At 38.2% G+C, this 51,710-nt stretch overlaps 4 protein-coding genes across 4 annotated transcripts; 3 read left to right on the plus strand and 1 right to left on the minus strand.

The window, feature by feature from the left end:
* The first annotated feature begins 2,433 nt into the window (after window positions 1-2,433).
* Window positions 2,434-5,944, plus strand: zgc:175136 (uncharacterized protein LOC100136863 homolog). Its single transcript, XM_059510038.1, has 5 exons — window positions 2,434-2,549; window positions 2,632-2,684; window positions 2,771-4,582; window positions 4,659-4,815; window positions 5,702-5,944. Exons 1-4 carry the CDS (start codon window positions 2,527-2,529, stop codon window positions 4,787-4,789), a joined length of 2,019 nt encoding a protein of 672 aa, XP_059366021.1. The 5' UTR covers window positions 2,434-2,526; the 3' UTR covers window positions 4,790-4,815; window positions 5,702-5,944.
* Window positions 5,945-6,899: 955 nt separating this feature from the next.
* Window positions 6,900-13,085, plus strand: LOC132104513 (keratinocyte differentiation factor 1-like). Its single transcript, XM_059510039.1, has 4 exons — window positions 6,900-7,143; window positions 8,463-9,386; window positions 9,694-9,762; window positions 11,978-13,085. The coding sequence occupies exons 2-4, from the start codon at window positions 8,540-8,542 to the stop codon at window positions 12,055-12,057; spliced, it is 996 nt and encodes a 331-aa protein (XP_059366022.1). The 5' UTR covers window positions 6,900-7,143; window positions 8,463-8,539; the 3' UTR covers window positions 12,058-13,085.
* Window positions 13,086-20,533: 7,448 nt separating this feature from the next.
* Window positions 20,534-29,944, plus strand: LOC132104514 (nuclear migration protein nudC-like). Its single transcript, XM_059510040.1, has 9 exons — window positions 20,534-20,724; window positions 21,090-21,167; window positions 21,634-21,846; window positions 21,924-21,998; window positions 22,386-22,499; window positions 27,998-28,192; window positions 28,279-28,362; window positions 28,534-28,652; window positions 29,721-29,944. The coding sequence occupies exons 1-9, from the start codon at window positions 20,650-20,652 to the stop codon at window positions 29,770-29,772; spliced, it is 1,005 nt and encodes a 334-aa protein (XP_059366023.1). The 5' UTR covers window positions 20,534-20,649; the 3' UTR covers window positions 29,773-29,944.
* A 12,554-nt stretch (window positions 29,945-42,498) lies between these two features.
* On the minus strand, window positions 42,499-45,343 carry LOC132104784 (T-box transcription factor T-A-like). Its single transcript, XM_059510325.1, has 8 exons — window positions 45,074-45,343; window positions 44,587-44,851; window positions 44,314-44,448; window positions 44,164-44,225; window positions 44,018-44,079; window positions 43,773-43,946; window positions 43,404-43,527; window positions 42,499-43,326 (listed from the first exon to the last, which is right to left on the minus strand). Exons 1-8 carry the CDS (start codon window positions 45,256-45,258, stop codon window positions 43,062-43,064), a joined length of 1,272 nt encoding a protein of 423 aa, XP_059366308.1. The 5' UTR covers window positions 45,259-45,343; the 3' UTR covers window positions 42,499-43,061.
* Window positions 45,344-51,710: the final 6,367 nt, after the last annotated feature.

Here is a 51,710-nt window from a genome sequence, read left to right on the forward strand (position 1 = left end):
AAGAGAACTCAATGAGCAGAAGGGAATGAGACGGTTGCTTTGTTTCTTCTTGATAGGTGACTTAAATGATTTTGCTTTTGCACACAACTTTTCTGTGTTGTCTTTTGCTTGAACATGCTGTGGCCGGCAGGCATAGCAGAATCCTCCATCGTCACTGCCAGGGTTGTGTAAGTATGTGGGGGCGGAGTTACCAAAAAAGGGGCGAGGTTCTGTTGGGGTATGGTGCTTTCAAATATCAACATCGTTTGGCAAAAATTGCTTAGTGCACCTTTAATGCTAAAGAGAACTCCAGCAAAGAAGCCTTTTATGGACTGGACTAGGAAGGAATTACCTTCACTAGGTGCAGCATTCAGTTTGAGAAGCACCCGCTGACTCCAGTACAGCTGCTGTCTGATCGGTCCAATTTGCGAATTAAGTGTGATTTGTGAACAGATTCAACAGGTTAATTAAAAATAATAATTTCTTCAGTTCGAAAAAAATTAAGAACAATATGTTTTTATGAAATGTAGGGGAGTAAAAAGGAGTAAAGTACATATACTTTAACATTTAAATGCATAAAATACTTTTACGACAAGCAAATGGTTTCTTTCTTTGAACACAAGAGAGACATTTATAGCACAATGTCATAATGTCACTGGGATAATCTTATGAGAGTTACTAAAGTGAATTTAAATAAAAAAGTTTATTTTGGTACTGAAATTCTACAGTTCATTTATTCACATAGTATGTGAAATCCAGATCTGTGTAGTGGCGGTGCTGCAGGGTGTAAGATTGATGGGAAAATACAGTATCTAGATCGAGTTTATAATAAGAGTCCTTGAATGTCCGATGATGAATAGATCCACACTACACCTCACAATGGGACATTCTCTCCTCTATGCCACTGCTTGCTGAGGAGAATCTGCTGACGAGGGAGTTATTCTTAAAAACTCTCTCAGAAATGCACACTAAAACAAAGGGTTTTGGAGCGATTTTTCCTGGATACATGTTTTCTGATTAATGAGCCTCATTGCAGCTGAAACAAAAACATTTTTATTTATTTTCATGGTTTCCATTCTGAGTCGCTTTATTCGCACCGCTGGGAACACTTCTGATGATGTTAGCTGTTCCCCAACAGAGATGAACAGGAGTCACTGATTCATCTTAAGGAACCCTTTCAACAGAAAGCTGAAAACATCTGCAAGTGCCACATATTAACAGCCACTAAGTTACATACATACATACTAACATACATTTGGATGTCAACTTTTAATCACATGCAGCTCCGTGTAAAGGTCACACAGTTACATGACTATCCATAATGGCAGGTGAAGAGCTTGTGAGGGATCCTGTTAATATATAGGAAATTACTCCATTCCAACATCCTGACTTCACCCCTGGTTGGAGGAATAAATGAGGGACAATGTATAGGATGAAATGACATGCCAAGGTAAAGTAGGCCAGTGTGAAAGATCTCCTCAGCACTTAAAGTTCCTGGTATCAGGAGACAGACGGATGCTTCTCCTTCCTGCTGACTGCGGGAGAATGACACTAATGATCCCTATCCATCAAATGTGAACGGCTGGGAATGGGAAATTGTCAGAGCGGCGCGTGTGAGGTAAGGCTATGTGTTAGACTGTATTAATGGCTTTCATACCTCCTTAAGGTATGAAACCCCATACTGTTAACACGTGTCTGTACTTGAGCTTGATGCATTAAGAAGCCTCTTCCTCGAAAGCACTCGATTCAAAACATACCGGATGTGGAGCCTGACCACTATACATTATACAAAATGAATATTTTGCAATTCTCTGAACTTTAACACAAAATGCAAGCAGTTTCCCATATAAATATGATAAATGATATCAACTGTATGCTTTCTTTACCATGTTCAGCCCATGCAAACGGTGTGTATTGTATTTCATTGACGTGAGTTCAAAGTGATGAAAATATAATTATGGCCAGATGAGATGTGCAGTAGGTTTGAAGTCAAGAATCAAACAAGTCTAGAAAATAAGGTTAATTGCATGGCTTCTTTACTTATGGAAAACCTAAAATCAGCAGATATTTTCTAGGTCTGGAAAAGTAAAGAAAAAAAAATCTTGACATGACATGAACATACTATATATATTTTTACAATTATTTTCATTGGAATAACCTATGTAGTCAGTTTAATTAAGTTTATTTAAAATAAATAGCAGGTAATATTTTGGTGATACTGTTTATTTATTTATTTTAATATTACCACAGAAAACCCATTTTAGGTTTCCTGAAAAAACCTTTTATAGTTAATGTTTATTTATTATTATTATTATTATTATTGCATTATTTATAAAGCATGCTCAAAAATAGAGATACGATTATTGATACTATTAGTGATCATTGTTAACAGCTGCAGCTAGCAGGCATCTTGATTGCTGATTGGCTGAAGGTGATGTGTGAAGTCTATAAAGCATTCCCACTGAGGTTTAGCCAGAAGATATTAAGTGAGGGCATTAGAAGACAAGCTGTTGATTACTCTGTGTTTTTGGGGTGCTTTATTTAACAATGGATTTCACATACTGCATAAGGTGAGCATAGAACTGACTTTATTTCTTATCAACTGAACATGTGCTTTTCTTTACTAATGTTTGACTTGTTGCTTGCTTCCAGGATTCACTTAGCTTTGTTTCCTGCTTATGTAATCTGTTTGGGGAGTTATGAAGGTAAGTCAAACACACTGATGATATTTTTCTGAAACATTGCCGTCTCATGCTGCTTGTGTTCTTTTTGTTTGTTGTGTTTCTAACAGGGAGCATGCCAACCACTGATTTGCAAAGAGTTTCAGCACGCACTTTCCCCGTGATTGGCCCTGAGGGGAAACAAATGGGAAACCGGAACGATCCTGCTTCCAGTTCTGCTGGCCTGCCCCACCGTCAAGGAAGTTATGACAACAGCTTGTTTGTGGGATCAAATTCAGAAGATTGTCAGACTTGTGCTAGAAGTGATAATCAAGACAATCATATGATAGGCTATAAGCCCTCTGCTTCTGATCTTAAATATTACTTGTCAGGTTTTGGTCCACCCTCTGTTAAACACGAGTCTCGCACAGCTGCTGATGCCTTCAAAAATGTGCAGCCTGGTAGCCGCTTAGCTTCTACCTCATCTAGGAGTGGGTTCACCTCGGTGAGAAACCTAAATGTACCTGAACCAAACCCCTTAAAACCATCTAGAGGTGTATCTAGTTACAGGGTGGCTGAAACTCCAGGATCTAACAAGATGTTAGCAGTAAAGCCTCCTAAAAAAACACATGGCCATGTGGAGTTGAACTCTGAGGTTCCTAGAAACCTATTTTCAAGAGGCCCAAACACTGGATCAAACTCCTTCTCAAGTCCGGTTTCCCAACAGTATAGTTCATCTGTGGGGAGCCAGAGTACTCACAAACTCCAGACAGCTGGTAGCAGTTATGGACCATTGCTGAAGGGGTTTAAGTACACTGAGGCCAAGCCTTCGGTTGTTAGCTCAGGGCCAATCTTTTTAGTTCAAGGTGGAGGATATGCTCAAGGTCTTGGTAGCTATAGTGGGCAACCAGATTCAGTGAAACCACCTGGAGTTCCCAGGCACGTTGACCCCTATCGGGCTAGTCAGACCTCTAGCGATACTGGATTGACTCCCAGCAGTCAGGGCAAATCCTGGAATAAGCCTCTTCACTATTCCATGAGTGGAACTCAATACAATCTCAGTCCTGAGCCGAGAGAACCTTCCAAAAATGATTGTAGGGACAATGACGCTAGTGCTTCAACGGCCAGCACTGGTGGGGTTCTTCTCGAGGCTTCAGAAAGTGCTCAGAGATATAAGTTACCACCTCAATATGAATCCACTCACCCCAAATTCCAGCAGAACTACAACATCCGTGGTCAACCTAATCAAATCATTGAGCCCATGTACCCCTCTCGAAGTGGGGCTCAACATGATGTGACTAAGTCCTTGTTTGCCAGTTCTGGTGCTATCCTGATGCAGGCGCCTGAAAAAGTTGAAGATGGAGCAGAATCCAGTAGACTCAAAGTTCATACTAGCTCTCCAGAGCGTAAAGTACCATTTGCCCCTGGTCAGACTGCTCCATACAAACCTTTTCAAGTGAACCAGGATTATAGAAAACAGCCAGCCACTAGCACTTATGCCAGCTCTTCCCAAACCGGGTCTCAGGCCTTCTCTTCTGTGAAGAGAACCCCATACATACCAAGTACAGTGCTGTCAAGGACCTCAAGTAAATCAGGATTCCGTGCCACTAAACCCACTATTGCTAGATCTGAGATCAATACAGTCCACGTGAGGCTTAATAAACCACTCGCAAGCAGCTTTGGCAGTTTTCAGAACCAATGGGCTTTTGGTGACATTAGCCGTGGTGGTTTCCAAAGTTCCTTACCTCCAAGTTACCGTGGCCAGAGACCAGCTCAAAATGTACAAAAGCATGTTAGTTCTTCAGCCCCTTGTCCCGAAGGAGTCCAAAGCCAATTCGGTGTAAATCCAGATGGCACCAGGCTCATTACTGCCATTCCAAGTGCGTTTGGCCAAGGTACCATCCGAAGGAGTTCTCCTACACTTTCCAGCAGCTACAGACAAGGTTTGCTCCAAAGCGCTCCACCATAATTTCATTGCATAGTCCAAAGAGGATTACATTCTTGTTCCCTCTGCCATAGGGGAGCAAAACCAGTATCAAGTTAACCGTTTGGGTTCCTCTGCCTCTAAGTGTGAGGTGGCCCAGAAGAGCCCTGCAGGCTTTGGTCAACGGAGCCCAGTCAGATTCCAGGAAGCGAACCTCTCCATCTAGAAGCAGAGCTAAACGTCTGCTATAAAGTGAGTACAATTGCTTCATTTATGGTCTACACCGAGAACATCTATATTTGGTTTCTAGCAGGAAATGATCTGCCCTCTGCAAGCAATACTGTAAAGTCCAAAAGTTGGATGGTTATTTAAGCATTTACAGCAATCTGTCTTTGCTTCAAGTAGTGGGCCGTCTCATTTCCTAAGTGTAATATAGGATGTTTATAGCCATGTTTGGAATGGGATTCCAGTTTACTTCATAGTGTGCTAACCACCATTTAAAAGAAAAGTGTATAATGTAGTGAACATTATAAAAACCGTTATATACTGCACTGTTGCATGACTTCGTGTAGGAGCTGTCACCGTTAAAACTCAAATCACCGTCCTAACTCACAGTTACCAATTTCAGTGCCACACAAATATCAACGTTAAATGACTATTGAGAATGAGAATGTAAAGTGCAGGTTTATTTCTTCCCGTCGTTGTTTACATTTCAGACAGATGCAAACCATCTGTGTTTACACTGATGCTTCAACAAGAATGGGATTTTGATCAAGAAATATGTGATTGTCCACATGCTCGGCCATATTATCCAGCAGCTGCCAGTCTGTCAGACAGACCTGGGGTACCAAACTGACCTAGCTGCATGTTTCGCTCTACTAAAGTGTTATTTTTGCCTCTTTAAATCAGCATTGTGTGATCCAGTGTTCTGCATGGCATACTAAAATGTACAGCACTTTGTCAGTAGGTCATTGAGCAGGTACAGAAAACATGCGTATACTAAATACTGCAGTAATATTTTTGTTCATGGCCTACATCTTAAAAGCCCGTAAAAAATAAATTAGGCTGTTTTTAATGATTGTGTACTTGCATGATTCCAGCATTTCACCATTAATAGTTTCTTTTCAAATTCTTGCAGCCTTGATAAGGGGTGTGTTTGGGAGGCTGTAAGTCATCAGGCTCTGGTCTCTGCAAGGACTATAGGATGCTCCGACTGATCTGCTGCGCTGCTGTTCAGTCCTGGCCATTTATGACTCTACTCTTGAAGCACCACCCTTTCAAAGGCTGTACATTTACTGTTAATAAAAATGTCAAACCCACAAAGAGTTTACTTTCCAAATTGTAACTTTTTATATTGTAAATAAAGCTGAATTTTCCTAGACCAACGTGCCACTTGAATGGAAGAAGTGTCTTTGACAGTTATTGCCATTTGAGGATGCTGTTCGAATTTCCTAATACTGTTGAAATGGATGTAGTTTGTGTCGTGACTTTCTGTAGAAATAGGATGAGTAATGTACAGTTTCAAACATGATCATACGTAAAGAGGAATGAATCCACTATTCTTTTTGGATTAATTCCATGGTTGCCATGGTAAAAACAAAAGTTATATATATATCTATGGACCACGCTGATGGGTGATGTAGAAGCATTCAAAGTGAAGCTTACACTTGTGATGCACCTTAGAGAAAACATTTCACAGAAAACAATCTAATTTTCAGCAGCATGCTGGCTTCATAACTAGTTACTCCCATCTGAATGTCAAATCCTTTGTTTTTTTCCATCAAATGTATTCTAACTAGCTGGCTGAATGAAAATATGGACTTTTTATTTAAAAATGACCAAGTTCGCATCAGCTAACCATAGCTATTTTTCAAATGGGTTATGATTTTTTTTAATTCATGATAATATTCAATTATATTCGCTAGAAATGCATAAAGAAAATTGCTTAGTCAGACTGGGGACATTTTACCCCACCAAAAAAAATAAAAAAAGGCAAAACGCCCCCTTGGTCTACAAACATATTTGATTTTTGTAAATCTAACATGTGTCACTAAAACGGTGTTAACTATTCTGGACACATTGAACTTTAGTTTCACATAAAGAAATACCTTAACTCTGCCCTATCTGAGGAACAATGACTCCATCTGTTGGTTAAAGATCTCACCGCTGCGTTCACTGTGCATCAATCATTTTCAAATGTAGATCAACTAGCCGTCCCAAAAAAAAATAATAAAGTGGATATTTTTCATGTTTAATCCACGTGTAGCCTCGGTTGCAAGCGGCTGCTGGTCTGACTGACAGTCAATGAAACTGGCCAGCCTTGCATGTCGCGGATGACGTCACCAGTGTCCATGTCCCGTGCACCTGTTGAATCAGGATCAGGTGTAGTGTCACCTGTACGTGTGTTCACACACCAGCGGTCTAACCATTCCCCCTCACTCTCTGCTCTTTGTGCTTCAGTCTGAGAGCAGCTGATTGAGCACCTGCGGGATATTTGTGGACTAATAGTGAAATCCAGTTCGTACGAGGTTTTTGTGCTCTCCGGACTTCCGTCAGACGGCGACATTTCCCCCATATGCTGTGAGTAAAGTCCAACAATAACAAAGATTATTCTTTCTTATTCTTCTGAATGTTACTCCTTGAGATGGCCTAGTTTAAATATTTCCCGGAGTGGTAAACTAGTGCACTAGTTAGTGTGCTTCCAGCCGCTCTTCTGTGGTTGGACGCGATTGTTTTGCGTCGCTGTGTTTGTTTGGGGACTCTGCGAATTTAGGATCTTTTCCGAATTATTAAATACTCAATTGTTTTCTTAAAACAGATATTAAAATACGTGTATAGAGTTAACTCTGCATCATGCAGTTTTTATCGTGTAATCTTAAACCCCATATAAGTTGAAAATTATTATTTTTAATTTAAATCTGCTTTTTGAATGTAATTTATTCCAGAAGTGTAGAAAACGTTATTCACCTGTATTTCCTCGACTGTGTCCTCCTCAAACTGAGTATGTGTAAATCAATATATATATATGATCTGTTGTTAAAAGTATATTGTAGATTATAAATATATAGTGTAATATTATATATTACACATAATTTATTGTGACACAGATTGTATACTCCTAATAATAATATTTGGAGTTTCCCTTCTGTTGTCCTCTGTAAACGTCAGCACCAAATATAGAAATGTCTGCCTAAAATGGGTAGTGAGCAATATGGTACACTTTAAATACAAATATTACAACATTTATAGTAAGAACCGGTAGCTGTAGTGCCAGCTTTATACACAAACTTTATGATTACAGTACAGTGATGATGTTAGAAGTGATACAGGATGACATTTCGACTGATTGTATTATGTAGGGGAGATTTGGACAGTTTTTGCATTGATATGATTGAGAAAAATGCCCCCCAATGAACTTAATTCAACCCTAGTTCACATGTAGAACAATTTCACTTTCTTTTGCTTGCTGTATTATATATTTCACATGCATAACAGTATCACAGTGGAAAACAGACAAGTATATCTGAGCGCCTCAAATTTATTACTGTACTTAAGATGGCATGATCGGAAATCTGCCATCCGAGGAAAAATTACATGTGCAGTCTTTAAAATGTATAATTTTTGACTACTAATGATACCTTTGTTTCACTTTAAGGCTTTAGTTGACACACAAAAAAAAACTTTCTAAGTGTTTCTAAGCCTAACTTCCTACGTGTTAGGACTTATTAACAATGACAACAGCCAAGCAAGCAAATGCAAAACGGCTCTTAAACTGGTTGGTTTGCATCTCTTGGGGAAATGTGGGACAACTCGCTGCAGTTTTGTTAGCGAGGCTGCTTGAAAGTGTAAGATAAACCCTTCCTCTCGTTCCAGTTTCTCCTATTATGTCTCTTTAACAGACCCTGAGGCCTCAGTCCAGCGTCAGGGAACAGCAGAAACAGACACCAGAGGAGGGTCTGGGCCAAGTGTTGTCCCTATGGAGAGCACCCCGTCCTGGACCAGTGGTCCCATTGAGGAAGGGCCATACCGAGAGCGCTCTGTCGACCCCGTGGAGATTGAGATCCAGCATTTCGGAGTGAGACACAAAGTCAACAAGGATGCCAATGGAAATACGACCGGGCCGGAGACCGTAAGCTTTCTCCCGGTCAAAGAGGAGCCCGTCTTGGGGACGTGTATGTGCGGACCGTGTGCTTCTGTGAGAAGCTGCAGGAGGCTCTTCTGCAGTGTTTTGACATGTGGACTGTACCGCGTGTGCCAGCGCTTGCCTTGTCTCGTTTCGAGCGAAAGCTCAGCTCCCAAAGCGCCGGTGGAGACCCAGTCAAGTCCTTCACAGACAGAGAACGGCTTCTATCCTGACGTCTGCATTGGGGGCGTCAAGGTGGACACATCCGTCATTGAAGAAGATGAGGAGCATGCATCATTTTCCACTTCCAAATTCGAGATGGACAGTCCGAGTTACTTCAGTAGTTTACCAGAGGATGACTTACTCAACAGCAGCGGGATGGAAGACGTGGACAAACTCATCACCCGGAAGCTCATGGAGGTCTTCTCTGAGTTTGAGATCAACGAGCTGGCCAAGTGCACCACGGACTCCATGTTCCTGCGGTGTTCCCGGGAGATCAGTCAGCTGATCTCGGATATTGTGGAGGAGCACAGCATGGAGGAGCAGGAGGCCGAGTGCCGGCTGGTGCGAGAGATCATTCGCATCAGCACACGCAAGAGTAAGAAGAAGCCAGCGGTCAGGCCCCAGGAGCTGCAGCGGGACAGCGGCAATGACACCTGGGACAGCAAGAAGAGCAGCTTCAACTCCACGAGCGATGGAAGTGAGTGGAAACAACAGTTTACTTTCTTTTCCTCACCATCTGAGTCTCGAAGTTCCTGAAATTCTGTTTTCAGTGGCGTCTTGCAAACCTTGAACTTTCGTCAGCATTTACAGACCTGGATGATGTTCTTTCTATGACTGCTTTCAGATGCTGCCGCTGTGTGTGTGTGTCACAGGTCCAGTTGAGAGCTATATTTAGAAAGCAGGACTGAGTCAGTAACACTGTTTGTCTAGATTAGTATCTGGAAATGACATGTGTTGCATATAATAACATAATGTATAAATAAACCATTTTATTCCGTCTTTAGAGTTGCAGATTTCAATGGAGAGGTCTGATGACATCGAAGCCAGGAAGTTACGCAACAACAGTAGCCAGTGTAAGTAGTGAATACGATTTTATGAGCTATTTGCATTGATTTTTCACAAAACCTTGAATAATTATGGCAATATGAAAACACATCTAGGATGCATTTCACCCCCAAAACTATTTTCACGACCGTTTAAATTCTCGTGATTTCAAAAGTTAAAATGTTCAAAGGTTTTTTCTTTAAAGAAGCAATGCTACACATTTATAATTTTACAAAAAACATTTTTTTAAATGCTGTTCTATTTGAACTTTCTATTCATCAAAGTATCTTGAAAAAAACCGGGCAAATCACCATATCACACTGATTTCTGGAGGATCATGTGACACTGAAGCCTGGAGGAATGATGCTGAAAATACAGCTTTATATCACTGCAATAAATTACATTTCAACATATATTCACATAAAGAACAGATATAAAAAAAAATTCATCAATCAGATCAGATAAATGCTAAAGGGTCTTCTTTTTATTAAGACTTCATTTTTTAATGTTACAAAGCCCAAACTTTTGAACGGTAGTGTACATTACAAAAAAAATTTTTTACATTACAGTAATGAGAACTTATGATAATACAAAATTCATGAAAATAATATTGCAATGCTAATAATCACAGTGGTTCTAAAACCCCCTTTTTTTTTACATGCAAAATATAATTTCTCACACTGTCTGAATGATTCTTGGGGTGAAATATGACCTGGACTTTCGTGAGATTCACCCACAGTTTGTTTTGCATAAAACAAGTCATGAGTCATGCACAAACGTGCTCGTGCTAATGTAGTTCTCTCTCAGCTGAGCGTGGATCTGTGTGTTAGTTAACACACTACCTGCCTGTAGTTAAGGCTGTTCCAGTGGCTCTGGAGGAAAGCGAGGGGTGTGTGCCGGTGTTCTCTCGTGAGTTTGAGGGGTTTGTGACGTAACCAACCACATTGTCACAAACACTGCTCTCTTGTCTGTCAGCCATCTGATCACTTCCTCTCCTCTGGATTTGAATCCAGTCTCTTTTCCTCATCAGCGGTGGTTCACTCCTCCCGCTCTGCTTGCTTGATGTTGTTTTCATGTTCTACAGTGTTGGCAAGCAACACCTAGATTTTTGGCCTTTATGCCATTTATATAAACATTTGTTAAGAATATACTAACTTTCAGCATGCCGTCAGTGAGCACGGATTTGTTATTTGCTCTCTGTAGGGTCATAACATACTTTATCTTTTTAAAATATTAAAGTGTTTTTCCACATGTTTCACATGTCAAAATCACAATCATAGTCCCCTCCAAAAATAAGCTGGCTGTTCTTTAAGTCTATGTCAATATCCTCTTCACATGTGAAATGAGATTCCAATGCAGTGAGATGAAAGCTTAGGGTCAACCCTTGTGAGAAAGAAATACACTTGACTTTAGCATACTTTAAATAATGTGGGTTACTTCGAATTAAGAATAAACTTGAGTGAACCAATTACACTCAATTGCAGGTTACTTACAAATGACTTAAAATGTATTGTAGTATATTAAGTGCAATTAGTTGAACTTCGAGTGACCATTTGACCTTTGACCCATCTTCATATGTAATTCCATAACTCTGTTGTTTTTTAAATGTGCTTTAAGTGAACTGCTGAATGTACTGACAAGCTTTTATGATAAACTAAAACCTACTTTAATGTCACTTCTATTTATTTAGATTTGTAATTATAAATTGCACTCTCGTACATTTATATTAAGTTTTGGCATTATTACAAAGTGCACGTTTTAAGAAGTGTAATAAGAAAGTGTTCAATTGCACTAATTCATTAATATTGTATGGTGTTTTGAAAGCATACTTTTAAGACTTGAAGTGCACATTAAGTACAATTAAGCGCACATCTTTTTATCTAAAAGCAAGAGTTCATGGTCTCAGTCCACGGACCGTTGGCTGAACGTCTGATGTCTTGTCACCAAACCCTCTCAATGTTAGAAGAAAGCTGTTGTGTTTACAACTGTGGCATTAATGATTCGTAAAATAAAGAGAAAAATCAAATGATATGCGGAGCAGCAGTTCAGACACTGCCAGGAACAGCACATGGGTCGGTGAACTTAATCGGTCCTGTTTTCTCTACATGACCTTGCCACAACTTTCCTTGGAACAACTCATTGTTCAGGAATCTAGAATTGAGTTGTTCTGTTTCTCATGATTTACTAACTCCTTTGAGATGAAATTGCATGTTGATCTTTTCTGTTATCTCACTTTCTCTGCAGCGTTCTCTCCGAGTTTGCAGGAAACCGGTGTGCGGATCACATCGGACACTCCTTTACTCCCCGGCAGCATCCGGACGTGAGCGTGTCCCGTCAGACATGCATCATCTTCACTTCCACACCTCCATAAATGATGAAGAACAGGTCCTCTGGCTCAGAGCCAGTGCCTGATTTTGAAGTTTACCCCTAAAAATTGTGATTTCATGGGTAGTTTTTTAACATGTCTGAAGTGGTAGGTGTATTTATGCTTCTATTTCATATTTTCTTGTGATGGATGTGTGAAGTATCTCAACGCTGCGCTATCTTGAAGACGCAAGCCAACAAGTGACTCGCTGAGAATGAAGAATGAGAAACAGCCTGACCTCTTTATTGCCAACTGATGCACATATACTGTAGGAGCAGTATATAGGCCCGATTCTTTCATAATGATTCAACTTTCCATTCATCACTGCCTTTTCAAGAGTTATTTCATCCGAAGATGCAAATTCTGTCATTTATGAACTCTCATGACATTCCAAAATCATATAGTTTTCCTTCTTTCATAAAACACAATGGTGAATTGGTGAGGAATATGCTGGCCACTCTTCACTATATTGAAACTCTCACAAAAAAGCATTGTTTGTTCACAATGCAAAATGCAAAACACAATGGTTTTTGAAGACTTGCGATATAGCGAATAGACTACCTTTACGGTGATTTAGTGGCATTCCCAAAGATTGCCCAGAAATTCAGCTTTGTGTTGCACAGAAGAAACTAAGGGTGTGCAAAAGTGAGGGTTAATAATTAAATTTTTTTACATTTGTATAGCAAGATGATGAATGTATTGGTCAAATGTTGGCTCTTCAGTGAAAGTTGGGCTGTGTGATGTTTGCTGGACCAAATGAATGAGGAAGAGTTTTAAACAGACCTTTCTCTGTGCTTATTTAAACGTCCATAGAAACAACATATGCAAAATCTAGGACAGCATCTGATTAATGCTTGATTTTCAATGTATATTTTAATGTATATTTCACTGTTGCAAGAGTAATATGTTGTTTGTAAAATTCTTCTCTTATGTGAGACTGCTAGGTATGCTTTAATATTAATAATAAAATCTCTGTTGCTTGGTAAACGTGGACTAAGAAAAAGATTTTGTGTTACACATGGGGTGCATGTTTTACTCAGAGACCTGGTAAAAGCTGTATGCAAACTGAATTAAAGTATTTTGCATTTGCGTGTGCATTGGGTGAAGGCAGCTGACGTCATTAGAGTAAATGCACAGTGTTCAATCAGTTGTACTAACATTCACACTTCAATGCATCTAAAGTATGCAAATAAAAATATATGTATCTGTCATTAATACACTGTGCAGCACAGGTGAAGCAGGAAACAGTGCCAGACCCTGAGTATTTAAATGATGATTCGTAGGACACATTGTAACGTTCAGTTTGTAAATGCTTGAGTTAAGCTGCTGTACGGAATGCTTTATGTTGTGTTGTATTACGTTTCTTATATTGAAACCATAAAACCTTCCAGGAAATTGTAGCAGAAAGTGATATGTGCTCAAGGAACACATTTTGACATTTGACACATTTTGATTGGTTAGACTTTCAGCCACTACCTTACGGTTAAATGCAGTGAAAGAGTCGTGTTTGCTGCCTGTGATCAAATGGTTTCGTATTCTTGCAGGCATTTAGTGATGGATGGAAAAAAAATAGTTTTTTTGAGGGGTTATTCGCACTATTTGCAATAATGGTTTACTGTATGAAGCCTATTCATATTTAAGCTATGAGTCAGAGTGTCAGAAGAGTTGTTTTAATATGTCATCCACCTAGTGTTTATGAATTTGTTATAAGACTTGTTACACAGACTGCTCTTGTCTTGTTTGCAAAGGCATTATGATATATGAATGACTGGCTTCATATTACACTTAAAAATAAAGCTTTATTGCCATTGATGGTTCCAAGAAGAACCTTTAAAACCCATGGAACATTTCCATTGCATTTAGAGTTTTGATTATAGAAATGCTCTACACAATAATGATTCTTTTTAGAACTCTTCACTGAAATGGCATCGCTGTGAAGAGCCCCTTTATTTTGTGTAGTGCAACTCATGTGTTTTTGACATTTATAGTCAGAAGTGTCCAGTGATATGAGCACTAATCATAGATAGCCTGTAAATCTCACCTGCACAGACAGACCGGAGCTGTGTTTATAGCACTCTTGACTCTTTACATACATCCACCGGCCCATAAACCACAGCAGTGTGCGCTTACGCAACCCTGCAGGCCGTGGGTTATGGATCCATCTGCTAGACCACAGTCATGGTTATGTGGTTGTTGTTTAGTCTGTTAGAAAGTCAATCATTTATAAATCAGTCTGATTCTGTTTGTTATTTGTTCAGTATCAAATAAGTCTATGTGATCAAGCATAATGCTCTCATTGGCTTGGACTTCTTTCCTTACTGTCACTGCTGTGTCAGTTTGACAACGATGTTTAATGAAGCCTCCTTGGGGGGGGTTGCAGGGGAATACGGGGGAATTTGTGTGTTTGTCAAAGGTTTCTACATCCAGGATGTCTCTATGAATCATCAGGTGTATGATTCATCTACTCCACATGGTTCAGGTAACATCGAAACTCAAGCTTGTCATAACTGAGGGGAAATACTGAGACATGTGATGCTTTCTGTGTGTATTTGTACACATAGCTGAGGAACATTGTGTACATGAATGATTAAAGAAACGTAAGGAACTTTTTATTAGTTGAATTAAGATGTGTTTGCAGTACTATAAGCCTGAAGTCATGATTTTATACGTGTGCTTGTATAAACCAGAGCTGTGACGACAGCATACAAACACAACAGGTTTGACTAGCTCTTGTCACAGAAGGGGAATAACAACACTGCCTTCATATCATCAGAGACGAGTCAGGATACAACTTTTTGTGGGGGAAATCCCTTTTAAAGGAACAGGTACAAAAATAAATCCTGAAAATGTGCTCACGCTCAAGCCACCTGAGATGTATGAGTTTGTTTCTTTATCAGATTTGGAGGAATGTAGCATTGCATCACTTGTTCAGCAACAGATGCTCTGCAGTGAATGGGTGCCGTCAGAACAGAACAGAGTCCAAACAGCTGATAAAAACATCACAATAATCCTCAACACTGCAGTCCATCAGTTACTGTCTTGTGAAGTGACAAGGTTCCCTCAACAAAAAAGCCAATATGATTATTGCAGAAAATAACCAACAAAAGTTTATGATTTAGTTCACCAAGATATTATATAAGGCATTGTGGTTGAATGGTTGAATATTTGGATTGAATTTGAATCGAAAACCTACTGACTTTGTGATGATGGAATCAGAAGTAAAAAAAAAACAAACACATTTAATAATATTTATTTGATACATGTAGTCCTATTTGAATTGCTTTTTTCAGGGACCTCATTGGGGTGCGCTGTAACACCATCAGTTTTTAATTAGATCATGCAGGGATTAAATTGCTATTTTACATTACCTTCATCCTCTTTTGAGGTGAAAATATATGTCTATGTGTATAAACGTAAGGGATCTACATCACAAAAAAAGTGGAAAATTTATTTTATGACTATTTAATTTCATTTACGATCAGGTCGATGCATCTTAAAGCTATAGGCCTATAACTGTTTTGATAAACAAAATATTAATGAAACTCCATCGGTGACAGAATGGAGAAAAAAACCTTTGGAGAAACCAGGCTCAGTTGGGGGGCCAGTTCTCATCTGACCAGATGAAACCAGTAGTTCAATTCCAGGCTGCAGCAAAGTCAGATTGTGCAGAAGAATCATCTGTTTCCTGTGGTCTTGTCCTGGTGCTCCTCTGAGACAAGGTCTTTACAGGGGATCTGTATCTGGGGCTTTAGTTGTCCTGGTCTCCGCTGTCTTTCAGGGATGTAGAGGTCCTTTCTAGGTGCTGATCCACCATCTGGTCTGGATACGTACTGGATCCGGGTGACTGCAGTGACCCTCTGATCTGGATACAGACTGGATCTGGTGGCCACGGTGACCTCGGAACAAGAGAGAAACAGACTAATATTAGCGTAGATGCCATTCTTCTAATGATGTAGCAAGTACATAGGTTGTTATGGGAAGTGTTTCCGGTTCCGGTTTACCTAATTAATGCAGCCTAAAAATCCTTTAACGGATTTGGATATTAAAAGCATATTAGTATGTTATGTGTATGCCAGGTTAAAGAGATGGGTCTTTAATCTAGATTTAAACTGCAAGAGTGTGTCTGCCTCCCGAACAATGTTAGGTAGGTTATTCCAGAGTTTGGGCGCCAAATAGGAAAAGGATCTGCCGCCTGCAGTTGATTTTGATATTCTAGGTATTATCAAATTGCCTGAGTTTTGAGAACGTAGCGGACGTAGAGGATTATAATGTAAAATGAGCTCATTCAAATACTGAGGTGCTAAACCATTCAGGGCTTTATAAGTAATAAGCAATATTTTAAAATCTATGCGATGCTTGATAGGGAGCCAGTGCAGTGTTGACAGGACCGGGCTAATATGGTCATACTTCCTGGTTCTAGTAAGAACTCTTGCTGCTGCATTTTGGACTAGCTGTAGTTTGTTTACTAAGCGTGCAGAACAACCACCCAATAAAGCATTACAATAATCTAACCTTGAGGTCATAAATGCATGGATTAACATTTCTGCGTTTGACAAAGAGAGCATAGGCCGTAATTTAGATATATCTTTGAGATGGAAAAATGCAGTTTTACAAATGCTAGAAACGTGGCTTTCTAAGGAAAGATTGCGATCAAATAGCACACCTAGGTTCCTAACTGATGACGAAGAATTGACAGAGCAACCATCAAGTCTTAGACAGTGTTCTAGTTTATTACAAGCTGAGTTTTTAGGTCCTATAATTAACACCTCTGTTTTTTCAGAATTTAGCAGTAAGAAATTACTCGTCATCCAGTTTTTTATATCGACTATGCAATCCATTAGTTTTTCAAATTGGTGTGTTTCACTGGGCTGCGAAGAAATATAGAGCTGAGTATCATCAGCATAACAGTGAAAGCTAAAACCATGTTTTCCTATGATATCTCCCAAGGGTAACATATAAAGCGTGAAGAGTAGCGGCCCTAGTACTGAGCCTTGAGGTACTCCATACTGCACTTGTGATCGATAGGATACATCTTCATTCACTGCTACGAACTGATGGCGGTCATATAAGTTCGATTTATACCATGCTAATGCACTTCCACTGATGCCAACGAAGTGTTCAAGTCTATGCAAAAGAATGTTGTGGTCAATTGTGTCAAACGCAGCACTAAGATCCAATAAAACTAATAGAGAGATACACCCACGATCAGATGATAAGAGCAGATCATTTGTAACTCTAAGGAGAGCAGTCTCAGTACTATGATACGGTCTAAATCCTGACTGGAAATCCTCACATATACCATTTTTCTCTAAGAAGCTAAATAATTGTGTGGATACCACCTTTTCTAGTATCTTGGACAGAAAAGGGAGATTCGAGATTGGTCTATAATTAACTAGTTCTTTGGGGTCAAGTTTTTGGTGGTTTTTTGATGAGAGGCTTAATAACAGCCAGTTTGAAGGTTTTGGGGACATATCCTAATGACAATGAGGAATTAATAATAGTCAGAAGAGGATCTATGACTTCTGGAAGCACCTCTTTTAGGAGCTTAGATGGTATAGGGTCTAACATACATGTTGTTGGTTTAGATGATTTAACAAGTGTATACAATTCTTCCTCTTCTATAGTAGAGAATGAGTGGAACTGTTCCTCAGGGGGTCTATAGTGCACTGTCTGATGTGATACTGTAGCTGACGGCTGAATGGTTGCAATTTTATCTCTAATAGTATCGATTTTAGAAGTAAAGTAGTTCATAAAGTCATTACTGCTGTGGGGTATGGTGATAATTTGATAAACCTTCAATAACGTGGGGACGAATTTTGAGGGAAATTTGTCACATCATAAACAGAGAAGTAGTTCTGGCTGTGGATAGCGTTTAAATGTTTGTTACAAGCTAAAAGTGTAAAACTTTGCTGAGACAGCAAACTGGGCATCCATGGATCATTCACAACGGTAAACCTCCGCGAATCCGGGTTGTTAAAAGCAAACAAAAATCATAATTTCGTTTTTGTCCATCCTCTGTGGTAAAATCCTTCAAACAGGATTCATCCGCGCAGCAGAACCGAAGCACGACCAAATGTTCTTCCGCTGGATTCACGCAGTTTATTTTCTAACCGCTAGAGGTCAGAAAGTTACAGAGTGCAGCTTTAAATGACCGAATGCATGTCATCTGAGCTTTCACCTAACTCTTTAAATAAACTAAGCAACATTATATCCGCAGACGGGGAAGATTATCACATTACATTCCCCATTAACATCTACTACTAGACCCGTGAGATTAAACTAAATAGGACAGTGTTTGAGCCGACCTTTGACACAATGACACATGACACTAAATTACTATGAACGAACGATGAACAACTGTATTTTTAACAACAACAACAACAACAACAAATAAATGCTTTAAGAAATACACAGCACTGTTAGTCGGTTTATACTGGATTAATTTATGTTAACAAATGAGACCCTTCTGTAAAGTATTACCCAAGAATTTTGTTAATTTGACCAAATAAATGCAAGTGCAAAAGTTACATGCAGGTTGTAAAAACACTCTTTGTACTTAATCTGCATTTACATAAATTATATACATGTATGACAAACTAAAATAGCTTTGATGTCATATTGAAACTTCTATCGTAATTTGTAATAATGATGAAGATAGACAGATAGATAGATTGTCTTTGATGTTTGCGGGATGTCTCTCACCTGGAAAGTGAGATGCTCTTGAGCGAGATGCAGGAGGAAGATCCAGCTGTTCTGAACAAGAACGAGCCGGTCGTTCAGCAGCAGATTTGGGAAGGAAGGTAAGCCCTTCATGAGAGAATCGTGTTATCAGGACCACAAAGGCTCGGTGGCAGATGGTCTCTGGGTTTCTCAAGCACACTAAACACTTAGAGCGACAGCTGCGTGTGTCTGGATAACTGAAGTGTGCAGAGGGTCATTCATGGCTGCGGATGCTGAGGAGAACTGAGCGAGGATGCTGGTCTCATTCTCCTCTGATGTAAATCTGGTGAGCATCTGTTGTCATTGTGACAGACAGCACTCCTGAACGTCCTCCGAGGCTTATTTACAGCAGCTCCTGTAGTATGTGACTGATCCTCGGCCTTGACCTTTCTGACCCTTACACAGCTGGACCACCTCATTTCTCCACGTCAGGTTCACGAGCTGAGTGATGGTCAGCGTGGGGAGAGCAGGGGTTAATGACATTCATCACACTCATCTGTCTGTAGACTAATAGAGTCATGTTATCTGCTGCTGCTGAGTGCAAATGATCATAACTGATGGATGGACATCTATGCCAGTGAAAAGACATCAGCAATCCGGAAAAAAAGAAAGAAAGAAAGAAAAAATGAAAACGAAGCCCGTGTGGCACTTTTCAGGCACATTCATAATCCTGTCTCTTTTTTGGCTGTTGACGTTAATAGCGTGTTTTAATGTCAGAAATAATTTTACCACCAAAAACGCATCTAATATTCTCTCTGAGTTTCCATGTTCCTTAACGAAAATTAGTCATGGTTTTAACACGAATAACACCTAAACTTATCGTTCTTATCGTTTTTGTGGTTATAAAAACAAACTTAAGCCAACAATAGCCTTTAAAATGACTTCAAATGTATTATATAAAAACAATGAGGCAATAATGATTGGTTAATAAGGCTGTTAAAATACATAATGCAGGCTAATAAAAAATAAACAAGTTATGTACATTACATGTTATTACAAAGGCCTGGTAATTGCTGCTGTTACACTTACAGGACAATCAGATCCTTGTTGGCCAAACGTTTGATTCAAATATTAACAAAATCTTTCATTTTTGGCCAGCTTTTTGCTATATGATGACACAGCCTCTATAATTTTTTTTCAACAACAACAACAACAAAAAACATGTGGACATCACAACCCTTACAAAAATAAACCATGCTTTTATCATAGTAAAACTACGTAATTTTCTTTTGTATGACTGAATGCTGTTGAGACTATAAAATCAGTTAGACAACTGTATTAATAAAGTTATAGCCATAGGTAACTGTCTAGAGCTACAATTGTAATTTGTAAATAATACAATTTATTTACTTTTATATTTAATTATAGTAAAATTTTGACCCCTATCCCCTATCCTCCTGAGAAAATTGTTATTTGTTCAGTTGTTTTATTTATTTATTATTTTATCTTGTTGGGCTGCAATACTACACTGACTCCCTTGTATTTGTTGTGTTATTGTGTGTTTATGGGGTTTGTTTCCGAGAACGTTTCTTAAGCGTCATATAATAAAGATGTCAATGCGTGTGTCGTCAGAGATCTCTAGAAACGTCTGCTCTAGAGGGCCGTGCGCGCGCTGAGAACCGCGTTTCCCACTGCGCTTCCCAAAGCTGACAGCTGATTGGTTCGCGCGGTTGACCTTCAAATGTCATAGATTTGATTGGTCCTAAAGATTGTGTGGGCGGTCCTTGTATCTAGGAAGTAGTGTTGGCAACACACCGACAGTAGCGTGACTGTAAGCTTTACGCTCAACATTGTAGTTTTTATTATCTGTTATCTGAAGTTAACGGTGGAAATGGGTGATGAAGAGGAGAAATACGACGGGATGTTGCTGGCCATGGCGCAGCAGCATGAAGGAGGAGTGCAGGAGGTAACGTTAACATGTCAACATTAGCAGCCGAGCTAACTGATGCATGATGACTTACTACAACAGAATAATAAAACATCAGTGTTTACGTTATTAGTGAAAGAGGACTGGACTGTTTATTAGTGTTGACTAGGCAGGCTTATCATTTAATGTTTGTTTATAAATGCACAAGATTCAGGGTTTTGTTTTAAAAGCTACATAGACAGCGTTTGTTTGCTTGTTTAAAAAGGTTAATGTATTTTACTCTATACCCAACACATAAACCTGCTTTCTATAATTTGCAGTCACAGTGAGACACTAGTGTTAGTTGTTGTGATCTACCTTCTTTATTCAGATATTCCTCTCATGTATTCTTCCTTATTCTTCAGCTGGTGAACACGTTCTTCAGTTTTCTGAGGAGGAAGACTGATTTCTTCACCGGAGGAGAGTCTGGAGCCCCAGAGAAGGTCTGGATCTGGACTGAACTCTGTCAGATGTGTCTGTGACCTATCTCTATATTTCAAACATTTTTGAGAAGTATCATGCACTATCGGTGAGATATTGGCAATAAGATGCATTTCTTTGAATAAAAATGAAAACTTTTATTCAGTGAAGATGCATTGCATTGATCAAAAGGGGTTAGAAATTTTCTATTTCATATAAATGCGTGTCTAGCAGAACGTCAGAGCTGCTCTTTAAATTAAAAAAAATAATTGAAAAACTACATAAAAGTCAAAGGAAAATGCATAACAGTAGCCTTTACAACTGTTAACAGGTTTTTCTAGTTTTCTGAAACCACCAAAAATTTGAAAAACAAACTATTTTAATGTGATTATTTTTCCAAATGAATTTTTGTCATTATTTGTATTCTGATTCTGCATGCGCTGAGCACCGATCAGTGATTGATCTGCGTTCCTCTCTTTTGTCCTGTAGCTGGTTAAAGAGGCGTTTGCTCATCACAATCAGCTCGCCCTCAAAGCCCAGAAAGAGAGAGAGTCCAGACGAGAGAAGGAGAAGAAAGAGAAGAGCGACAGAGCTGCTAAACTGAAGGAAGAGGAGAAGAAGAGGAAGCTGGACACAGAAGAGCCCAGAATCAAAGAGCTGACAGACGAGGAGGCCGACAGACTCCAGTCACAGTTAAATCAGGTGAGATTCGTGCCATCTTCAACTCTCCCTTTAAAAACATCGAATGTGATTGATCTGTAACTTTCATCATTTCTCAGACAAAAGAAGAAAAGAAAAAGGCTGAAGAACCTGAGAAAACAGATGGCGATACATCAGAAAAAGACAAAAAAGGGGTAAGTGGGGTTTATTTCATTATTGTTAAACATACCAGTGAAAAGTGAACTGATGATGTATTTTTGAGCGGCTCTAGATCAGGGGTTTCAAACTTTTATTGTCAGCCGAACCAATTCATTTAATTCACATTCACATTTAAGATTTTACATTTACTTCACATTTTTATAAACCTGTAAATTTCTTTGCAAAAAAATGTTTTTTTTTTTTACTTTTTATTTTTTATTTATTAGATGGTATCAACTCATAAGCATACCGTATCAAATCAAGAACCCCCTGCTATTCCTCACGACCCCCACTTTGGGAAACCCTACTCTAGATAAATGTCTAATGCTCTCTTGTGTGTGTGTGTGTGTGTGTGTGTGTGTGTGTGTATGTGTGTGTGTCAGTCGGACTCCGAAGGAGAGGAAGATGAAAAGGACAAAGACAAGATAAAGCCCAATGCTGGAAACGGAGCAGATCTTTCAAACTACCGCTGGACTCAGACTCTGTCTGAAGTGGACGTGAGTCTTATCTTTTCTTATTATCCAGACATCCACATCACATTGGAGTCCATGAATAAAACCAAATAATCCCCACATCAGAGGAAATCAACAGATGCACAAGTATAATGCATGGAGCCCGTGCACATCAAATACAGATGTTTTACTCTGACTGTAGATAAAGATTTTCATGGAGGAAATTAACCAATATCCCTTTGAAACATACGGCCATATAAAACTTTAACTCCTGATAATGAAAACTGCCTAAACACATCTTGTTTATCCGAACAGTCTTTTTATTAAATGTTGAACACATTACAGATTTATGAATGAAGGTCATTATCATAAATAACAACAAAGCTGGTTGTGGGAACCGAACAAATGAAACTGGATGAACTAGCCACTGTAAAGTCATTTGTGTGTGTCACGCCTCTCAAGGACAGGAAGTGAGATCCACCAATCAGAGGCTGTGTTTACACTGCACGTCTCAATGCACAGATCTGGGGCCCGTTCTTCGTACGTCGCTAACTCAGTTAGCTGGATTTGATTGTTGACGATTTGGCGTGATCTTGGATTATTTGGTTCTTCGAAGCTCATCCCGGAGCTGCTGTCATAGCAACAGGTCCGTAAGCTTAAACCTGCTCGGGAGCAGCTTATTTCATGTAAACAGGATTAGATCGCTTCTTTTCAACCAGAACTGATACTCAAAATATGTCTGCTACCACCGCTACTTTATTACAAGAGTATCGTACTGATCCAGGGACAATAATTTAAAATAATAATCATTAAAAAAATTATTAAAAAATAATCTAAAAATGCTGTGTAGTCCATAACAGCCTACTATAGACAGCCAGTTTTACTCACTGAAATATTTATTTGTCATAAAAGTATTACTTCATAATTGTATTAGAGTCTTACACACATGCTATACAGATAATAGAGTCGTGCATTATTTTGAGTGATGACCGCTATTATAAGAGTGGCTTGATGGAGCGCAGGAGATGCTGATAACATGATATTGACCCTTAAGAAACTTTCATTAATGCTGTCACGTAACAAATCTGTCCAAATATGAAATTAAATGAATAGATCATTTCTACATTGAAATAAAAATGTAAAGACTGTACAACTATTATAAATTGCGAATATAAATAATTGGGAATCATGATTTTTTTTTTTAATAAAATAAAAACATGCATCTATTATCTGTTTCATGTATCTATTATAACATTTATGTAGTTTTGTTTGCTTGGCTGTTTCCTTATAAAAGTTCAGAAATTTGTCAAGTTTCTCGGGTTTACAGTGGCCGTGCTGTTACAGTTTTTCTCAGCCGCTTTGGTGCATTTCTCAGATCAGAAATGAAATTCTCAAAACTTCTTGTACAACCTCCACATCATCTAGTCATTTATACACATCACAAAACCAGTTTCTCATTCTTTTGAACAAGTTGCGATTACTTTTGTAAATTAATGCAATTGAATACACACATTTATCTGCGGTTTCCTACATTATCAGTTGCTAATGTCATGTTGCTCAAAATGTATTATATAGTTTTCTGTGCAATAGTCTTACCCCTCAAAACATCTAGTCTTTAGTTCAACGTAGTGCTGGGCGGTTTGACCAAAAATGTATATACCGGGGTTTTTTTTCAAAATTATACCGGTTTACCATTTTTTTTTTTTATGCATAATGCATTTTCTGCTGGTTGATATTCCAAGAAGTGCTTGCAGCTAAGGTGCTGGAGCAAATTGCTCGTGTTGCCGCCTTTGGCGACAATTTTAGCCCGACAGCACTTGCATAAAATGGATATTATATATGCATAATCTGCCTGCGGTGCATATGCAGTCTGCAGCACGGACTCATTGTGCTTTCACACAGGACGCGTTTGCAGTCCGCTACCGATCCACGTCTGTTTAGTCCACAAACACAACATTTGTTCATTGTTTTGATTTCATATCATGTAAAAAAAAATATATATATATATATATTTTTTTTTTTTCAGCAGCGTAAGTCTTTTAACACAGAACAGTAACAATCTTTCATATAGACATTAGTTTAAACTAAATAAATATAAACAATGCATTATTCATGCATTTTACTTCTAGGTTTGTATAATAAGCTGCTCAAGCAAGCGGCAAAACATTTAAACACAATAACTCGCCTGCTTTTCTTGTTAAAATATTTAAAATTAAAACACCACAGACAGATACAGTCTCGTGCATTTTGCATTTAAATCTTTATCACAAGCAATCCCACGGGTCTTAATGAACTTCGTTTTTCTGCTTCCATAAAAGTTAACATATATATTGCATTTCCTTGTTTATCTAAAAGTGCTCTTTTTCTTGTTTTGAACCTAGCCAAAAACCCATGTGACTGCGTTTCCATGTCAATCCATGTTCATTTTTCCCGCGAACAATGCGCTTTCACTTTAATGCCCGTTTCACACATACTCCGTCTGCGGTGCGTATGCGTTGCATATTTTTTTACGCACCCATGTTAACGGATTCCAGCGTTCACACTGCATGCGGTTGCGGTCCGTCAGTGTGTTCCAGGAGCAGTGCAGCGATCGTTTACGTACCGAGTCTATTTTTGCTGTGCTGCATGCGCTGAATTAAAGTGACAGCGCATTGTTCGCGGTAAAAATGAACATGGATTGACACGGAAATGCAGTCATTTCACAATAAATGTATATTAATTAAAGCCTACTGTGTTTCACACGCAACACATGGGTTTTGGCTAGATTTAAAACAAGAAAAAGAGCAACTTTAGAGAAACAAGGCAACATTATATATGCACTTTTATAGAGGCAGAAAAACAAAGTGATTTAAGACCCGTTGGATTGCGTGTAATAAAGATTTAAATGCAAAAGGCACGAGAGTCGACTGTTTCTGTCAGTGGTGAGTTTTAATTTTGAATGTTTGTGATATCCTAACAAGAAAAGTAGGCTAATGTTGTGTTTAAATGTGTTGCAGCTTGTTTCAGCAACTTATTATAAAAACCTAGCAGTCAAATGCATGAGTAATACGTTGTTTATATTTTAATTTAAATATGTCTATGAAAGATTGTTACTGTACTGTGATGAAAGAGTATCACAATGCTGAAAAAGCTTTTTGATTTGTTTTTTTTTTGTTTGTTTTTTTTACATGATTTGATATCAAAATAATGGACATGTTGTTTTTTGTGGCTTAAACAGTCGCGGATCAGTAGCGGACTGCAAACACATCCTGTTTCAAAGGACAATGAGTCTGTGCTGCTTCAGCACCACCTACGTAACCCACTCGGACTGCACACGCACTGCAGACGGATTATGTGTGAAACAGGCGTAATTCAGTGCCTGCAGCACAGCAAAAATACTCTTAAAAGACTCGTACGTTAACAATCGCTGCACTGCTCCACTGCTGATGGACCGCAACCTCGTGCAGCTGGAATCCGTTAATACGACTGGACTGTGTGTAACAGGCGTTATAACGTAACACCAGAGCTACCCCTGTCTATGGTGTACCCTCACCACGTCTCGCAGTCGCTGCTTAGAAGTGCAACATTGTGAAGGGTCCGTCTGAAACAGTGTCGCGCGGCCGCGGCGCAGCATAACATTCGTTCCGAACGCTGAGTAATTAAATACACCGGTATCGTGGTATATTCAAAATTAACATCGTAACGAAAATATACACCGGTTTTTGGTATGACCCGGTTTACTGCCCAGCACTAGTTCATCGTATAAGTCATTAAATGCAAAATGGTTAATCTAGATGTCATAAACATAAACTTTACACATTATCATTAGACTTTTTGTCAGTTTGGCATGAATTGTGCAAGTGAATCTTTACTAATGAAGAGAATGTAGATGATAAACCAATGATAAACCATTTCTCTGAAATAGATGAAAGGTTCATCTCATGAATCTTCAGTTGGAAAGCTTATACTGTATAGACAGAGGACAACACAAGAGTTACACATTCTGACAATTGACTTATTTTCATCTTTGTGCCCTTATTTCTTTTTCCTTTTCTATATCACAATGACATTTTAAAGGTTATTTATTTATTTAGTCAGACCACGACCACTAGTAAAAGTGTAACTGGGAATTCTATCCAATCTCTTTCAGTCAATATCCCACATACAGTAATGTGTAAATGTATACTTTTGAAATGATTATATGGCATACATAAGCATATGGCATACTGTTCAATACAGTAGTTTACATCAGAACATCTCTCTAGAGTACACTGTTATATTGACAACATGACTAAGCAATTTGACTAAGTCTTATCCATAAACTATGACACAAGGACTTGTCTTCTGATGGCACTGACATGTTCATTGACACAGATATTTATTTTTGAAAGACGAACTAAGGATTTTGAGCAAGAGACTGGCAGGTAATCCATTTTTGATAATTGTACGAGTTGTTTTGAGAAATGAAATGCACTTACTGTTCTGCGAATGTCAAGGATGATTCGAGAAATGTACCAAAGCAACCGAGAAAAACTCAAATTATTTACATAATTCACGTCGAGTGGCCATTTGGCTGTCATTTGCCAGCATGGACAACATCTGTCAAGGATGATTGGCAGCTCAAAATCTAACTGAACAGATAAATGATTGTCGATAATGACGGTAATTTTCATTTGGTATGTTTTTTATACAGCTTGTTGGAGGTAAAATTCTTTAGTGAAATAAAGTAGCGCTAAGATCATATCTATTAAAATGAATTCGAATGAATTACTAAACGACAGAGAGAGTGTGTGAAGCTTGCAAACAAGTGAAAGTTATCACCTCATTGCTAAAAAATATAATGTATCTTTTAGTAGAGAAGCTGTTGGCTTTATAAAATTCACGGCGCAGAGGTTGAAAACCATGTTTCCATCCCAATAAAATGCGAGCGCATACAGTACACCGGCATTAAAACGCTATCTTTATGGGCAAACGTGTCAAGTCTCCTTTATTTATATAGTGCTTTTTAACAATACAGATTGTAACAAAGCAACTGAGCTGCATTCAAATAAAATTAAATTAACTAAATTAAAAACATAAATAGTGTGTCAACAATGCAAAAGACAGTTCATTGAATTCAGTGATCCTGCTCAGTTCAGTTGAAATAGTATCTGTGCAATCAAGTCAATGAAATCACTGGTTATTGCTGTGGCCCTCACATTGGGAGTTCTGCAGATATGTGATGTTTAGATGCAGATCAGATGTCCAGATATCGGATATCTGTCTGATTTAAAACCACATTTGGAAACGGCTCAAATCAGATGCAAAAAAATCGGATCTCATGTGGATTTTTGTGTTTACATGTGTGCATCAAATTCAGACCTGTGTCAAGACATTTTTTTCAGTGGAGAATATCTTGTGTTTGAACTGTGGTGCACATGGATATACTCCACCCAAAATCAAACGGGGAAAAAAACAAACATTTTGCATAAAGACAACAACGCTGTGTTGCATTTTAACATTATTTCATGGAAACTGCGAGGAAGTTGTGATGAAATGATGTGATGTGTGACCTGCTCTCGCAGCTTGTCGTGCCGCTGGACGTGAGCTTCCGTCTGAAGGGGAAGGACGTGGTGGTGGACATCCAGCGGCGGTCCCTGAAGGTGGGGCTGAAGGGTCATCCACCTGTGATCGACGGAGAGCTGAGCCACGAGGTGAAGGTGGAGGAGAGCTCCTGGCTCATAGAGGACGGGAAGGTGCTCACCATTCATTTCGAGAAGGTGTGGACGAGATAATCATGTACAGATGGTGTTTACTTGAGCTTGTGAAGTGCTGGGATGACTAATGATGCACTCGTCTATTCCAGATAAATAAGATGGAGTGGTGGAGCAGGTTAGTGACCACAGACCCCGAAATCAACACCAAGAAGATCTGCCCAGAGAACTCCAAGGCAAGAGCTCACCGTTTCACATTCAGTGCTTCTGTGTTGATTTCAAACTCACTCTTGATGAATCTTTTGTGTGTGTGTCTGTGTGGACTAATGCATATTTAATTATTACATGAGCCGGGGATTAATCACACCCTTCCGTCTGGTGCCGTGTTTTAAACTGACCGCCCTCAGCTGTCGGATCTGGATGGGGAGACGCGAGGCATGGTGGAGAAGATGATGTACGATCAGAGGCAGAAGTCCATGGGGCTGCCCACCTCCGAAGAGCAGAAGAAACAGGACATCATGAAGAAGTAAGAGCACAGTCATGTGGTGCCACCGGAAAAACAGGAATCAGGAAATGATGTCAGAGAGAGAACACCCGCAGACCCTCATGACCTTCTCTTCAAATATTAGATAGTGTGGTTTGTTTTTAATGACAAGACAAGGTTAGTTGAGCTTGTGAAATGTCATGTTGTGTGACAGCCCAAAAACTCAATCATATTCATTTATAGTATTTGTTTATTAAAAAAGGATTTTACTTTGGGGGAAAAATATTATGCACTACCAGTAAGATATTGACAATCAGATATATTGCTTTGAATATAATTTAAAAGTTTTATTCAGTGAGGACACTTTAAGTTAGAGCCATATATAATGATACTAATGGATAATGTTAGCAAAAGAATGCTTTTTTTTTACCGTTTATTCATCAAAGATTCCTGAAAAAAAATGCATGAAAGTTTCCAAAAAATATTATATAACTGTTTTTGCATTGATAATAATCAGAAATATTTCTTAAACCACAAATCATCATATCATACTGATTTCTGAATGATCATGTGACACTGAAGACTGGAGGAATGATGCTGAAAATACAGCTGCACATCACAGAAATAAATAGCATTTTTAAACATATTAGAAAACAAGAATTTTAAATTGGAATAATATTTCACAATATGACTGATTTCTATTCAAATAAATCAATAAATAGAGCGTTGGTGAGCAGCAGAGATGTCTTTCGAACAACACTTTCAGTCCCCTCTGGATTCACTGATGCTCTTGTGTACGGATGTGTCTCTGTGTGTGTGTGTGTGTGTGTGTGTGTGTGTGTGTGTGTGTGTGTGTGTGTGTGTGTGTGTGTGTGTGTGTGTGTGTGTGTGTGTGTGTGTGTGTGTGTGTGTGTGTGTGTGTGTGTGTGTGTGTGTGTGTGTGTGTGTGTGTGTGTGTGTGTGTGTGTGTCTCTCTCTCTCTCTCTCTCTCTCTCTCTCTCTCTCTCTCTCTCTCTCTCTCTCTCTCTCTCTCTCTCTCTCTCTCTCTCTCTCTCTCTCTCTCTCTCTCTCTCTCTCTCTCTCTCTCTCTCTCTCTCTCTCTCTCTGCAGGTTCATGGCTCAGCATCCAGAGATGGACTTCTCCAAAGCCAAGTTCAGCTGAGAGCCTCTGAATCTGTGAACGATCTGTGTCTCATCTTACCCTCCCGCTCGGCTCAGACGTGGTTTCTTTCTGTTAGATGACTGTTTGACTAACAGTTTCACTCTTGTGATGATGGAAGTGTTATAATGCGCCATGTCTTGCTTTTTTTTTAAATAAATCATTTCAAACCCTGCTTGTTTGTGTCACTATTATATTGGCAGTCAAGTGCCACACTGATGTAAAATCGTTATGATTTAAAAGTTATGTAATTACTTTCTGATAAGTGAATTTTAGATGTGACTGAAAATGCTTGGTAGCATGATTATACGGAAGTCCTTAAGAGGCAATTAAATATGTTTTTTTTTTTTCGTCTTGTTTTCTCGTTATCACGACTGAATTATCTCATTATCTCAACATAACAAAAGTTCTCCAACAGCTGTCAGTACAGAGCTGAGGATAACTGAGTTACTGGGTTCATATTGGCCCAGATTGTACGCGTTTAATTGTTAAATGCTTGAATCAATAGGATTATTTATTATTATGCTCTTACTACGGTTCACACTGGTGTATTCACGTCTGTGTGTATCAAACCACCAGAGACTTTCATGGAGAGATTTTGAGTTTGAGCTCCCCCTCTGTGTGTAGAAGCACTTCTGTCCTTATAGTGTGTATGCATATGAAATGTCCTTCTTAACCACAAATATATACACACACACACACACACACTTCCAGTAAAGGAGGTATTGGCAAAATCTCAGCTGTAGTAAATCAGTCTTGTCTCTACAAACGCATAATCTTTGGGATATGAAAAAATCCCTACTGGTAAATTACTGTATTTTTTCATGAAATATTTGTGTGCTTTATATACAGTAAAGAAGGTAGGCCTAATGGCAAAATGTCACCTGGTGTTAAATTAGTTATCTTAGCCAGGGGCGCCTTGATAACCCCTAAGTATTTTTTTTTTTTTTCGCTTCCTGATAATTATATACGTCAAATTTCGATTTGTTTTTTTTATTGATATGCTAGTTTAAAATGTTAATATAAAAGAATATGCAAATTCGCTCTTCGCAGGAAGGTGGCGCTTGTGGAACAGCAGAATTATAGCCTATACATGAGTATACAAAACATTATTACAGGCATTATACAGAGGTAATATGAAAAGAAAATGCTATCAAAACTTCCCGGGTGAAATGTGAGTTCACAGGTATGATTTAAACACCATAAATTACACAAAGTATTCCGCATTCGTCATCAGTAAATCGAAACAACACTTGGCAAGTCTGCATACGTATATGTGTGAGTTTGTTTACAGAATGCTGTTGTCACTGCTTCAAACTCCCATAAATACAAATAATTATTCACAAAACATAATTTCCCAGCAGCAATTGGGCCCCGGCAGTGGGCGTGGTCAACCTGTCACTTCAATAGAGAGTGACCAATAGATAAAGGCCTTTTCATCCTGGTGAGTAGAGACCGCCCACTGAGACAGATTCACTGCGAGCAAATTATTCATCAGGGCCTGTATTTATAAAGAATCTTAATGCAAAAAGTAGCTCCTAGTGACAGAATTCTTAGAAATGTGGGCGTTTACTCTTAAAACTAAAGAAAAAATCCTAGTAAAGAAAAAAGTAATTCAGAAAGCATCTTAACCCTTAAAAGAGGTCTTAAGGTCAAACTTGTTAGGAGCACAGACGAGGACTTTTAAGAGGCTTAAGAGTTTCTTTAGCAGAGGAGAAAATGACAGAAAGACGAAGAGGCAGAAGAAATGTGTTGCAGACAATGGATGACTGTAAGTTAATAAGACGCTATAGATTAGATCATGTAGGGATCAAGTTTGTGACTGATCTTATTAGAGACGTGCTAACATCTCCGACACAGCGCAGAAATGCCAAAGCGCCAGAAATTAATCACTACATTATGATATTTGGCAACTGGGAAAATGCACCAATGCAATAGTGATGATTTGGGTCTGTCCCAACCTTCTGTAAGCAGCCGTGTCACACAAACAATTACAGCACTTTCAGAACATCTTATTGTGTCACAGTTCATTTCGTTTCCACTGGACATTCCCACCTCGCAGGCTCAAAAAACTGCATTTATGAATATAGCAGGCTTATAGGTGCGCACAAGCAGGGGGAATGAAACGGTTAATAGTTTGTGCTAAACGCTCCCATGTCTGCTTCTTGTCCCTTGCTGTGACACCCAGCCCAAACTTTCCTTTAAGAATGGCATTGTGTTCATCCACTAACTGGGCTAACAGTAAGCACTGTTCCTCTGTCCAGTTTGGCTTTCTCACCCTTCTTGGTTTTGATTCCATGTTTGATACATTAAAACCAACATTCAAACCGCCACTTAAATAGGACAGGTCAAATAGGAAAAATTACGCATGTAAATTCAAAGTGAGAATTAGAATAGACTCTACACTTAAAATCACTCTTTTTTTCCTTCTTGGACAACAAACTAATCACAGTCTTCAAAATATTGTGTCAAACATAGCAACGGGATCAACCCCGCCTCCTCACTAAGATGAAACTTTTTTTGTCTTTTCCTTACTCAGAGTTGCTCTCAGATCGGTCCCGAATCGCTCTTAAGCTAAGACTCCTACGTAAAAGTTTTTAAGCTAAATTAAGAGTTTTCTGAGAGGATTCTTAGAATCTTTATGAATACGGGCACAGATCCATAAAAAAAATCACAGCAGAAAAGAGAGCAACATTTGTGTTTGAAGTGCACAAAGAAAAAAAATGTAAAGATTGACATGCACTGCAAATCATTTTATCAATTTCTTTCTTTTTGAGCTTTAACCCTCTGGGCTTCTTCGTAAATGGGTTACACTTAGCTTCCTCCGGGTCAAAAAAGACCGAAGCCTTAAAAATGTAACTTTTTTTTTCCCAGGAAAACCAATCAAATATATTTTTGTTCAATAATATTTTTTGTATATTATTTAGAATTTTTAAAGATTTTTATGATACTTTGCATTAATTATATATTTTTTATGAGCAATTTTTTCCATTAGAATTAATATATATATTTTTATTTTATTTTAATTTTAATTTTTTTTCAATAAATGCACCATTGCACATCAAAATAGAGTGCAGGCCTAAAATAAAAAAAAATTCAAGTGAGAAGAGCGCCATCCAGTGGCTTTAAAATATAATAAATGTGTGTAATGTCCTGTAACCGCCTATAGGCTGCCATAGCTTTTTTTAATTTATTTTTTTTATTCCCATTTGGAAAGAAAAAAAATCGAATTACTAAGCAACCACTGAATGGAACAACACAATCTATATATCATTTTAAAGCTTAGGATCTCAGCTTTTTAATGCATCTAATCACATTTATTAACTCTTAACGAGTGCTGAGTAATCCCTCTAAAACCGAGTGTACCGCCAGCAGGCGCCACCTAGCTGCGAAAATATTCATTACCATATTTTTCAAAAATATTGCCTTGATTAACACAAAGTTGATGTCATTTGAAAGCTTAGGGTATGACCTTTACAGTGAATGTATCCACTTTGAAAAAATCTTAAGTATTGCTGAGTTATTTGGTGATAAATACAATTTCTTTTTTTTTCATAATCTATAAAATAATGTACTGCAATGTGTCAAAAACATCATACAGCTCATGAAACATTCACAGATCATTGAAAATGGCACTTCATTTTTTACAGCATATTATTACAATTACAATGAGCCTAAAATTAACATAATCTATTGCTTTTATGACTAGATATTCTTCATGGAGAAACAATTGCCCATGAGGGGGCGTCAAAGACTGTACAAAAAGGCTATCTCTGTTCCAAATGCTGTAACTTTTGATTCCTTTATCCAAATTATTATTATTTTTTATCCAGATGCAGCTAACATGTAGGGGGACTTCACTAAAAAAGAATTTTCCTCCTACCTTATTTCCTTCCTGAGTTATTCCATGACAAATAAGAAAGATATGCAAAATCATAATACAAATTATATATATATTTTGTCTTTTATCCGCAATTTCTCTGCAGGACAATGTCTAAATGTAATCTAATTTATATTTTTGAAAAATTTAAAAAGAGTTCTTTCAAACGATACCTACCTTTTGACTCTCCTTGCTATAGTTTTGGAGTTATTATGATTATATAGTAAAATATAGCAAAATTTGCTGTTTCAGTCTTACCAGTTAATTTCTCTGTGTGTGTGTGTGTTTGTGTGTGTGGGTGTGTGTGTGTGGGGGGGAGGGTGTCTTATTTGCACTCTTGATGTTTTAGAGTGTCACCCCTTCATTGCTGTACACTTTTTTTCTGCACAGTGGCTGATCTGTAGTTTGTACCACCAAAGTTTCTCTGAGTTTTCGGATTTTCTTGTATTTCCCATTCATTTCCTATGTGGGTCATTTTTGACCCGTAGGAAGCTAAGTGTGCAATTTTTTTTTACGACCCTTTAACATATCAGAATCATCTCCTTGATTTTTTTGTGTGTTCACATAGGTAATACAACAAAAGTCACCAAGTTTCATCCCCCTCCGATGAAGCAAAAAAATTTAAAAATTTAAAACGTACATGGTTTCGGTCTTTTTTGACCCGAAGAAGCCCAGAGGGTAGACTTTTTTTTTTTTGCAATCTTTTATTTTTAATTACAAATAATTCGTTTGATTGAATGAAAAAGACAAAGAAGAAACTCCATAATCTTCTACCTTTCTACCTTCCACCAATTTTTTACGTTAAGCATTTTTTCTGCTGTTTTAAGATTTGAAGAATTTGAATGTTTAAACATTTTAGTGTATTACTTAATACATTCTAGATCAAACAGTGTTAATAGGTGTCTGATTCACCTCAAGCAGCACAAGAGGGCAGTGTTGTCCACTGATCACTGACAGTCCTTCTCCTGGCCGACAGGTGGCGCCCTTGAGCCCTCCTGTTTTTTTTTTTTGTTTTTTTTTGTTTTTTTGCTGCGTTTCTCAAATCAGAAATGAAATTGCTTGTACAGCAAAACTGCTTGTACAACCTCCACATCATCTAGTCATTTATACACATCATAAAACCAATGCCTCATTCTTTTGAACAAGTTGCGATTGCTTTTGTAAATTAATGCAATTGAATACACACATTTATCTGCGGTTTCCTACATTATCAGTTGCTAATGTCATATTGCTCAAAATGTATTATATAGTTTTCTGTGCAACAGTCTTACCCCTCAAAACATCTAGTCTTTAGTTCATCGTATAAGTCATTAAATGCAAAATGGTTGATCTAGTTGTCATAAACTCTCAAGCACATTTATTTTTACACATTATTAGTAGACTTTTTTTGTAAATTTGCCATGACTTGTGCAAAGTGAATCTTAGAGAATGTAGACCAACAAATGATAAACCATTTCTCTGAAACAGTTCAAAGGTCATGAATCTTCAGCTGGAGAGCATATACTGTACAGACAGAGGACAACACAAGAGTTACAAATTCTGGACTTATTTTTTATTTTCATATTTTTAAATTATTTGTCCTTTTCTATATCACAATGACATTGTATAGGTAATTTTATTTTTTTTTGGTCAGGCCACTAGTAAAAGTATAACTTGGGATTTTATTTTAACGTGGTTTTTATTTTTATTATTATGTGGGACCTTCTACAGAATCTTATAATAATAATATTCTGACATGATTACAGTTTTTTACAGACGCTTGGACACATTTCTCAATACTTAGGTCACTTTTGCAAAACTCTTCACACAGTTCTCCTAACCAACTTTCAGCTTGGCAAAGCAGTTCATTTCACATTCAAAATGCACTACAACTACCAAAACACTTTATTCAGGTCTCAAATCAACTCATTCTTCCAGAACACTAGCCAAGATTGACAGCTGACGAACACACTTTGTCAACCACAAAACAATGACCTAAAAACACTAACAACATGTAGCATTATACAATCTATTCTTGTGTAAAACAAGGACACATCTCTGTTTATAATTCACTGCAATACATGTTACTGGAATGAATCAGACATGATGCAGAATTCGTCAATATTTTATGTAGAGAAATTCCAAAATACAAGAATTTGTATCCACACCATCCACTGATACAGATACAATAGTAATGCTAATCTACTAATTGTCCAATATATTTCATTCAAATATTACTGTAGAAATGTAGCAAATTGCTGTCTTATTCAGATTTGTATTATGTTATTGTTTTGAACATAAGTTTAACAGTTTTGAAAACAGTATGGAAGCATGTGCAAATGGACTTGTTAGTACAAAGAGTTTTGGCAGTTGTTGTGTCCGAGTGAGAAAAGAATTCATGAAATTTGAGAGATGTAGTCATTGAATGCATTTTGTGCCAAAGCAATGATAATTGATCCTCAGTTTAGCCCACATAGACTTCTGTTGTGCTCACTGTGTGAAGAGTTTTGCAAAAGTGACCTAAGCCTGATTCTTTCACGCTGCTGCGTGTAGATTCTGTGCAGTGTGATTAACAACCAGCGGCTCAGTCCCCCGCTCACCCCTGCCTTCAGAGAAGCTACGGTGGCCCACACAGGTCAAGATATCGTCGGTAAAGACAGCAGAGAACAATGAGATTTCTTTACAAAGGTAAATCAAATTATATTTACTATATTCAATAAATCGATGTTATTGCGAATGTTAATGAAGTTGTTCATCATTGTGTCCGTGTTTTATTTGCAAAAACAACAAAGTGACGAAACGCGCACTTTAGAGCAGTTTGTCCATTTAGTAGTGGTGGGCTATACTGCAAAATTTGGTATCGATCCGATACCAAATACATATAGGGTCAGTATCAGCGATACCGATACCAATACGATACTTTTTACTTAAAAAAAAAACAAAAAAAAAACACTTTTGTGTAGGGGAGTGCAGTAGGTCTATGTCATTATTTCTGAGGTGGATGAATGGTTAATTATTTAGGCAATATTTTTTATTAATGTATTGAAGTCCACAAAATTATTAGTTATTAGGTACTGTAGAATGAATTCTTTACAGCCTTATAAAATAAAATAAAAAAAATAAAGAATAAAAAAAATCTCTCCCTTTTTTCTGGTTTTAAAAGCAAATGAAATAAAGTGCACACAATTATTACTGATGAACAAACAAAGAACAAATATACCTGTGTAATTACATTCCCTGAGCCCCCCTTCTGGACTTCAATGTGCCATCAGCTTCGCTCACTCTGTTCGCTGCTCCTCGGCGCGTTGTGTCAGTGAGTCACGTGACGACACAACAACGAATCACAGCAGAGCAGCAGGAGGGGGAGGAGTAGCAAAGTGGGCCAGGATGTGAAAGCAGCGTTTGCTCAGGATTGTAGAGGTAGAAGACACGAGCAAAGTATAATGAACCCAGATGAGAGATATTTGAATTTAAATATCGATTCAATTACAATTGTATCTATCCGATACCAATACCAGTGTTGGCATCGATACTATTGATATTTAGATCGATCCACCCAACCCTACCATTTAGGGCTTCTGTTGAAACATGATGGAGACTTGAGGAGACCCGCGGTGTAGATAGAAATAACTCAATCTAAAATAATAAAAACACAACAGTTCATTAAGAAAGTCTTCATACACCTCTGAAAACATAGTTATGTATATTATCTTGCATTTCTTTGAATAAGTCATTGTAAATATTACACATTGCACCTTTAATGTTTATTTGGGTATTTTTTTATAAAACAATTTCCTGGAAGAGTTTTTTTGTCATGCATTGTTTATTTGTTTCAGATGTAGTTGCTTATTATGTCTTTTAAATACTGAAGCGTTGACTCTCAGCCCCTCCCCTTACGAAAAAGATGTTTATTCAAGTGTGCTATCAGTATACTTCTTTTACTTTTTATGTACTTCTCAGAAATGGTGTTTAAAAAAAGAATGCATGAAGCTAGAATAAAATGTTGTTTAACACAACCACAACATTTATTTTTTATTTTGTTTTATTATTCACTTTATTATTCCAAGAAGACCAACTATTTAGTGAACTGGTAAGTCAGTTAGTCTATTCTGTTGTTTCTCTTAATTCGGAAAATAACTGGTAACACTTGCTTTAAATATCTTCACTAACACTGACACGAGCAACATTTGTACAGCATTTATTAATAAGTTAATATACTAAACTGTATTGTGATATTGTTCATTTCATGTTTGTTGATAATAAGTCAAGTTATGTTAGATAATACAACTTAAAAGTGTAAAAATGTATGAATGTGATGTTTTAATAATCTCCTGTGTTTACTTGATGTGGCGACTAACGTACTAAAGCACTGCTGTCTTGAGTAACGACTAAACGAGATTTTGAAGAGACCTGCTGTGTGTGTTTTCATCAGTTATTCTGAGAGACGTGGTGAAGCACGAAGCAGCTGTAATGTTTTATTTGGGACTGTAGCTCTGGGACAGAGAGCTGGAGCTGCTATGTCTCACCCAGGTACGAGAATTTCTTCATTAACGAAGGCACACAGACATCAGAGGGCGAGGTGGGTTTGTGTGGGGGTGAAAGGCAAGAGAGATGACGGGCAAACACAGCTCCAGGACGGGCCGCTCCAGACTTGACCACTTGTTTTTGGCAGCAGGGACCCATAACTCATCCACAAGCCCATGCATTCAGACTCGCCATTATAACCCATGTGTTTACCCAGTCATGCACTGACTGCAGGGAGACCGGGACATGAAGACACTTTGGGATTGTTGATGGAAAACAAGGCATCTGGGTTATTCACTGTCATGTGATCTGCTGTTGTGTGGATGCTGAGCTGTTTTTTGGACTTCTGCCAAACATTTCAGTTAATGTTTAGGCCAAATAATTCAGGTTTAGTCTCATCAAGGTCGTGTCTGCAGGTGGCCTTTCTTTTTTCTTGCAATCCTCCCATAAAAGCCACATTTGTGGAGAAACTGTGATATTGTTGTCACATGCACACAATCACAAAGTCATAAATTCCTGCTTTCTCTTCACAGTTGCTGTCGGCCTCTTCGGTGTTACACAGGGATTGAAACAACTAGAAAGAGTAGCTACATGAATACAGAGCACAAAGTCAGTCTGGGAGAATGACTAATGTATGATAAACACATAACTCTCACCAGCATTGTCTCGGTCATGTGTGATGTTAGCAGTGTTAACAAGCAGACAGTGGATGAACGGAGGAGCTTAATGAGTGTAGCAGCACACTTCAGAGCTCAGGCCTCTCGTTTGTCCTCACAGTGAGGGTCCTGCAGGCCGTCCTCTCCACACACACTCTCTAGAGCGTATTTACAAGACACACTTGCCAGGAAGACAGAGCTAAAGACCCAGTCAAGCTGTAATGAATGAGGATCAACATGTGTGTGTGTGTGTGTGGTTTGCTGCTTAATTTATTTTTATTTTTTTGGAACCTGTGATATTTTCTTAAGATTCTTTGATAAAAAAAAGCATTCACAAAAAACTATAAATCATATACGGTATACATATGCATGCACACACACACACACACACACACATACATACAGTATTATTATATACATATATTACATACATATATATATATATATTACATCCATATTCAAATTAAATGTAACTGACGATCTAATAAGGGCCAACAATTTATTATCGTAATATATTATTATTATTATTATCGTTATTATATTATTTAAACTGAAATATCCTGTTCTCCGGGACTAAACTAACCTTTTATTTATTCATCTGTTGTGTCGTCATCATTGTTTTTTTTATGTATTTTATTTTTCATTTTAGCTGTTTGGACTGCAATACTATACTGATGCCCTTGTAGTTGTTGTGTTATCGTGTGTTTATATATATATATATATATATATATATATATATATATATATATATATATATATGGTGCTGGTCATATAATTAGAATATCATCAAAAAGTTTATTTCACTAATTCCATTCAAAAAGTGAAACTTGTATATTATATTCATTCATTACACACAGACTGATATATTTCAAATGTTTATTTCTTTTAATTTTGATGATTATAACTGACAACTAAGGAAAATCCCAAATTCAGTATCTCAGAAAATCTGAATATTACTTAAGATTTTTAGAAATCTTGGCTGACTGAAAAGTATGAACATGAAATGTATGAGCATGTACTGAACTCAATACTTAGTCGGGGCTCTTTTGCCTGAATTACTGCAGCAATGCGGCGTGGCATGGAGTCGATCAGTCTGTGGCACTGCTCAGGTGTTATGAGAGCCCAGGTTGCTCTGATAGTGGCCTTCAGCTCTTCTGCATTGTTGGGTCTGGCATTCGCATCTTCACAATACCCCATAGATTTTCTATGGGGTTAAGGTCAGGCGAGTTTGCTGGCCAATTAAGAACAGGGATACCATGGTCCTTAAACCAGGTACTGGTAGCTTTGGCACTGTGTGCAGGTGCCAAGTCCTGTTGGAAAATGAAATCTGCATCTCCATAAAGTTGGTCAGCAGCAGGAAGCATGAAGTGCTCTAAAACTTCCTGGTATACGGCTGTGTTGACGTTGGACCTCAGAAAACACAGTGGACCAACACCAGCAGATGACATGGCACCGCAAACCATCACTGACTGTGGAAACTTTACACTGGACCTCAAGCAACGTGGATTGTGTGCCTCTCCTCTGTTCCTCCAGACTCTGGGACCCTGATTTCCAAAGGAAATGCAGAATTTACTTTCATCAGAGAACATAATTTTGGACCACTCAGCAGCACATCCAGTCCTTTTTGTCTTTTGGCGCTTCTGACGCTGTCTGTTGTTCAAGAGTGGCTTGACACAAGGAAAGCGACAGCTGAAACCCATGTCCTGCATGCATCTGTGTGTAGTGGTTCTTGAAGCACTGACCCCAGCTGCAGTCCACTCTTTGTGAATCCCCCCCACACTTTTGAATGGGTTTTGTTTCACAATCTTCTCCAGGGTGTGGTTATCCCTATTGCTTGTACACTTTTTTCTACCACATCTTTTCCTTCCCTTCGCCTCTCTATTAATGTGCTTGGACAATGAACAGCCAGCATATTTTGCAATGACCTTTTGTGTCTTGCCCAAGGTGTCAGTGGTCATCTTTTGGACAACTGTCAAGTCAGCAGTCTTCCCCATGATTGTGTAGCCAACAGAACTAGTCTGAGAGACCATTTAAAGGCTTTGCAGGTGTTTTGAGTTAATTAGCTGATACGAGCGTGGCACCAGGTGTCTTCAGTATTGAACCTTTTCACAATATTCAAATTTTCTGAGACACTGAATTTGGGATTTTCCTTAGTTGTCAGATATAGTCATCAAAATTAAAAGATATAAACATTTGAAATATATCAGTCTGTGTGTAATGAATGAATGTAAAATTCACTTTTTGAATGAAATTAGTGAAATAAATCAACTTCTAGATGGTATTTTAATTATATGACCAGCACCTGTATATATTATAGATAGATACCCTTTGTAACATTATAAATTACTTTACTGCCATTTTTGATCAGTTTGCATCATTGCTGAATAAATGTATCAATTAAAAAATAAATCTAATGCCCAAAACTTATGAACGATAAGGTTTTGCTGTTGAAGGTCAGTGCACAAATGGGTAACAACTGACACTCTATTTTGAAAAATATTTTTTTGTTTATTTATTTTTGATATTGCACATAAGCACTCATTTCAGCTCATGCATTTCTAAGTGTACATTTTTCTACCAGCAGCAGCATAAATACATGTTGTTCTTGCCTTGGTTTACTCATTTATTACAAGTTTTTGTCTCTCGGCATTTAAAAACCTGTGCGTTATGTAGAAGTGCTCATCCAAGCAGTCTGCAAAGAGTTTACAAAGAGCTTTTCAGGACTTCATGCTGTGAGAGCTCAGATCCTCCACACAGGTCAACAGAGATCTGTTCAGAAACACACACACACACACACACACACACAGCTGGCTGTCACATTGCTCCTTCATTATTGTTTGCCTGTGGCCCTGCGACCCTTCAGGCTTCATTTACGCTCAGGTGTTGAGTGTTCGATCACGGCCTCAGAGCGCAGATCTCCAGCGCTGTCAGAGACATCAGCAGCTCAATAAGTACTACTATTATTATTCATATTATTATTAGTCCCTGGTTAAAATCTCAGAGACATCCAACAATATACATAAAAGACATATGACACAAATATATATATATATATATATATAGAAATGTGTTATGTGTTATACACCACTGAAATTCATTTTTCATCAAGATGTTGAACTATAAATATGAAGTGATAGCAACTGCAAATGAAGTGGTTAAACATATTTTTCTAAAGAAAGGCTTGTATTTTAGCAGATTGATAATGTACAATACCTAATTTAGACAGAAGAAACGCTAAAATGTATTCTGAACAAGCACATTTTTAAAGCCTGCTATTAATATTGAAATGTTTCACAGGAAACAACCATTGAAACATTGCTAATTCAATTTGTAAACATGCACCTTCTTAAATTGATTGATATTCTGATAATTATAATTGTGCTTTTTTGTTGTCCTTTCAATGTCAAGATTTGTACATGAAGTCATTTGTATTATTTGAAGTTAAATAATAAAGGCTACTAAAAAGTGTTTGACGGGGGAAAAAATAAAATATTAACATGAACAGCATTTTTTTTTAACAAAAATATTTTGCAACACTATTAAAGCTTTTATTGTTAAAAGAAAAAAAAGTAAACTTTTGAACAATCCGAATGTTTAAAGGTTGAAGGTCAGTGCAAAAACAGGTAAATAATATGATAAGCATTAAAAAAATACAAGTTAAGTAAAGACTACTGACAAATATTTGACAGGAAAAAAAACTTTAATTTATTATTAAAATGACATAAATATAACTCACCAAGAGTGTAACAAATACAAATAGACAGATATGTACAAATGATTTCTCTACAGGACAGATTGCAGACAAAAGGGTCACTTTTCAAACTGTTTTCAAACTAAACAGCAAAGAAAGCACTGTTACTGTTACTGTAATACCATTAAAATGGGCATTCATTTCTTTTTATTTACACACATATACATTTTAGTTGGTCAACAGCTCGATTTGGTCTCATTACTATTTTAGATAATTTTATAAGGGAACAATGAACACCATACTTGGTCCCATTTTTATGCCTAACGTCTAAAATTCGAATGATGGTTTTTGCAAATATAGATAGCAAGTGATTGTCTCTCGCCAGGTCTTGATTGCTTTACTTCATTCCATACAGACATGGATTAAGAAAACCAGCCTGTTTCCATTCGAAAGGCATTCTGAACGTCGAAACCACGAGAGGCTCTTCTGCGTTCCCACTGGAAGCAGCGTCTGTAGGATCTTCCAGTCAGATGGAGTCCAGAGAGTCCCAGTCTGATGGCTCTCAGTAGCTCTGTGCCACAGGCGTCCAGGACGCTGTGAGCCTGGCCATGGAGCTCTCGAACTGAGCGTCTCCCACGCCCACCTCGCTCAGGCCCGGGTCATACATAGAGGAGGGAGAGGACACGGGCAGAGAGGAGCTCAGCCCTGAGTACGACACCGAGGAACCGCGCAGGAACTGAGACGTCAGGCCGCCCGAGATGGACCCCGATGCTGAGCCCGAGGGGGTGAGGGTCGTCCCCGCCACCGACCACAAGCTTGGGTACTGGCTGTAACACAGGAACTGCACAGTTAACCAGCGAATCCACTATAAAACAGATCTCTGTTTAGATGTAGAAGCACTGACCTGGTGTTGGAGGTGGTGTTGGTGCTGTGGGCCAGGGAGCCCATGCCACTGGAGTTGGGTATCTGCAGCGCCGACCAGCTGTCGTGAGAAGCCAGACTTCCTGAAGAGTTGTCCATGTAGTTATCTACAAGCACAACACAAGAACCAGATCAATGAGATGCAATAAAAACCATTCTGGTGTAAGAAACTACACTCTTAAAAATCAGTGATGTCATAGAAGAAGCATTTCTTAGAAGAACATTCTAAAAATCCAAAGAACCTTTTGTGAAATAGAAAGATTCCATGATTGATTGAGGTTCTTCGTGGAACTGCCGATGCTTTATTTTAGGGGTGTATAATGGGCTGACACATGAGTTAAAGTGCTCTTACTGCTGGTGGTGCTGCGGTGGGGGTAATGGCTGGGATATGGAGCAGCTCTGTGGTTCCTCAGGCTGGAGTATCTCTCGCAGTACGAGCCAGACGAGTGAACCGGGGCCCCGTTGAACTGAGGAGGGCTGCTGCCGGGACCCATAGGGCCGTTACTGGGCAGGAACCAGCCACCAACTGCTGAAGGAAGACACGTGTTAAACGTTCTATAAGAGACAGTTTGAGGGGAGTTTTAGTAGTTTACTCACGTTGCGAGTATCCAGATTGCTGGTTGTCAGTGCTGTGGTCTGGGACGTCCTTGTGGTCACTTCTGGTGAAATCATGTTCAGTTGTAATAATGTCAATAAACGCATAACTGAAAAATGATGTCTAGTAATTGTATTTTTTATTGTACCTTTCTTTGGCATCCAGGAATGCTTTGGCAAATGGGTTGTGCTTGATCTTCAGCGCTGTGATCTGAAAATGAATTAGAGCACATTAATAAAGAGGAAAATGTCCTTCAAGGTTGAGGATGCATCTCAGGCTTTACTCAACAAACTCTCACCTCTTCATTCTGATAAGCTGTGACCGCTATAAACTGAGTGTCAGGAAAAGACTGACTGCTGATCATTTTCTGGATCCCACCGACTTTCACTATGTGAATCCTGGGCTCGTATTTGTGCAAAGAGTTCAACATAATCTAAAAAAAAAAAAAAAAAAAGAAATACAATTATTTTCATATTTAAAATAATTAAATAAAACATGTCAGCTAATAACAAAAAACTGTACATGTTTTTAATGATTGATTTCTCCGTTGAGAACTAAAGAGTGTCTTTACCTGTCCTCCTCCATTGAGTTTATTGGAGAGTTTGACTTTGCTGAAGGAGATGGGCGCTTTCATCCAGTGCGCGCCGAAGTTGGGTGAGTCTGGGTGGATGTAGACGCAGCTCGGGCTCTGAGGCTCGGGTTTCCCTCCCGGCACCCATTCACCGTTCACATATTTCCACCGATTATTATCGGCCGCCACGAAGTCCAGCAGGACCGAGTACATAGCGTTGGGGTCCAGACCGGTGACACTGGCCCTGAGCACGGGAAACATCCGCCTAGAAGAGGAGACAAAGACTGGTTAAAGACTTTTAACAGAATTCACGTGAAACGCGACCGCTAAAAAACTATCGGAATTTCTCTCTTCAAGATTTTTTTTTATGTTAAGTAAGATTAGGAGCATTAACGCAAAAAAAAAAAAAAATTTATAAAAAAAACTAAAATATTTCGATAATTTAAAGTAAGTGTTTTAGTGCATCTATTGTTAAATCCCAACTGACCGTCCAGTTTTAGTGACAATCATTTCATTAGTGAGCTCTTTGAACTTGCTCCATAGCTCCGCGTCTTCCAGGGAGAGTTTAATATCGCGCTCCGACGCGTCGCTCTTCTCGCTGCCCTCCTGAAACTCGCTCTTCACGGCGCTCAGCAGGTGATCCAGGCGCTGGTCGGGACTCGAGGAGCACATATTTCCGGTCAGATAGAGACTGAGATAAGTCCGAGTGCACTAGATCCTGTGTGGTCGCGATGCGTTGACAGCGCGTCTCTATCTGCGCTTTCAACGCGCCCGGGGTCTTTTTAAAGGCCCGATACTGAGCTCCCGCTGTCACGGGGCGTGACCCGGAGCGCGAGACCAGCCCCGTCGCGCACTAATAGCGCCCGATAATCTGTCGCCACAAAACGGAAAGTATTTTTAACTTTTAACATAGAAGTCCATTACAAAGTGTTTGAAAGTCTACAGTCAATGAAAACATTTAAGATACAGCCCTTTGAGGTAAATAAATAAATAATGGTAACAATTAAGTAAAAAGAGGATATTGACGTCATGAACAAATGTATAAGCACAACTGTAACAATTCATTAATTAGGGCTTCTGTCTTTCGTTGAAATATTTCTCGCAATTTTATTTTATTGGCGAGTTTGCAACATTTTTTATTTTTAATAAAGCCTATTTTCGTTATTATTAGTCTATCAAGATTTGACTTTGGATGTGTGTGGCAGGATAGTGGCCTAATCCAAACTTGTTTTCCTATTCTTGACCTCGTCTTTGAAACAAAAGAAGGAAGAGACGGTGTCTGCCTTTGAACTCAGTTGTATATTTGCAGTTTTTGTTGTCGCAGATACACATGTGTTTAGTGGCACGGCCCATGAGGAGCGTCCTGCGCCAGTGCTGACTGAAGTGTGCATGGCCTGAAGGTGAGATGTGGGAACCTCCTAAATCCAGCATGACTCCAGTCCAGCCAGAGGACAGATCGGAGATAAGTGTGCACTGCTTTTCAACCCGAGCAGCTCGCAACTCGGTGTTTTAAATAATAAACACACACATTTGTTGATTTATTTAAATAGGCCTATTGTTGATTTTTTATATTTAATTAAAAAATAATAATCATTTTAATTTTATTATTATTATTATTATTATGTTTTTATTCATGCTGATTTGATTTTAAAGTGTTGCATATCACAGTCATATTTAAAAAATATTTCTAATACATTTTATTAATTAGTCATATTAACTAAAGTTGGCTACTTAACGGAATATACTGTATGGAAAATAATAATAATGGGAATTACAGTGAAATGCATTAAAAGGCATCTGGAATTCATATAAAATCTTACACAGGTCTTTATTTACCACATTTTTAGGGAAAACTGGTGGTTATTTAAGATCAAGTGTTTTCACCAACACCTCGCTTGTACTTTCTGAGATTTCACAGTTTATTTGATTATTATTAATGATGGAGGCTGATGTAAGTTTTACGAGGTCTCTGTGAATCTCTCTGCTGCACTTGGAGTTGATGATCGAGGATGTTGATATAGTCTGCACTTCTCAGGGGCCGTAAACGTGAAGGGCCCTCACACCTCTCTGCTCAGATCAGCTGCTTTACAGAGCAACAAACAGCCTGTCATCAGACACACCAACACACACTCCTGAGCTCCTGTTACACACACACACACACACACTTGACTTCTGGTATAAGTGAGAAAGTGACCAGCTCGCTCAGCCTAATATTCTCAACCTGTGACTAATATGTGTGGACTTAGAATTACAGACAAACTTCTCTTTAAGTAAAACCTAACATTTTGTTTAACATATTGCAGATTTAAATGGATTTCTTCTTTCAGCTGAAAAGAAACACACATAATTAAGTGAGTGTATCTGATCTGACCTTTAAAACTCCTTTCACTGATGTAAACCAGTTTATAATTTGATTTGAATAGAGTAAACCTGAATAGTTCATTTAGATGTTGCCTTAAATGTACATTGTTTTTAGATGAACTGAACATTATTTGTCTGGTGTTTTTTATTTTCTCTGTATTTTGCATGCGTGCTGACTGTGGTGTGTGTGTGTGTGTGTGTGTGTGTGTGTGTGTTCGGTGCTGGAGGGGTTAAGAGATGCTGTCTCTCTCTGGCATTAGGAGCCTCTCACCTCAGTGAGAAATATTACAGAGGCCTGGTGCTCCACAAAAAGACACTTATAAGAGAAGATGCATATTTTCCACACTTCTCCTCTCCGGCCTAAATCAGTAAACAGAGCAGGCAGATGAGTCAGGGCCTGGAAAATAAAAGAGACGCACACACACACACACACACACAAACACACACATGCATGCACGCACGCACACACACATCTGTGAAGTTAAAAAAAAGTTAAAATCTTTTTAAATTATGTTGATACATAATGCAATTGTTTTGATTCTTCGATGAATAGAAAGTTTAAAATGTATTTATTTGAAATAGAAGTCTTTGTAAATATTAGAAAACATTATAAATGCCTTTACTGTATAAATGCCTTTACTGTACCTTATCATGAACAGCACTGTGACTGCAGTGGAGTCATTCAGATTCCTGGGAACCACCATCTCTCAGGACCTGAAGTGGGACAATCACATTGACTCCATTGTGAAAAAGGCCCAGCAGAGGTTGTACTTCCTTCTCCAGCTGCGGAAGTTTAACCTGCCACAGGAGCTGCTGAAACAGTTCTACTCAGCCGTCATTGAGTCTGTCCTGTGTACTTCAATAACTGTCTGGTTTGGTTCAGCAACAAAATCAGATATCAGAAGACTACAGAGAACTGTTCGGACTGCTGAAAGGATTATTGGTGCTCCCCTGCCCACCCTTCAAGAACTGTACACATCCAGAGTGAGGAAAAGGACTCAGAAAATCACTCTGGATCCCTCACATCCAAGTCACCCCATCTTTGAACTTTTGCCATCTGGCCGGCGCCTCAGAGCCGCAAATACCAGAACAGCAAGGCACAAGAATAGTTTCTTCCCCCAGGCAATCGACCTCATGAACAGTTAAATGTTTCCCACTTAAACTTATGCTTATGCAAAAATTTGCAATATCCTTATATTTATTTGTTACCCCTCCATCCTAGAACATTCCTGCATCTCACTCAATCCTATTCCATTATCATCTATTGTGGGGAAGTCGTGGCCTAATGGTTAGAGAGTCGGACTCCCAATCGAAAGGTTGTGAGTTCGAGTCCCGGGCCGGCAGGAATTGTGGGTGGGGGGAGTGCATGTACAGTGCTCTCTCCACCTTCAATACCACGACTTAGGTGCCCTTGAGCAAGGCATCGAACCCCCAACTGCTCCCCGGGCGCCGCAGCATAAATGGCTGCCCACTGCTCCGGGTGTGTGCTCACAGTGTGTGTGTGTGTTCACTGCTCTGTGTGTGTGCACTTCGGATGGGTTAAATGCAGAGCACAAATTCTGAGTATGGGTCATCATACTTGGCTGAAGGTCACGTCACTTTCACTTTCACTTATAGCACAATTGTTTATACACTTATTTATTTGCCAATTTGTAAATCTCCAGTAAATGTGTTTTTTTTTTGTTTTTTTTTTGTCTGTGTGTTGTTGTCTCTGTTTACTGGAAGCTTATGTCACTAAAACAAATTCCTTGTATGCACAAGCATACTTGGCAATAAAGCTCTTTCTGATTCTGATTTTTGATTCAGTTTAATAAAGTATTCATTTCTTTTGAAATAAATTATTACTGACCACAAGCTTTTGATTTAGAAGTTATGTTTATATTAATTGAAAATTAAAAAAGATTTAAAGAATTTGATAGCCCCAAAATTGACTGTTAGTTAGTTAGCTTTAGTTAATTGGTTGATTATTATGTTATGTATATTACTTAATCATAGTTTAGCCTGAACGTTAGAAATGTCAACCATTTAATTTCTGTTATGATTATTATAAATTACTTAAAAAAATCCACTTTTTGTTTTTTTTAGCTATTTTCTTGACATGACCGGAACAACATCAACCATGTTCAATTTAATTCAGCGTTAGTTTAAAATTTGTATTAATATTTTTACAAAGTTTTAGTTTTTAATTTTTTTCCATTTTCATTTTAAAATATTATATGTTATTTTATGATATGATATATTATATTATATTATACATTATTATATTATAAATTATTATATTATATTATTCCATTTAACGTGTAATGAAAATGGGTTTTCCTGGTTTTCATTTTAGCTTTAATTTCAGTTTATAAGTATAAGTGCACAAGCATCAGTAAAATGAAAATGTCAAAATAAAATAAATCTGGTTGGTTTATTTATTTAAGTATTATTAATTGTATCACAGTCAGTCAGAAACTACAGTTTGGTTTCAGAAGCACAGTAGTGACTGTATTGTAAGTGAGGTTTTCTGGAAGTGCAGGACGGTGTGTGTGTGTGTGTGTGTGTGTGTGTGTGTGTGTGTGTGTGTGTGGAGGCACAGGCTCGCTCCCCCTCTCTCAGACAGATGTGGATTGAGACCTGAGATGCGTCTGTCACTGCTGCGTTTCCACTTCAAGTTCAGGAAATCTAAACTTTCCTCTCCTAATCACCCTGGCCTTTGAAAAGGATAAAAAAGACTGGAGGGACAGTAATTGTTCCCCTCTCCCTCTCTCTCGCCCCCCTCCCCTCAATAGACGCCAGGCCTTTTGGATGCTAATGAGTGAGGGAGAGAAGATGGCTTTGCTTCAGAAGCCTCTGATGAAACTTCATGCAGGACACAGTGAGAGCTGAAGAAACACACAGATAGACAGACAACGGCCAGCAGAGAGGCTGCCAGAGAATATTATAGAGGAACGTTGCACAGTGACATTTAAGTTATGTAATGAAGAAAGTTTTGCCTCACATAATTCACACATTACCTCATTAACATGCTAAGAATTTTTGGCAAATGCAAATAAATATGGAAAACAATGAGTTTAAACCAGCACTGAATGGCCACACAAATCTGTGTTCATGAATCACCATTCGGTCGGTGCCCTCTCTGAACAAACAAAAGTGCATATTTGGACATTTTGAAAAGTCCCAGTGACAGCTTTTGTACCCTTTCTGTCTGAGAGTGATGTGATGATCTGAAAGTTTCATGGCTCCATATTTAAAAAAAATATCAGTTCACATGATTTTAGTACATTTGGATTTAGAGTTTGGCTTCTGTAATGAAAAGAAAAAAAGTGTCTCAAGTGTGGCCTTTTACACTAGTCCTACACATTATTAGGCTTATCATATTGTAATAGCTGAATCACTCATGTGTTATGAGTGTCTCACACAGAATTGAAATATATTTGTGTGTTTAAATAATCAAAGAGATGAAGAGGTGTGTGTGTGTGTGTGTGTGTGTGTGTAAAACAGATCTTTCTTTTAGCAGGAAAAGGAAATGTGTTTGTCACTACTAAAATATTTAATCACATACAAACATAAAGTAGTTTTACTTCCTCTTCTCATGATTGTTCCTGTATCAGACTTTGTATGTAAGCAGATTGAATCACAGTGATGTTCTACTGAATGCATGTGGAAACAATGGCATTATAAATACAGTGTATGTAGAAACAGACCAGCGGTGAATATGCATGTGGTCCGATGCTGTAGGTGTAACGCTGATGCCTCGTTTCCTCTCAGCCTCTGGCAATGATGTGGTGACCATGAGGACACTTGCTAAACAAATGTCTCTGTCTTCATCAAAACCCAGCAGACTGATAGAATTCAAACTTTATGTGTCCACAAAGTAGGCATGCAATTTTTACAAAGGTACATTTTATTCACGCACAAAAGGTACAAAAGCTGTCACTGGGGCAGTGCCTTTTCAAAAAGTACTAATACGTAGCATTTAGGTGCTAATATGTACACTTTAAATACTAGTACTGAGAGTGTTTATACAGCACAGCTGCTTCCAGTTGGGGGTCAATTTGATACCTGCGTGAACACGGAAATGTTGCATACATACATTGTTCACTACACTTTTTAAACTTTTTAACTCATGCATAACACTACAGTACACAGAATAACTCCCTAGTTGACTTTGGTATCATTATATTTGAAATGATCAATAACTATGTTAAAAGATTTTTGATTTTTAGATTGTCTTTTAGCCATTATATATTTTAATATGTAAAAGTATTTACTCATCATGGTAGCATTGATTTACTGCCTTTATTTTGGGTCAGAAAATACACCTGATTCTCTTCTTTTATTTTCCCTTTAAATTGTTATATGTTGTTTGTTTTTTGTTTTGTTTTGTTTTGTTCTGTTTCCATTCCATTTAGTTTTGCTTTATTTTGTTTTGTTTTGTTTGGTTCTGTTCTGTTCCGTTCAGTTTTGTTTTGTTCCATTTTTTTGTTTTATTTGTTTTGCTTTACTTTGTTTCAATGTCTAGCTCCAAGGTATCACAACTTCATTGTAGTGACATTAATGGCAATAACTATTTTAGAGGAACACAATACATTTTCATAATACTGTAAAACACTGAAAATAAGTAAATCAGTTGCGTTAATCTAAACCATGTCAATCTTCATGTACTGTTTTTAATTAAAGCAGAGATTCATGTCAACCCAGTGGGCTCAGCTGACTGACCCTCTCCGTACTGTAATTATTCAGTTGTCAAACTAAATGCTCTGAGTACATGACTGAGT

This window comes from Carassius carassius, chromosome 25 (genome assembly GCF_963082965.1).
Source record: "Carassius carassius chromosome 25, fCarCar2.1, whole genome shotgun sequence".
NCBI lineage: Eukaryota > Metazoa > Chordata > Actinopteri > Cypriniformes > Cyprinidae > Carassius > Carassius carassius.

Coding starts and splice junctions, on each gene's coding strand:
- zgc:175136 (XM_059510038.1), top strand. CDS start 2,527: ATGGATTTCACATACTGCATAAG. Junction 2,550..2,631: donor GATTTCACATACTGCATAAG/GTGAGCATAGAA, acceptor GCTTGCTTCCAG/GATTCACTTAGCTTTGTTTC. Junction 4,583..4,658: donor TTCCAGCAGCTACAGACAAG/GTTTGCTCCAAA, acceptor CCTCTGCCATAG/GGGAGCAAAACCAGTATCAA.
- LOC132104513 (XM_059510039.1), top strand. CDS start 8,540: ATGGAGAGCACCCCGTCCTGGACCAGTGGTCCCATTGAGGAAGGGCCA. Junction 9,387..9,693: donor CAACTCCACGAGCGATGGAA/GTGAGTGGAAAC, acceptor TTCCGTCTTTAG/AGTTGCAGATTTCAATGGAG. Junction 9,763..11,977: donor ACGCAACAACAGTAGCCAGT/GTAAGTAGTGAA, acceptor CTTTCTCTGCAG/CGTTCTCTCCGAGTTTGCAG.
- LOC132104514 (XM_059510040.1), top strand. CDS start 20,650: ATGGGTGATGAAGAGGAGAAATACGACGGGATGTTGCTGGCCATGGCG. Junction 20,725..21,089: donor ATGAAGGAGGAGTGCAGGAG/GTAACGTTAACA, acceptor CTTATTCTTCAG/CTGGTGAACACGTTCTTCAG. Junction 21,847..21,923: donor TCCAGTCACAGTTAAATCAG/GTGAGATTCGTG, acceptor ATCATTTCTCAG/ACAAAAGAAGAAAAGAAAAA.
- LOC132104784 (XM_059510325.1), bottom strand. CDS start 45,258: ATGTGCTCCTCGAGTCCCGACCAGCGCCTGGATCACCTGCTGAGCGCC. Junction 44,852..45,073: donor ATTGTCACTAAAACTGGACG/GTCAGTTGGGAT, acceptor CTCCTCTTCTAG/GCGGATGTTTCCCGTGCTCA. Junction 44,226..44,313: donor CAGCTTATCAGAATGAAGAG/GTGAGAGTTTGT, acceptor ATTCATTTTCAG/ATCACAGCGCTGAAGATCAA.